At 43.4% G+C, this 56,359-nt stretch overlaps 2 protein-coding genes across 4 annotated transcripts; both read right to left on the bottom strand.

Moving 5' to 3' along the window:
- Positions 1–13,747: 13,747 nt before the first annotated feature.
- On the bottom strand, positions 13,748–21,448 carry LOC117652342 (myrosinase 1-like). The gene is made up of 5 exons (XM_034397185.1): positions 20,605–21,448; positions 20,068–20,213; positions 17,982–18,134; positions 14,903–15,006; positions 13,748–13,980 (listed from the first exon to the last, which is right to left on the bottom strand). Exons 2-5 carry the CDS (start codon positions 20,185–20,187, stop codon positions 13,764–13,766), a joined length of 594 nt encoding a protein of 197 aa, XP_034253076.1. The 5' UTR covers positions 20,188–20,213; positions 20,605–21,448; the 3' UTR covers positions 13,748–13,763.
- A 4,449-nt stretch (positions 21,449–25,897) lies between these two features.
- LOC117652599 lies at positions 25,898–35,253 on the bottom strand. 3 transcript variants are annotated; one of them, XM_034397638.1, is made up of 13 exons: positions 33,138–33,327; positions 32,448–32,545; positions 31,375–31,466; positions 31,169–31,288; positions 28,352–28,620; positions 28,083–28,262; positions 27,829–27,989; positions 27,655–27,742; positions 27,372–27,578; positions 27,129–27,296; positions 26,860–27,001; positions 26,545–26,696; positions 25,898–26,462 (listed from the first exon to the last, which is right to left on the bottom strand). In XM_034397638.1, exons 4-13 carry the CDS (start codon positions 31,272–31,274, stop codon positions 26,109–26,111), a joined length of 1,827 nt encoding a protein of 608 aa, XP_034253529.1. In that variant the 5' UTR covers positions 31,275–31,288; positions 31,375–31,466; positions 32,448–32,545; positions 33,138–33,327; the 3' UTR covers positions 25,898–26,108. The 3 variants fall into 3 exon arrangements, with proteins under 3 accessions (XP_034253529.1, XP_034253527.1, XP_034253528.1); XM_034397636.1 differs by lacking the exons at positions 25,898–26,462; positions 26,545–26,696; positions 26,860–27,001; ... (5 more) ...; positions 32,448–32,545; positions 33,138–33,327 and adding an exon at positions 28,767–31,077 and having other exon boundaries at positions 28,550–28,620; positions 31,375–31,384; XM_034397637.1 differs by lacking the exons at positions 25,898–26,462; positions 26,545–26,696; positions 26,860–27,001; ... (7 more) ...; positions 32,448–32,545; positions 33,138–33,327 and adding exons at positions 28,767–31,143; positions 35,124–35,253 and having other exon boundaries at positions 28,550–28,620.
- Positions 35,254–56,359: the final 21,106 nt, after the last annotated feature.

Here is a 56,359-nt window from a genome sequence, read left to right as displayed (position 1 = left end):
TGGAGCGCCGCGGCAGATCGCCACTTTGTATTTCCGATTAATGACATTAAAGTAAATAATTTTTGCAAACAGCATCATCTGTTGCTTTAGTAATTATCAGCTCTAGCCTTTAGCAATAAGTTTGAATCAAAATATTACTCTGAAGTCGATCAAAGCGCATTTCAATGTTGGCTCTCGCTGGCGTCTGCGTTCGGTCATTAGGTTGGGTGCCCGCATGATCCTCCGTGATGTTGTGGCACACATGGGAGATTCAATATGAGTACTGTCCCTCGAACGACGAGCGCCCCAGTGTTACTGCGGACCATCTCGTCTGATATTTTATGAGTAGCGATGGTGTCCATCGTGCGCGGAATCCCGGCGCGCTTTCAAGTTTGCTCTTTCTCTCACAGGAGAAAAATCGTTATCCGTCCAGTAGGTCCGCCCTAACAAGCGTCTAGACCACCACAATAGGCTGCCCTTTCCGCACGATTGCTGCAGGATGAATTCACACAGTATGTTCTAAAATTTTGGACAAAAAGTATGAACTTTCAGCTACAAAGCAGTGGGAATTTTAAGACTTGGCCATGTCTGAATTTAAAGACTTCATTTTCAGACCAAGACGAGTCTGAAAATTAATAACGAGTTTATGTAAAAGTACTTCACTCAAATTAGTCTGAAAATTCAGAAAAAAATTTTAACAGTGAAAGTAAGTGTACGCCAGACCGTGTCTTGTCGTCACAGGCTTCGCGATGCTGCGTCAGTTACTACAATCCACGCCGAGCAGAAATTTATGTTGGGGCAGGTAATAAAGCATTTCGTGACTCCGTGTTGAAGGGTTTCAAGAGCGAACCGCAATAAATAATTTACTCGACCCTTCATTTTTTCTGAAACCTTAATCTGGCAGTCTGGGTCTGTTGGGCAGTTGGTCACACAAACAGAAAAAACTTTCAAACCCCACCCGAGTAACGGGCTTCGCTATCGCTCAGCTAATTAACACATGAACAGTGCTAGGAGAGAAGGAATCAAAAGCTAAAAGATTTTGTATTGCCAGACATTAGCTTTTCGTAAATGGCTTCGCGACGCTGCGCCAGTTCCAACTCACGCCTGGCGCGTAAATCTTCCTTGGGCTGCGGCGCTTGCCTGCCCTCGGCAGACTGACTCCACGGTAAAAACGATACCTGGGATTCCCAGGAGCCCATATTATAAGGTATAGGAGTTTCCAGGAGATTCCTGGGATTCCCATGAAGCGTTTTTACCGTGTCTATTGGAACTTTCAACACATCGGCACACTAAGTGACTGCATTCGCCGTCAAAGCAGCATTCGGTTTAAACATTCATGCTGAGGGCGGAGGCTGTGAGACCCCTCTTTCAAGTGCAGAGCAAATGTGGTTCGCGGATCATCCCTTCGGGTTGAGTCCCCCCATTTCGACTCTGGAGCTCAAAACGCGCCTGCACCCTGCCTGCACCTGTCTTCTCTGGCTCACTGTGCAGCCCTGAACCTTGGCATCAATTTTCCAGCATTCGTGAGTTCGTGTGTGTGTGTGTGTGTGTGTGTGGGGATTAAGTCGAAATACTTTCCCATTATCTCCAACGGTTCAATAAATCAAATCATAAAAATTTCGTAAATCCAACTTTCATTGACTATATATAGAACTGTTATAATATACATAACTATACATCATTTCTAGCAATATTTATTTGGCTTGCGTGTTCTTCCTCGCTGCTCCTCGCTTGGGCTTGGGGTCGGGCGGGTCCGCCGAAGCTGATAAGTTTGTCCTTCACTTAAATGCTTGCATGCGCGCATGGCGCAGCTTTTCTTAAACGTTGCAGTGCACAAGAAGTGTATCATCGACCAGCCCTAGGTTCTGCCTCACTGTTATAAACAAGGTAGGTGTACGCCAGACCGTGTCTGGTCGTAACAGGCTTGGCGATGCTGCGCCAGTTTCGACCATCCACCAGTGCGTGGTAACTCCGGCCTTATAGGATTCTGTTATTTGACCGAACTGGAGGAGCAGGGCGACAACGTGACGCGGGCTAAAAGCAAAAATCCTCCCGTGTTAGGGGCAAATCTGCAACGATGCTATTTATCGATATTTGACGTGTTTTTGATAGAATAATGCGTGTAAAATGAAAGGAGGCGTAAATGAAACAAAATTATTCCATAGCAAGTTGTCAGACCTATTAGACTTTTCAAATTTTGTCAAGCATTTTTGCTTGTAGGTTGGTGGAATCGGGTTGTCGTCTGCTGAAGTAAATATTTACAATCAACAAAACACACTGTCTGCTATTTTGTTTACTAAATTTTGTAAACATCGTCTGCTTGTTTGTAAACAAACTTTAGTAAATATGGTCTGCATGTTTGTATACAAGCTTTTGTAAACAACTCCATGTTTGTAAACTTTCCTTTGAGTCTATTTTTTTGAGCCAAGATTTTGAGGTGTTTACTTGTATGTCCTTAATTCTTTGAACAGGGATTGGTAAAACCTAATGTTCAGATATTCGTTTTTGATAATGTTCTTTTATTGATCAAACAGTTGTTTAAGATACATCTTTGCATAGCTTAGAATAAATCCGCAACAGGCACACAAGAGTTGGAAGCCTTCTGGCACCGCAAAGACAACCCAGGATTGAAAGTTGTCTTCTTACAGTACTCGCAGCGGCATTTTCTTCAGGCAAAGATTTGTGTCCCGGCTATTGAAGTCAAGTCTGTCTAAATGGTTTTTCTTCCTAGCATTTGTGAGTGCATACTTGCAGGTACACAAAAGTGCATACTTGTAGCGCTTTAAATGGGCGCTCAAAAGTGTGTGATTGCCAAAAAAAGCACTATTAAACCACAGTTCAGCACAGCATCAACAAAAGGGAAGAAGTCAAACTGGCGTGTAACTACGCAAAAAAAAAAATCAAAATAAGAATGGAGAGAGTTAATTGACACCCAGTTGTGACACCAACTTTAACAATTAATTTCTATTACTTTAGTACAGCCACAACCAAGAAAAAATTTCTACCAAAGACAGAATTCCAAAAAGGCTTCACCCATTTGAAGAAGTGTGAGGACAAAACTATCCTGCATGTCCCCTATCCCCTGCTCAGAATAAGGAGCTGCAAACTCCACTGCAAATTGATCCAGGAAGCGGAAGAAGGGGATAACTCAATTTTGGCCACTTTTCAGGAGAAACAAAAAACTGTTAGCAGGGAAAACTAAAACAAAACAAATGAATGTTGCAGATGTTAATAATTTCAAAAAGCATTAGTAAAATTCTGGAAAAAATCAAAAGTGGAAGGTCACTCCGTAGAGGATTTCTGCGACTTATCACTTTCCGTTGAAATGGAAAACAGAGTCAGCTCACCTTATATTTCCTAAACGAAGTGGAATTTGGAGACAAGTCAAGTGGAACTATAGTCTGCATAAAGTGTATGTTACTCTGGTGTATTTTTTGGACTTAGCTCTTTTACCAAATTGAAATTAAAATTAAGGGAGGGTTAAGTTGAGTTGATTCTTTTTACACTAGATTCATAAAAACACAAGTTGAGTTATATCCTTTTGCCAATTTGTCAAACGGACTCATGTAGACTAAGGTTGAGTTATCTCCATTTTCCAATGAAATTTAGACTGTAAGGTTATTGAGTTAACCCATTTTCCATGTGGATTTCTCCTAAACTGCTTGGAATACAGTCAAATAATTTGGTGTAATGATGTAAACCATTTTAATGCACAATAATAAAATAAAAACTCAATTTGGAGATAAGTCAAGTTATTCCCTTCTTCCGCTTCCTGGATCAATTGTGTTCTTCCAAAGAATTCTGCAGCACTCTTGATTCGTTTGCCCTATAACATTAATAGGGGTAAACTCTGTGTAGTGGCAAGGATGTTCTCGAAGGGTCAGTGAAATCGCAGAACATTCAACTATAAGGGTTTCATTTAATACCAATACCAACTGGAAAAAGAAGATAAAAACAATTAGTCTTTGCAGGCCTTTGTAAACCTAACAGCTATGGAATTCTATGAGCAAAAATGATACTTACTCTTTATTTTTACTTTCTAAAAGTAATCCTCTTGAAAAATTTGAACTGAAACAAAGAGAAATTCATTTTTAGACATTCCTTTAATTGTAGTATGTGGAAGGCACCTTTGATGCTGTGGCTGTGTCATGGTTAATCACAAGAGTTTGAATGTGCATCAGATTAGAGGATCAGCGTTAAAATGAAGTGAGTAGGCACGACCAATTGGAGCATGCTGGAGGCAGGAGGGCGAGGAGGGGGCAACCCCATCGCAGGATGGTGAACAACTTTCATGAGGAGATATTTAGTATTTGGACTAAATTGGGCGACATTAAAGAAGAATTGGAAGAAGGGAAGAAGGAGCGGGAGGAAATGAAGAAGGAGATGGAGAAAATGAAGACGGAGTTGGAGGCGAGGAACGGAGAGAGGAAGGAGTTGAAGAAGGAGGTGAAGATGTTGAGAGGTGTGGAGAGAAATAGAGGCCTGCGGCGGGCGGGTATCCAATACCCGTGAAGCCTATAACTTTGAAGTAAATGGACCGAAACGCACAGAAGTTTGAGAGGCGCTGATCCAGTCATAAAACTATGTTCATGCGAAATCTGGAATGTTTTTGACAGCAACCAACGAAGTTATAGGCTTCACGGGTATTGAATACCCGCCCGCCGCAGGCCTCTAGAGAGAAAGGAAGAGAAGGAAGTTGGAGGCAGAGGAGAATGCGAGAAATATGGAGGAGGAAGAAAAGAAGGAAGAGGAGAGGAAGAAGAACAATGACAAAACAATTAAGGGAGTATGGGGCGATTTGTAACAGATTTTGGAATTCTCTATACAAAATTAAGAACATTCTGCATATTGGTGTCAAACTTGTGCCAGTTGAGCAGTCTGGCCCTTCATCTAGACTGTGCAGCTCCATTGGATCAATCTGGAGTCCGTAATCTTTGAAATCTAAGACGCTTTCCAAACCCTTGCATGCTGTTACGAATCGCCCCAGCATGGGGTGATTTGTAACAGCCTTGGTGCTTTTCATAACATCCTACCCATTAAATGAAACATCGTCGGGAATGTTATCTCCTCCAGCAGTTGTTCTTCGGATGTCCTGCAGACGCCTAAAAATCTACATTACAAGCTGCCGTTGACCGCCTCAGCATAAACTGACCGGCTATGTCAACCCTAACCTCACTTTTTCCAATTTTGGTGGAAAGAATAGAATAACTCGCTTTAAAATGCATTTTGAGCTGTGTAAATGTATTGGAATTAGGCAGCAGATGATTCGAGAAATAATTCAAGCGTTTAATTGCAAAAACTGCTTAAATTCTTGTTTTTATACGGGTCTGTTACGAATCACCCCAAATGCCGGCTACGCAAGAAATACGTCCCTAACTATCACTGGACAAAGTAAAAGCAACTTATGCCACGTGGTTACATGGTAAAGGGGTCACGCTTCAAGGCCCCAACGGTACTTTGATGGTGATTCATACCTGGGGAGCCTCAGACAGGAACTTCCAAGAACTCAAAATAAAAGATTTGCCTGTTTTCGGTGTACCCTATATTTCAGACGCCCTCCAAAACTATACCTTAGCACCGATCACATCCGCTTCGATTGTTGAAAGACCCTGTACTTGAAGCGAAAGAGGGGCGATACTCAGATTTTCCTCTGCTCCCTCCACTTAAATTAATAAACGCATTTGTTACGAATCGCCCCTGTTACAAATCGCCCCATACTCCCTTTCAAATACTTACAATGCCATTTTGCACCTCTACCAGTTGGGGGGGGGGGGCTTCTGGCGTTATGGCCGATTTGGGGTTTCTACCGCCTCTCCCTCTTCCTCTTCCCTCTCTTGCACTTCCCTGAGCCTGGCCACCACCTGCTCGATAATGTAACTGTTGTTTCGGTTCCGATCCTCCTCCTTCTTCCTCTCGTCCTCCTCCATCTTCTTCGCATTCTCCTCCTCCTCCACCTTCCGTCTCTTCTTCTCCTCTCTTTCCTCCTCTTCCCTCTTAAGAAAGGGGGAAAGGAGGAGGAATTTTTTTCAAATCTTTCACAATGCGGCCAAAGACTGCCTTTGCATTAAAATATTTTCTTCTACACAACGCAACAAGTTGTATATTGTCAGAGCAGGATAGGATCGTAGATGAGCAGGCAAATTACCAAGAGAATAATACACAGCAACCAACTTGTATTTGTTTTTTGCTGCTCCCAGTGGATTAGAAACTTCAAAATCATCTTGATACAATATTAACTTTATCCCAGAAGGGTGCTCCAGAAAGAATCGGTTTCTTTTAAACACAGAGCCATCAGTGAAATCAGAAATAACTGAAGAATCAGTGCTCAGCTTTGAGCCATCAATAAAGTGGGAAGCCAATTCCGGGTCATTAAAAAGTGCTTGAAGTGTCTCAGCGATTGGTACATAGTGGAAATGTTGCTGTTTTCCCTCTCCCTTTTTGGGAAGTTTAATTTGAATAGGTTTCACATCCTAAAGAGGCATGATAGTATTTTTTCCTTTTGTAGTCAGATCTGAGCTCTCGATTTGCTTCTGCAAAGGGATTATTAGCCGATAACTTCATTAAAAGTTCTTTGATGTGACTATCTGAGATATCCATACCCGATAACAATTGATTTATGTCGTTAAAAAGTATTTCAGAACGAAGCTTGTCCATGATGTCAATTTCAGTTGCAATAATTTGAACTGTGCTTGCAGGCACATGCAGGCTGGTTTCCAGCTTTAAATAAAATGATGCAAGATTTTCTGTAAAAGCAGCTCTCTTGTCAGCTTCCTGCACACCAGAATTTAAAAAAGCATTATCAGATGTAGAACTGACAGGGGCAGAAATTAAATTTTCTTCAGAGGGAGGAACATCAAAATCAGGGATTTCTGAAGGAGCAACACAAGAGGAGGCTCTCAACGCTTCATGTCTATGTACTCTTGATTTGTGAGTTCTAAAAGACGAAGCTGATGTATACTTTATCCCACAGTTTGCAAAAGGGCATGGAACGGAGTCACCTCGGTCAAAATGTAAGTTGAGATGTTTCATGAACCCACACTGAGAATGAAAGAGTCACCACCATCGCCCTTTCATTGGGTAACGCACGCACCGTTGCCCAAATTTGGGTGACGAGCCCGCGGTGACCAAATTTTGGGCAGTCATAAAATCGTCGCCCAAATTTGGGTAACGCCGTCGGCGATGCCGTGAGGTCCCCGATGACGCTCTTCCGGGGCCACCACGATGACCCAATGTGGCGTTGAGGCCTCCGGTCATCGTGGTGGCCCCGGAAGGACGCCATCGGGAACCTCACGGCGTCGCCGACGACGTTACCCAAATTTGGGCGACCAAACCCGTTACCAAATTTCGGGTGATGAATTTTTCGTCACCGAAATTTGGGCAACTAAGTTGCATCACCCATTTAAGGGGGGACATCACTCCGAAAACAGTGCTTTTGTAAAATCGTCATAAAAACTAAACGGAAAGAGAAAAATTGTTCATATTTTGACAGATAAAGTATAAAACCACACTAAGTCAATCAGCCAGGGCAGTACAGCGCTTTCGTTGAAAACGCATTTTTGAGTGTTAGGTTAGACCATTTCGCACGGTTGCAGCGCTGGACGCCAAACGGTTTGACCTAGAACAACTAAATTTGGTGACAGCCTTCCTGAGATGTCTGACTATGGTGGGTACCTCAATCACATTTAAAAAATCATTTAAAGTGGTATTTCTTACATGCCAAAAAAAATTGTTCAATTTTTAGGGTCAAAATTGTTCAATTTTGAACGTAAAAAATAATAATAAAAATTTTACAATGCAAATTATTTTGCTACCCACCATAGCGGCATGTTGTAGGAGCTTCCATGCTAAATCTCCCCGCTGTAGCTCAAAAACTGCGCCCTAGAGGCCTGCAACCGTTTGGAATTTCATGTTCCGAGAAAAACGCGATCAAAGTTATGGAAACTGGGCTTTTCCCCTAAGCATGTTTGCGGCCCACAACCTCCCAAAACTGCAATTTTTTGAATTTCGGAATGCGGTTTTCGCCATTCGACGCAGAAAAGAATGGTCTGTAGTATAAACTTATAAAAAAAAGTTGCGATTTTTTATCATTTTGGAGTGATGTCCCCCCTTAAAGGGTGATGGTGGTGACCAATTCATTCTCAGTGCAGTGATACACTCATATTCTTTCTTGCAAGTAGAGACTGTGCAAATCAATTGTGCGTATTCATTGGTCAGCGCCTGGTCATTTGAGGATTGTCTTGATTTAAAATCATGAACACGTAAGAGATGCACTCTGAAGGCATTGTCAGATTTAAAACGCTCTCTGCAACCTTGATAGCCACAATGAAGAAAGTTGTTTGCCAAACTATTATGAACCGCTTGATGCTGCAAATGACGCATGATTTGATCACATTTAAATGAGCAGAAACGACACTCGAAAACCATGGTCAACAGCTGAAAGAGATGAAAAGGAGTGTTATTAATGACACAAATTAGAAAGGTTAAAGGATGCAAAACCAAAGTCATGGGCGTTGGTGAATGGGGTTATCATGAGGATACAAACATAACCTTTGAACGCTTTAACCAGAGGATTGAATGAAAGACAGAAACAATTTAGAGAAATAAAGCCAAATGCACTGGTAGCCAAGGAATGTGACATCACATTCGTTTGAACGTGAAAACGGCGATGTCAGTTTGAACGTGACAAACAGAGAAAATTCATACTCAAACGAATGTGACACACCGCACCGCTCTGTCACATTACTTCGGGTGTGACACGAAATCAGCAGGCAAACTGTCACATTAAAACGAATGTGACACATGGTACCCATTGACATACATCGTGTCACATCCAAACGAATGTGACACCCATATGCTGTCACGTTCGTTTGAATGTGACATGCCCGAATTGTCACATTCAATTGAACGTGACACGCCATAACCTGACTCTTATGGCGTGTCCGGGGCGTGTCACGTTCGTTTGAATGTGACTTGTCACATCCAAACGAACGTGACAGCATATGGGTGTCACATTCGTTTGGATGTGACACGATGTATGTCAATGGGTACCATGTGTCACATTCGTTTTAATGTGACAGTTTCCCTACTGATTTCGTGTCACACCTGAAGTAATGTGACAAAGCGGTGCGGCGTGTCACATTCGTTTGAGTATGAATTTTCTCTGTTTGTCACGTTCAATCTGACATCGTAGTTTTCACGTTGAAACGAATGTGATGTCACATTCGTTGCCTACCAGTGTGGGGTTACAAAACTAAATCACGACAGTGTTGGAGCCACTGAAAGTCAATTCCAAACAATGGCATGGTACCGTGATAAGAGTTAAAGGGGTGTTCCAAGGGTTTGTTTATGAACCACCATGACCTTCGAACCATTAGGACAGAAAATAAATTTCCCACCGACACTCACCAACACGACTCAAGGTCGCTAATTCAGTGGGAGAGCGAAGTGGCTGGTCGTCGTAGCAGTGGACGAGCGGGCTGGAGCTGGAGCGGGCTTCACAGCTGACGGCTGACCTTGAACTACGTTCAACTCGTTCACCCACGACAGGGCGCTGGAGGGGAAGAGAAGAGGGGGGAGGGGGGACTGTCGGCGCAGACGGCGCGAAGACTGGCCGCCCGCGGTCCATTCGAACAGCAGCGACCCGGCCACGGCCAGCTCGCCCGCCTGCTAGGTAGGCCATCCGACGGACAGTCCTACGCTCCGGGCCTGCCTACACTGAGCCCAGCATTACCATTACCATTGGGGCTAGACCACACATGATCGTATGCCAGGCGCTCCGCTTGCCGTGCTATACATTTCCTATACATTTTCGGCGGGTATGGCAAAAATCCTATACAGTTCGGAAAATTCCTACACATTTTCGGCCAGTATGGCAAAAATCCTATACAGTTCGGAAAATTCCTATACATTTTCGGCAGATATGGCAAAAATCCTATGCAGTTTGGGAAACTCCTATACATGTATCCGAATTTCCTATACATGTATAGGAATTTTCTCATACCATTGTATAGGAAAATCCCGAACATTTTTTACAGTGTTCCTCTTCTTCTCCGCACTTCTCAGCAACTTCACCTCCTCCTTCAACTCCCTCCTCTCGCTCTGCCCCGCCTCCAACTCCTTCTTCATTTTCTCCATCTCCTTCTTCATTTCCTCCCGCTCCTTCTTCCCTTCTTCCAATTCCTCTTTAACGTCACCCAATTTCGTCCAAATACTATATATCTCGTCATGAAAGTGGTTGTTCACCATCCGGCGATGGGGTTGCCCCCTCCTCGCCCTCCTGCCTCCGGCGTGCTCCAATTCCATTGTTGAGTCTGTAACAGAGAAACAAGAGAGCTAACACCCAAACTGCATTTGAGTCCACTGCAAAAAGGTAATAAGAGTTACTTATCATATGAAATGTCGCATCAGATTAGAGACATGTTGAATCCAAATGACCCTCACCACATGTATAAGGATGCGACAAACACCCAGACCACAACCTAAGAAGAACCTTGCCCGTTAGACTGTCCCACGAAAAATTCGATGTTTGAAGATGCAACCTCTCACCCCGGACTTAAGTTCCTTATGTAAAAAAATACGATTTCAAGAAATCCTAGGAGTCACGAAGTCAATTTGATTATTGTGTAAGAGTGTGGAGAAAGAAAAGAAGTGGTGTTGTGAAGTTGTGGCTCAGGGGACTACCAATGGCAGTGGTACCAATGTGGTCGATGTGCCACCCGTCGAAATTTAAACTTGACAAAATAGAAATCAAAATGCTGGTAAATTCAAAAAATTCCAATGCTAATGTATTCCACAGTGTTCTGACAATGGAACATCTTTAAAGTCCATCATTATTAAAATGTTCTTGGCAGAAAGAAGGCAGTAAATTAATTTTCAAGGGTTGGCAACTAGTTTCTCGGCGTCTGCGCCCTTGCGAAAATCGCGAAGCTGAAAGCACCAGCAGTCGCGCATTAAAACTGCCCATCCATTGTTGCTGACGTTGAATTGTTTGGCTCGTTTCAAAAGGCTATGGTTCTCTAGTCATGTTTTCTTCAATTCCGTGTAATAGTTCTCCCTTACAACGTATCAACACCACGACGGTTGGTTTGACAAACTCCATAAACTCGGGAGGGATGGTTTCGAAACGCGTGTGAGTCTTGTTCGAGGAACATGAGCACTGCAAGTCGCGAGGTGGAGCGAAGTGGTCCTAGTGCTAACTGAATCACAACAACAACAAAATTGTTTTATTGACAGAAAAAAAAAGGAATATTTGAGAAACTGTATGCCAGAAAAAAAGAACTTTTGTTTTGCTAATTTTCTGTGAATATGTTTTTAGAAAGTCATCACACAAAAATTGAAAATTTGTTTTATATGAATTTTCATAAGCAGGAAACAAAGAAAAAACAAGAAAGAGAGCATAATTAATACAGGTTTCAAATGCTACAGTTGGTTAAACTGTTAACAGGTTGCAAACCTACTGCGCATGTCCAAAAACACTCCAATCAAGAAGTATTATTGGATAGTTCTACCCGAAAAACTGCGTTCGAACCGACACCAATTCTATTGTTGCATCTTGTCTACCTGCAGTCAAAGAAATTTTTCATTTCGAACGTGCTGATTTCAGCTTTTGGAGTAAGCTGTACAGACCCAAAAAGAAGCTCGGCTATTGGTCCGCCCCGGCTCGGCTCCCCCCACTCCCTTTTTTTTCCTTTGACGAGTCGAGTTTTGCCATGGAAACGGCGATTTTGACAGCAAATTTCTCAAAATTGGCCACCAACTTTTTAACCAGATTTCAGCATGAGAATCAGCGTTCTAAGTTCTACAAGTCTGCAAAGTCTCATAAAAATCGTATAGAAACTTTCCGAAATGCATAAAGGGCCACACAAATTGAATCTCGGGCCGGCTGAATCCTGGGTATACTATAAGGCTACTTCGTGCCTAAAAAGGACTCCATGATTTTTTTCAGAATTTATGAACAGAATTTAGAGGTCGCGCATCGGCAAAAACACGTTTTCTCGAGTTTTTAAAAATGCCCTACCACCACACCACACCCAGCCCCACCCCCTCCCCTTAGTTGGACTTCTAGTGACCCCGTGACGTCGGTCTGTAGGACACCCGTCCCTCCTGAGCCCATCTAGACCCTCAAATCGGCACCCAAAACGATAAAAATAAGTCAAAAAATTTCATAAAAGCTGCAAAAGTTGTGCAAATGTTGTGTTTTTTTATAATCTGACATCACAGAACGATAGAGCGTGAAAAATTACGTAGGGGTGAAGACAAATGAGCACGCCACACGGTCAGTTTCGGTTACATAAGCGCGAGCGAAATAGAACGCCCCCACGAATTCATACATGACCTGTGCAAAACTTGAAGTGTGGGGCTTTTATTCCTTTTGTGGGATGTCAAGAATCATCTGATGATTGTTTTATATGAAATTTGTCGAAATAAAAGCTCTGCATGTATTAAAATTACAAATATATGGTGCGGGTCGCTGGTGGTGCCACCTGTCGGTATCACTGAGAATGATAGAGTCACCACCATCGCCCTTTCATTGGGTAACGCACGCACCGTTGCCCAAATTTGGGTGACGAGCCAGCGGTGACCAAATTTTGGGCAGTCATAAAATCGTCCCCCAAAATTTTGGGTAACGTCGTCGGCGACGCCGTAAGGCCCCCGATGACGCTTTTCCCGGGGGCCACCACGATGACCCAATGTGGCGTTGAGGCCTCCGGTCATCCTGGGGGCCCCCGGGAAAGGGACGTCATGGGGAACCTCACGGCGTCGCCGACGGCGTTACCCAATTGGGCGACCAAACCCCTGTTACCAAATTTCGGGGGATGAATTTTTCGTCACCAAAATTTGGGCAACGAAGTTGCATCACTCATTTAAAGGGTGATGGTGGTGACCAATTCATTCTCAGTGTAGTCAAGGGAACCACATCGCCGCCTTTTCGCGCGCTTTGCCGCGCACACGAAACGAACCGCCTAGCGAGCGTTGTTTTGAATCGTCGTTTGTGTTTTGGGATTTATTGTGTGAATTGATGGCGTCCCGACGGAAGACGAGGGTGCAGGCTCACCTACCTTCGAGCTAAGGAAACAGTCATTCATAGACCAGCTAGGCTCTGTTTGACGTAGCTCATCATGAAGCTACAAGCCAGCACCTACAAGCCAGTGCACCCTCTTCTTCCGTCGGGACGCCATCATTCCACACAATAAATCGGGGGCGTTCTATTTCGCTCGCGCTTATGTAACCGAAACTGACTGTGTGGCGTGCTCACTTGTCTTCACCCCTACGTAATTTTTCACGCTCTATCGTTCTACGATGTCAGATTATCAAAAAACACAACATTTGCACAACTTTTGCAGCTTTTTATGAAATTTTCGACTTACTTTTATCGTTTTGGGTGTCCATTTGAGGGTCTATATGGGCTCAGGAGGGACGGGTGTCAACAGAACGACGTCACGGGGTCACTAGAAGTCCAACTAAGGGGAGGGGGTGGGGCTGGGTGTGGTGTGGTGGCAGGGCATTTTTAAAAACTCGAGAAAAATGGCAAAAAACGTGTTTTTGCCGATGCGCGACCTCTAAATTCTGTTCAAAAATTCTGAAAAAAAATCATGGAGTCCTTTTTTTACATGAAGAACTTAAGTCCGGGGTGAGAGGTTGCATTTTCAAACATCGAATTTTTCGTGGGACAGTCTAGCACCCGTGAGTACATTTTAATCATGGGCACTCGTGACTACACTGGTAAGTGCGCAGGGTTGACATTCCTAAAATAAAGAAAAAAAGATTCTTTCTAGTATTTTGATTTATTGCCATCGTCTCGCAAACAGGAATGCAGTAAAGGTTAACAAAATGGAACACTGGAAGGCCGCAGAGCCGGACGGGGCCGGGAAAGGCGTGGAGCCGGCTTCCACAAGAGGCACGACGCGAGAGTCCATGACTCTCCTGAAGAACGTCCACGAGGCCTTCTTGGTGCGGTCCAGGGAGCCGCTGTCATAGTCCACATAGACCACGCCCCAGTTCCTGTGGGAAATTAAGCACCAATAAAAGGAAGGCCCCTTTGCCATCCGATCCTCTGATTTTAGGGATTGTTCCCCAAATAAAAGGGGGTTGGGAAGGCTCCGCAGGAAGGTAAATGGAGAGGGCGATAATTGTCATTTTGTGCGACACCTTTTTCCCAAAATTTGTAATTGGGGGCCGTTTTATTTTTGGAAAAATTTAGGTCTTAAAAAAGGGCATCTAAAAAATCCTAAAAAGATGGGAAAAAGGGGAATGGGAAATATTTAAGGGGCCCGGAAATGAAATTTGTATTTTTTCAGCCAGCCGCTTTTCTTAATTTGGTCCCCTGAATGAAAAAGGAATGAATTGGATTTTATTTTTTACCACACCACCTTTCGACTGGGGGCCGTTTTAATTTTGCCAAATTTTGGGATATTTGGGTTTTTTTCCTTTGGGAGGATTTAAATCCCTTTGTCCGAAAAATCTGAGAAGTTTAACACTTTTTTTGGGCAAAATGAAGGAAAGGGGCCGGATTTAAAAACGTTTTCTTTCGGTTTAAACTTTAAAACTAGAATCATGAGTTTTAGCCGCTTTTTAATTGCTTAATAAAAAAATTAAAAATCTTTACAAAAATCTCCCCTTTTTTCTACTTTTGAAACGAATTTTAAATATCCAACTTCTCCTTTTAGTTAAACCCGGGCAAGGTCCAAAAAAAAGGGGAAAAACGGTTTAAATTAAGGGAACCTCCTCACATGATTTAAGTCCCATGCCATTTGACGGTCTTTCAAATATGGGCAGGTTTGGTTTATCAAGGCCCAAAGAGTAAAAAAAAACAAAACCGAAAACATTTTTTTTTATTTCACCCCGTTTAATGAGGAAAAAGGCAGTAACGTGCTGAGAGTGCACGGCACAATCACGAGCAGGTTCGACAGCGGTTCGGACTTACGAGTAGCTGTGAAATTCGAAGGTGTCGATGAAGCTCCATAAAGTATAGCCGAAAACTCGGGTTCCGTCATCGTTGATTCCCGCTATCATCTTTCGTAAAAAGGCCTGTGCAACATGAAAACCGCGATTAAGTACACGAAGTCGGGTCATTTCATATGGAATTTCGGTAGATCTGGATGCATTCGCATGACCTCTAACGATTTCGAATAAAATTAGTTCCATGCAATGAATGGAGTGCGGGGAACATGCCGTGGCTTAGGGGAAGCAGTGAGTGTGAGGTACTCCCGGGTGTTTTCCAACAGGAGCTTTCCCCATCACTGAAAATTTGAGTCGTCACTTGATGACTTCAAGGCTTATTTTCCTTCCAAGGATGTCATCAAAACAATTGATGACCTATGCAATAACAGGGGGTGGCAACGGCCTAGGGAGAGCGTGAAGCGATGCTCGCGCCGTCAGTGCAGAGGTTGCGCACTTGTTCGAGATCATGAAAGCTAGACAGTGTTTTACAAAACACTTTGCACCGATGGAAAGGGCTTGAAATTTAGGGTGTATTAGGCTAATTCCTCTTCTCGAAACCCCCCTCTGACTTTATATTAGTGCAGTGAAAACACCGAAAAACACGAGAAATCATAAAATTCAGGATAAACTCGAATGCGCCATGTTGATGTAAATGATTCCGCCCTTGTGTTCGGTTGAATTGGAAGTATCGGGCAGTCCACTAGGCCTAATGCACCTTAAATTTTGTGCTCTTTTGATCCGCTCAAAGCGTTTTGCAATCAACGGGCTATATCTTCCAATCGAAGAAAAATAAGAAACCCCTGCACCCTCCTCGCGCATGGCTTCACGCGCTTCCTAGGCCGTTGCCGCCCCCTGGCAATAAGTATAGAAGCTTAATGAAAATGTCATCAATTTTGAATGAGATTGTCATTGTCATCATTGAAAGTGATGAAAATACCATCCACGAGACAACAAATTTTCAGTGATGCCCCCAACAGGCATAGGGTAAACTATACAGTTATCGGCAGGGGTACAGTTATCGTCATCTCGGCGAATAATGGGTCCTGCTCTGCAAGTAGGCGTCCGTTAGTGATGCGGCCAATGCAGGTCGCTAGAGACACCTTTTGAGCGTGCAGGACCGAGACAGCATCGCGTTTGATTCAGCATGTCAGCCAATAGAGCCACGTTTCTTGTCAAGTGCAGAATGAAACCGCTTCGGCCGCCCGTTCTTATCTTCTATGCTAGGAACAGGGATTCAATCTTTCGTTAAATTCGTGAAAGTGGGCCGGAAAAAACTATTCTCCTTGCCAGGTTCCTTCTCCACATCTATTGAATAGGGCATACTGTGCTTGGTGCATAGAAATTCCTCCTGCTTGCCCTCATTCGGGGGATGCCGATAACTGCACCAGAGAAATCACCCCAAACTCAGTTATCGTCAGAGTGGCCTCAAACTTCACTGGTGTTCCGGGCGCCGTCCGGGAGCTAATATTCTGATGCATTATGACCGTAGGAAGCACTGTCAAAAAAATAAAGTTTAATCGACTAAAATTTAGTGGATTGTACTAAGAAATTTAGTCGTTTTTCAGGGCGACTAAGAATTAGTAGAATTAAGAACACGCCAATCGAGCATGAGTGGACGATAAAAACGACCAAATATTAGTCGAATCAAACAAAACTTAGTCGAAATTTTGACCAAAATATTTAGTCAGTTCCCTTTAGTCCGCTCTTGTGATGTAAGCAGCGGTGACGTCACACCATTTGGAGACTTGATGACGATTTTCTCAGTTTTAGTTGATTCGATCTCCTCGAGATCCTTTTGAGATTACTAAGAACTGCCTCCTCTTCTATTGGTTGGAGAGAATCACGTGACCACACGACCTCCTTCTAAATGTGACGTCAGCGTCCCAGAGGCACTGACACTTAATTAAAGAGTCGAAAAATCGGAGCCTCTGGCGGGTGTCGAACACGCATACCCTGGCACGTCGTGCAACAACGCTAACCACTGCGCCACCGACTTGATGGAGGCTGTCTGGCCGAGCGCAGCATCTTGACGGACCTCGCAGGGTGGGCAGCGACTACACTCAACTAAATTTTAGTTGACTCGACTAAGAATTAGTTTTAGTTCGAATGACCAAAACCAATTGGTCGATTGCACTTAATTTTTTTGACAGTGAGGCCCCTGCCAAATTTGAATGAAATCGGACCACTATTTCCCAGTGATCTACGTGATTTACGAAATGTCCTCCTCGGCGCTTTAAAAGGTTTTTTTTTCGCAGCTCATGGTGCTAGTTGTCCGTGAGTCTAAAATGAAGGGAGTAAGAGGCGTAACAGAAGGGAGAGCGGGTTCGTGACATGTCGAGGGGTGATATAGAGTGTCTGTGACGACTGATAGAAATTTTCGTCACTTTCGGTCATGTTTTGCCTTTTTAACAAGGGGTGCCGATAACTGTCATAAATGGTGCCGATAACTGTATTTTGGCTGCCGATAACTGTGTTTTTGGTAACCTTTTTCTCAGGTTAAATAAGAGCGTCACAAAAAGTTTTTGGTGAAATCTTTGTCAGCCACTTCGTTGTCTAGATCCTTCTGAGGTGTCTGGAACAAGTCGCACGGGCCTAAGTGTCATAACCTACCCTAGAGGCCCTTGAAAAGAAAGCGATGCTCTTAAACTGACGGTAACTGTAAAGTTCACCCTACAGGACATGAGCCCCGTCCCGTTTGAGCCCCGATGGTCTGAGCCCCGACCTGAGCCCCAACCTGAGCCCGGGTTGAGCCCCGACTTGAGTCCCGACCCAAGCCCCAATTTTCAGAGCCCGGATTGAGCCCCGTTAGCCCCGTTTGAGCCCCATTTGAGCCCCGTGGCAATAAATCATGCAAAAATGCGTGATTTCAGGTCGCGGGGCTCAAATGGGGCTCAAACGGGGCTCAGGTCGGGGCTCAATCCGGGCTCTGAAAATTGGGGCTTGGGTCGGGACTCAAGTCGGGGCTCAACCCGGGCTCAGGTTGGGGCTCAGGTCGGGGCTCAGACCATCGGGGCTCAAACGGGACGGGGCTCATGTCCTGTATGCCCCCCAACAATACTTACGCTGCAGTACACGGCGCGCATGTCCCAGTCGTCCAACTTGGAGTCACCCTCCGCGTGGATGCCGTTCTCAGTGATGAAAATGGGGAGTTGCATCACGGCGTCGTAGCGATTCTTTACCCACTTAGGCATCTCACGGAGAACCCACGCGGAACTCTGCAGAGCACAGACACTGGTCAGTTAAGTCGATCGGAGACTGACACCAGGTTACTTAACGTCTTGGTTTCTTAAATTTGCCAAAAAAAAATTGATACAAGATTTAGTTCTTCACAAGAAAAATACAAGTATCAAAAAGAGTATTCTTATAAAAGAAAAGCAGAAAAAAATTCTTTCCCGCAGCAAGAAATGCACAACATCACTGTGGCAAAAAGCTACGGAAAATTCTGTAAACAGCTTGTGGTAATTCTCCGTAGCCCACTTATTCTCCGTAGGCTCTTATAGTATTCTCCGTAGGACTATACAGTCTTCCAGGTCCTACGGAGAAGACTGTGCGGACTTACAGAGAATACTGTGCGGCCCTACGGAGAATACTGTAAGATCCTACGGAGAATATTGATAAGAGGGCTACAGAGAATCCTGGCAAAAAAATTAACAGAATTTTCCGTACCTTTTTGCCACAGTGCAGGGGGTCGTAATTGGGTTCGACGAGCCCACCTTCGTCACTCTCAGCCTCGTATTGACTTTTTATCTCTTACTGTACCAGAAAGATTTTTGTGCTAACGTATTATGTACTATTTTCTTTTAAACTTTGCCCGATTTTGTTCATTTTATTGGGTATCTAGTCAATTGAACCAACTTTTTGTCATTTGCAATGTACGCTTTAATTCCTTGATCTAGTGACAATTTAATCTTCAAAGCGATCAAAACTGTGCACAGTTACGCAGAAAATGTTACGTCTGCTTAAAAAACTTAATAAGCAAAAGAAAAAAGCCCATATGGGTCTGAGGCTGGTCAGTTTGGAAAGTGTACATTGCGAAAAGAAGGGTGGGCCTCCTGCATCCTTCGGAGCAGACAACTTTATTCCTCGAAAGGGTGGGCCGTAGCTTGTTCGAACTCAGACATTGCTCTACATGCAGAGGCACCGTGTGGATGACGAGACAAAACTGGCGTTTATCATTGTGGATCTTCGCTACCTCAATGACAGGGACTCACGATGGTACACTGGGAGAAACCCTAACAAATCTAGTCAACAGTTTGCCTGGACCGTCCACCCTCGCCAACTACGGAACTTCCGTGCTTGTTTGCCGCACCCGCTTGAGTTCATATGATCCATGAAGCGGAAGAAGAGCATAACTCAATTTTCATCATTTTTTAGGAGAAACAATGAACTGTTTGCAAGGTAAACCAAATCCAATCAGATGAATGACGCAATTGCATGCTTGTAAACAAAACGCCTCAGAGCACGCTGAAATTTTTCAGTAGTGTTACGTTAGGATGGACTACGGAACCATGTTTACTTATTTCTTCCAGACGAAGGTGGAATTTGGAGGCAATTCAAGTGGTGCTGAGATCTGCGTAGTGTCTATAAATACATATTCCTATGGTACATTTTTGGAGTTGCATCTTTTTCTAACTAGTTTTCTAAAATAAAGGGAGTCAAATTGAGTTCATTCTTTTTTTTAGAGTGGATTCATCAAGTTGACTTCTTATGCTATTTTGTGCCACGGAGTTGGACTTCGGTTGAGTTACCTCCGTTTTCCGATGAAATTTAGATCGTAGAATGGGTCGAGTTGAATTCTATCAATTTTCCATGTTGATTTAAAACTATAGGAAATTTTTTTTTTTTGGAAAACATCAATATAATTCGATTTAACAATGATATAAAAAATAATAGCATAAATAAATAAAAATAAGGAAAACTCAGGTACAGGAATTGAGCCAAATAATTTGGTGTTATAATGCAAACCATTCTATGGCACTATAATTCTTAGATAAAATCTCTATTTGAAGATAAATCGAACCATTCCCTTCTTCCGCTTCCTGGATCAATATGCAACAGGTACGGACGTTCCGTACTCTATCCGTGCTTCCACACTCTTTCGTCTGTTTCCGCAGCGAAGTATGGAATGCGTTACAGTGTACGACTTACAGTGTCACCAAAGCCGTCCGGGCGGTTCCCACCGCCCCCTCCGCTCCCGCCGCCATCGCCGCCGCCGCCACCACCACCGTTATCGGCACTGGAGGCATTGGCAGTCTGGCCACCGTACATATTGATGCCCAAGTAGTCAACACGTCCTGTTAAAATAGACCCAGACAAATTCAATAAAAAGAGGTTACGTTCACAGTTTAAAATAAATCGCAAAATCCCAGCGAAATTTACTGGTGTTTCAGATAAGATTCTTCACAAGCACTGTAAAAAGTGATCGGAATTTTATTGTTTAACTTCCACTCCCTCCCTCCCCCCCTTTTTTTCCAATCGACGCCTACGCCTCGTACAGTCAATGCTATACCGATGTATAAGAAAATTGCCATACAGGAGTGTGGAAATATTCCTATACATGTGAATTGTTTCATATGCATGTGTAGGAACCTGAACCACAAAACAAATTTTCAGTGCAGAAACGACAAAAGATCTTTTGAGTATGATCACTTGCTTGCTGCAACACTGTCCTACGTTTGATCGTACCTTTAATGAGCTTCTTCTCCTCGTCTGTGAAGGCAAGGTTCCTGGCCGTCTTGGCAGACTCGGGGAAGTCGCCGAAGACCAAAGGGTCGACGGACAGGGCGATGCCGTCAACTTCGTTGTTCTTTTCTGCGAGTGCGATGTCCTGCGGTGACGAGGAGTCAGCCGCTCGCCAAAAGCGCGGCCCAGTGCCGAAACCCACCTTGCCTGTCAAAGAGTCGTGGCTCTCGTAGTTTGACTTATGGCTTACACACTGAATGTATTAGTGCTTTTATTGTTGACCGTGAAGCCGAAGCCAAGTGCGGAAAACACCACACTTGGAATGTGGAAGTGCAGAATTTGCAGTCTCTACACTTGGATGTGCGGAGTACGCACTTCAACTGTGGAGTTGTCCGCGTTTGCACCATGCAAAGTGATAGGGGCTTCCTGTGAGCTGCTCCACACTTGAAATGCGGAGACCGCGAACTCTGCACTTCCAAGGAGTTACTCCGAACCAGGAAGTGTGGAGGTCTCCACCCTTGGTTTAACATAAACATGATGAGATAGACCAGAATTGGTCCTCTGCTGACTTGAGGCCCGGAGAGGTTTCGACTAATTCGTACAGAAGTCAGCTACACTGCAAGAGCATATGTGTGCTTAGTACATAGCTGTGGCACGCTTGGGCAAGCATGCATCTATAGCTATGTACGTGGAGAAGCATATATTTATCTCACACATTTGAAAGCATACATTCATGTTAATGTCTGCTTCCAAATAAACTCCCACAGCGCAAGAGGAAACCTTTTATTTTGTAGTTTATGTACAATTTAGTACATGAAGTAGATTATTTCCAAGTTGTGCTTAAGTGTTTATAGAATTGTACTTAATTTACGGACAAATATCAAATAACTTCCACTTGAACAAATACGTCCATGCTCATGTACACACTCTCAGACTGTTCTTGACTTTATCTTTTGGTAAAGAGTATTTTACACAGCAATATAAAGTACTATTTCCTCAGTGTCTCTGTAAGATTTTGTTCGTTATATTGACTTGAACTCAGTTTGCTATTGAAAGAGTCTATACGCAGTTGTCCTAAAAAGTTGTCAATTATTGATGAAAATTTAGTCTTTATAGTGTACAATCTTGTACATGGTTACAAGGGAAATACAACGTATTAATGGTGCTTAAAAAAATTAATGTATCAGGATAAAAAGTCAACAATGGAGAGAAAAAAGTCATTAAGGTAAAAAATCAATTGTGGGTCACGAATCAATTGTGGGTCATTTTTTTCGACGGGTCACCGCAACCCCGACGGAGATTGAATCGATTTGAATTTCGCGGTAGACCTTTCTCCAACCTTCCTTTGTCTCCCCAAATAGCGTGTATGTCCGAGCGACGACTGTAACAGCTCCTATCAGGCTTCAAAGGAAGGCCCTTCAAAAAGTCGCGAAAAAAGCGCCCATCCAACGAGCCGAAAAATCGTTTGTTTTTCAAATTGCCACCGTAAAGCTATTACGAGGTAAATGGGACGTCCTTGCTGATTTAGATTCATAATAGGTCAGGGAACATACACGGTGAAAACGGAACCTGGTTTTCCCAGGAACTTTTTGAAATTTCCAGGAGCTGGTGACTTTTTCCAGGAGGGCTCCTGGGTTACCCCAGCTCGGTCCCAGGAGCCTCCTGGGAATCCCAAACATTTCCCAGGAGCCGCCTGGAGGTCGCGACGCGAGTCTGCGTCTTCCAGGCGGCTCCTGGGAAAAAAATTGCGTTCCCAGGAAGGCTCCTGGGAATATCTCAGCCGGCGTCCTGGGCGCTTCTGAGCGCCTGTGGAAGCAGACCAGGCAGCCCGCACGGCACGCTAGTGTCACGGGATGGCCTACCCTCCTGGCAACAGGGGTTATGGTGCGGGGGGGGGGGGGGGGGGTAATAGGTGTTGGATGAAAAATGTGTCAAATGTGCCTCTAGTGTAAATTAACGCGTCTCGTAGCAAGTAAGCGGTTGCCTTAGAAAAAGAAGGTAAAAAAAAGAAAAAAAAAAAGATCTTGTTTCTCCGCTATGGATTGTGTTTGTGAACAACACAGGTAATCTGCCGAGTGTCGAACACGACTCAGGTGGAATGCCCGGAAACGCGCAGCAGTGTCAAGCTTTGCGCGGCGGCGGCGGCAACCAACCAGTGTAGTGGACAACGACAACGGTGCGTCTCGGCGCCAGTGCAGTGCCGACTGTTTTAGTACTTTTTTCACTTGATTGAATTTGTTCGCACGTTTTCTTTACCGCTTTTACTGACTTCGTTCTTCGCGTTCCGAACTGCGTTCTGGTCGTAAAGGAATAACGCTTGCTTTGGTTTAAACTTTTCATCTTTGGCTGTAGCCTAACCTCCTAACCTCTCACTTGAAGTTGTCTCTTTGATGTTTTGCCTTCTGCCACGGCATTTCTATGCAGTAGTGTGTCCGAATAGATTCAAAACGTTCAAAAGGATTTTCGGAAAGTTAAAGCTCAGCCCCATAGTTTGATCATAAATATCTGTTGTGAACGCCAGGAGTTGCCCTCAGTAGCCTCAATCCTTTGCAAACATTAGTGTTAGTCTTTGGATGCGATTTTGTTTGGGAAATGCGAATGCCTGGCTATCACTCCATTTCCTTGTTTTCACATTTGACTTGTTGCTTTGAACATAGTTTGCTGAGCTGTCATATGTACACAGCATTTCACCGATTACTTGTTTCATTGCTTTGTGTTGTATGTTTGTGTGTGCCTAACATATTGTGATGAATGGTTTATTTGTTTCAGGGCTGAATTGATATCCATTGACACCATTAAGCTGCTTCGAACTCCTGCGGCACAGGTTCCTGGTTTCTCGCTTCAATCTCCCTTCGACCTAGTTGGATGTGAGTACCTCTTTATTTTCATCCATCCTGCAAAGTGTGAGTGAAGGTGAGGGAAGTTGGAACACCCAAAACAGTTTTTGTTTGCCATCGAATTTAACTCTTGATACAAACATACAAGAGCGTTAGACGTCCACCTATTTGAAAGACTAAATTCCGTTCTTCGCCCTGCATAGGATTGAACAAAGAGCGATCCCATTTCCATTGGTTGATTGGGGCATTGACGTGAAAAAGTGTATGTAGCTAAAGCATTCCCTCCTAACTTGATATTTGTCATTCACTCCCTAGGTCCAAATATTTAGAATGCATCAACCAATCCTTACAATTTATTTTCTATACTTGACAATTCTTGAATTGCTAATGCAATGTTCCTGTATTTTAACAATTGCTGTGCAATATTGATTAAATTAACTCAGCTTATCATTTTTAGTTCAGAAGTCAAGAAAGATGATTAATTTATGTGTGTTGATGAGTGCATTCTGGTTGTTTGACATAGTTTTAGCATTGGTAATACCAGTGGTCTCATTTTGAGACCGAGAATTTTGATGATAGGTTGAGCCATTTCAAATATTTGGATCCTGCGAGTCGCTGATGACTGTCATTCGTATGGAATGTTTTTGTTCTGTAGAATGTTTCTTGTCAATCCACTGTCAATCAACTGTTACACGATTGTTGGGGGAAATGGAATTGCTTGTGCTATGCATCGGTGCTGAATAATCAAAATAATTTTTTGAGTATTGTTTTTATAGTGCAGGGGTATGTTTAGAATGGCAGCGTTTTCATCCTACCCTTAGAAAGGTCCATTCAGCTTTGGTATAATACCAGCTTGTTTGTAGTTCTTACTTCTTTTTCTATGTTTTTGTTCTGTCTGGATGCCTTTTACTTTGTGTTTATTAATTTTCATGACCCTTCTGTTTCAGGTAATGGATACGGGAGGAAACATCTGCCATGCTGGAAGACTAATGGTCGTTTCGGCTTCAGCACAGCTTGCTTCAACAAGGCAACTTGCTTCATTTTTTAAAAAAATTGTTTGTTTGTGAAGAGTATTAAAGTTGAATTTTACTGAGTTAGTGACTCTCATTTCATCATTCTCCTTTTTCTGTGAGTTAGGATTGTATGGCAGCATGAAATGGTCTTAAACTGTGTAGGGGTGAACAGAAAACAAGGCGAATAAACTTTCTCAATTTCCATTTGGAAGTTCTTTCTTATCTTGCAAGACTATATCTTTGCAATTCATATACCCCCTGAGGGTAACGTTAATTCATTACATGAAATTAGATTGGATAAGATACAAAAAATAAGAGTTTACAGTGCAATCTTTGCTATACACATACAAATAATGGGAGTTAATAATTCGCTTAAGAATTATCTAGTCACTTCAAAACAATTCATTAAAACTCATCAAACTAAAACTGAACTGAGGTCAATTTCATCACTAAAGATAAGGTTTCAACTACAATTGATAGAAATTCCAGTTGCTATGCAGTTTAATTGAGTATAATGCTGCATGGAACAGTAATGAAACAAATATTAAAAATATAACATGCGAAATGCAGGGCAGCTGGAATGATTATTGGTTTGGAGTCTAATTTAAGACGCCAATTGAATTTGCTGACAGCAAACTTCACAGCTAGTTAATATACATAAATCAGTTAAAAATTAAAGGTAACAAAGAATTTTGATAACTTTTCCAAGGATGAGTCAATTAAGAATAAAACTAAAACTCAACTGAGGTCAACTTCAGTTACTAAAGATAAGGTTTCAACTACAATTGATAGAAATTCCAGTTGCTATGCAGTTTAATTGAGTATAATGCTGCATGGAACAGTAATGAAACAAATATTAAAAATATAACATGCGAAATGCAGGGCAGCTGGAATGATTATTGGTTTGGAGTCTAATTTAAGACGCCAATTGAATTTGCTGACAGCAAACTTCACAGCTAGTTAATAAACATAAATCAGTTAAAAATTAAAGGTAACAAAGAATTTTGATAACTTTTCCAAGGATGAGTCAATTAAGAATAAAACTAAAACTCAACTGAGGTCAACTTCAGTTACTAAAGATAAGGTTTCAACTACAATTGATAGAAATTCCAGTTGCTATGCAGTTTAATTGAGTATAATGCTGCATGGAACAGTAATGAAACAAATATTAAAAATATAACATGCGAAATGCAGGGCAGCTGGAATGATTATTGGTTTGGAGTCTAATTTAAGACGCCAATTGAATTTGCTGACAGCAAACTTCACAGCTAGTTAATATACATAAATCAGTTAAAAATTAAAGGTAACAAAGAATTTTGGTAACTTTTCCAAGGATGAGTCAATTAAGAATCGACGCCTCCTAACAGAATAATCCTAACTGTCATTGCTTTTCCAAGACAATCCTAACTGTCAGCGTGTAAAAAGCTATTTCTTATAAAATTCTGTGATGTCACGATTCGCTGCTTTGGACTTAAGAGAGGTAATGAGCAGTTTTAGCCTCCTCTGAAACCTCTGAGCAGTTAGGATTGTCTTGGATCAGCACTGACAGTTAGGATTATTCTATTGGGAGGCGTCAAAATATCACATTTAAATTGGGGGTAACAAAAGGTTGAGCCACAGAAGGAGACAATTAACAAAAATCATTGCAACAACAGCTTTAAGTACGTAGACTGGTTTGCTTGAGAGCAGTGATGAATCGAGACACTGAGCTCACAGGTGTTTTGATGCCATACAGAAACTCAAAATAGTCACACACTGTATGCCTGAGGTAGGGATGGTATTTCAGATTGTACACGTGATGGGCCTTCATAAATATATCAAATGCATTGAGAAGACAGTCCTCATCCAAGCTGCGGCTTACCAAAAAGGTTTTCCTGTCAATTTTTAGGTATACCAGCCCAGTTTTTGAATCATTAGTAAGCCACAAGAGAAATGGAAAAATGGGAGTATCCTGCTCCGATAGGATAGGGTGGGTTTCAACAGAAACATAGCCATCAACATCTGTTCCTTCCTGAATGAAAGAAAAAAGGATAGTATTTCAGTTTACAGCAAGTAAGGAAAATTCACCTGTCACAAGTTAACTTGACTCTTACAGGAGCAATCTGAAATAATGCACTGCTGGGAATGGATTCAATGATTGCTGGTTTAAATGTTTTCACATGTTCCAATTCCTGTGGAGTTGCGGTGTTTCTGTTCAGTGTTGGTGTCAACACTTTAGACAAAAGTACCAACGCTTTAACAGTGTCTGAAAAGCAGAACAAAAACCGTGCAAGTAATTTGGAATAAATACATCGTAAATAAGTTGACTTCCATACCATGCGAATCTTCATAGATTAACAAGGAGTGTAAATGTTGCAAAGATAAATTTATGACGCAATAATTTAAAAAATGTCTAGACTGGGCCTTACCACTGGAAAATCTTTCTGACACTTGAAGAAAGATTGCTGGTTTTAAAGCCTTGGCATAGTCCAATATGTAAGGCACGACACGTTTAAATTTTAAAACACCATCATCTTGAAATTTTTCTATTCGAGCAAACTCCTCGCATATCTGAATAGGGAGAAGTTTAGGAAACAATTGATCAGAACAAAAAATGATAAGATAACAGACCAACCATAATAATTTTTGCTATACAAGTAAAATTTAAAACCACAAAAGTACTGCATTATGACTTTACCATTTCTCCTTCATAGCTGGCCAAGTGAGGATACTGCTGCAGAATTTCGGTTAAAGAAGGTTGAGTCCTCTTGATCCAGCTTCTTCTGCTTGCAAATGTCTGATTCAGAGCTAGGCTTATCAATGGCTTATTCTGAGAATTTGGCAGTAAGAGTTGCATAGTTTTTATCTGAAATACAAGAAGAAAAATATTACACAACCAGAAAGACAACAATGACATCAATATCCCGACCCTAACACTTACCTGATTTTCAATAGATTCAGTAGTTTCATCAGATTCTTCATGGGAAGATGAAGCTCTAGAAGTTGAAGCAGCAGTCTTAGAGGAAGAGGCAGAAGATCTCTTCGTGGTTGAATCAGTTGATGGTGCCTTTGAATTTTTCTTTTTGCTAGGTGAGAGGCCCGATTGAACGGTTTCAAATTTAGTTTTAACAACTTCCATCCAAGAGTTCTGAAAAAGATAACAACCCAATGAATAAAAATACACATTTTAGAAGAGAGGTAATTTTAATTATGATCAAACATACCCAGGTGCACTGTCCAATGTCAGCTAAAACTGGAAAATCTGTCACTATTCCTTTTGCCATCGCAATTTTAGTAACAGTTGCTGGATAGCTAACCACCAGACAAGAAAATGTGAGTGTAGTTAAATAAAGAAAAATCAAGCTCAGTTTTCATTTATTAATTTGCTTAACACTTACTATTTTGTTGGGCTGTCTTTATCATGAACATAGTGATCATAAATTATTTTCATCATTATCTTCTGATGTTTCTTATCACAAAACGATTTTGTTGTTATAAAATCAATGACAGATTCTCCTTCATGTGTCTTTGCTAACAATTCAGCTACTTTCAGAGGCTCCTAAGAAATGAACGTATTAAAATAATTTTAAAATCAGGATGTAACAACACTTTGACACAAGATTAATCTCAATAAGGAATCCAAGGTACTTACAACATCATCTGGAGAAATCTTTTGCCTTTTCTCTTTATTTTTTTCTTTCTTGTCAGTTGATTTCTTTTTCTTTAATATAAAAGAAGCACTGACACATGGAGTCACCTGTGCTTCATCACTTGAGGTGGTAGGCTTCAGAGAACCATCTTGACAAACGTATGCTCCTAGAATAGAGCAGCCCTGAAACAAAGGAGGGTCAAGAAAGAAATTATAAGTTTGAAAAACAGGTAGCACACAAATTTTACACAGATGAATAAGTTTGCTTTTACCAAGTCTTCATCAAAAGGTAGGACAAGTACATCCTGATTTATTTTGAAAGTATTGTTCCCATCTGCTTCTGTTGATATAATAATTGGATTTTCAGCAGACTCAGAATTCATCACACTTGTATCGTTGAAAATAAATTTATCCTTGGAAAGTAAAATTTCATTGATTATCTTTAAACATGCCTTTCTCTGACCAAAATTAAGTTTCGGGAAATTGAGCAGCAAAGATTGTTCATTTAACTCCACAAATGACGCTCCATCCACCTCTTCATCTGTAACAAAAATGAAACAATAAATTAACACACAGTTACCCACAACAAACATTGGGAACGGCCATCACAATAATGATAAAAACTTGGAGGAAAATAAAATTCAACCAAGTACAACCTTCACCCACAAATCACCTCATGCCACTAACCATTAATACACCTTGTATTTGAGGCAAAGAAAGGACTGGTCAGTCGAGTAATCAGTCCATCTGCTAATTGCAGGGTGAATGGGGAGATCCTTTACATCTACAAGATGAGTAGGAGGGGGCTCAAACTCAGCAACAGAATATGCATTGAACCTGTCATCCAATCCAACAGTTCTCCACGGCTTCAGAGCAAACCAAACATAGTCAGTCCCATCAGGACAGTAAATACTGACAATCCTCCCAAAGCGGGGAAGTCCATCATTGTTCTCACATGATCTGCTGTACAACAGGAACTCTCCAATTCTGTAGCTAAAGCCCCACACTGTCACTGCTCGGCAGACTGAGATTTGATCGTTGTCCCTGAATCCCAAAGCGTGTAAGTGAGCTCTAGCAGGTGTTGCAAGAACATAAACATTTTCTCTTCTTACATATGTTCTGTTGTCCCTCACATTCGCATGTCGAGTACCCCAAACTTTGGACACACGGATCTGGCATTGTTCCATGGCAGTCTTTGGAGGATTAATGAAGTTATTGCAAACAGCTACATGTCTCTTCACAGGACAATTTTTACCTTCCTCCCTAAAGCACCAAAACTGTCTTTGTGGCCCTTTCCGTTCTATGTTTTCCCAGAGATGCATTAAATGATGGAAACGGTTGATGGGATCAATGTTGGGAAACAACACATACCACCCCCTTCTGAAGGTTTCAAGCATTCTTCTTAGATGGGGAATTACACCTTGAGGAATTCTGGGTGCACTTCCTGTTTGAAAAATCTCAGACAGCAGGAGTAAATATTGAAGATGCTCATCGTCTTCATCAACACCAGCACCCAAGTTGTCAATGATGAATGGTAGAGCACGAAAGAGTACCAGTGTTTGACCAGCATTCATCTTCTGTGTGTATGTAGTCTCAGCATTTTGAAGGGATTCCAATGTGAAGTTCGGTGTTGGCTTATCCTTTGAATTCTGCTGCCCATAATCAAAAGCAAGTATCCGGCCATTTAATTGCTCTACAGTGAATATTCCATCAGTAACAATCCATTTCCTCAAGCACAGTCTGATAAGCATCATGATAACGCCTTCAGGCCCATCATGCATCAAATCAAAGTTCCCATTATTCTCAGCCCGAAAATATGCACTGTTATGAAGCACAGGCCTGTATCGCAGACCGCACTGTGTGCTATAGGCAGGGTTTTGAGCCACTCTCTGCAATTGAGCATCAGACATTGCTGGGGTTCGAGTCTCTCCCACAGCCACTTGACCCAAATGAAGTTCCTGCCTAGAAATCATGCATTGAGGACAGAAATGTCTAGCACTACAAGTCAACATACCAAGCATTTCATGAATAGCTTTTCCATCACCCTTGACTGAAACCAGGGTAGCTCTCAACATTATAAATTCACCTCCGATGAAAACTCTGACACCTTCTTCCAAACGAAGTAATTCATTCACAAATGGGGTAAGTACTCCTTCAAAAGTGTCAGTGCAGTCCTGAGCATTGGCAATTTCCATGGGAAAAATAGATTCACCAGAATAAAATAAATAAGGAGGTAGGTTCAGTACACTTATGGAGAAACAATACATCTCATGTAAACCACTCTTTGGTCCTGCCATCCTAGCAGGATCAACTCCGTCTCCATAAAGTACCAGCTGAAAAGCATCAGGAAAGTTTTGGAAGAATGGATGCTCACGAAATTCTGATCCATCCATGTAAGATTCCAGCATACCATTCTCTGATGGACGACGGTTTCTGACATAATCCATAACTTCTGGTTTTCTGAGCAACATTTTCAGAAACTCAATTACTGAGCAAAACTCAAAAGTATTTGGCACTTCCACCATACCATATGCACCCCCTTCACCAACAAGCCTTTGATCAAGGCGGTTACCAACACCAAATGTCGATGGTGCAATAAAATCATAATATTTCTTGATGCCTGATATCTGACCTTGATTGGACTTGATACCATGAAAGGGGTCTACGTTATCAAATTTACGTAGAAGGTCTACTGCCCTAGGATGATTCCTTTGCCCCGTTCTATCCAAATATGCAGTAACATCCTGCTTCAGGGAAAGGTTGTTGACCCTAAGGACAAGGTCAGCACCTGACATTGCTCTCCGGACCCCCACACGAGTCATTGCAGCAACCCCTCTCATTGACACCACCATATTGATGGCTGCATGGCGCATGTCCCTTCTTCCATTTGGAAGAAGTTCAAGGGCAACCATATCATCATCTTCCTCCTCATCAGAAGAATTAATTAACTCAACTTCCTCCACTTCCATTTTTGAGCCTCCACATACAAGTAACTATGCTATGGCCAACAAAAAAAAAAAGCAAACCATATAACATGCAACATTACAACACAACACCAAAAAACCTGAAGTTTAGAGATAAACACCAACCAAAAAGGTAGAGGGCTGTTTCTTCCCTTATTCCGGACTGCAGCAGCAGGTAGTCCCTCAACTCCTCGCAACTTGTGATCTGGACAGAGTGGGGCAGAGACCCCATTGTAGACAATGAACCTGTAACCAAACGAAAATCTCATATGCAACTAAACGTCATGCATGATAAAGTTCACATAAAAGAACATCAAAACAGGGACTCGTACTTGATAAAAAAGGAGGTTGAAACAAAAAGCCAGAACCAGTGCTGCAGGAGCTTGAAGCAGCCAAATGGTGTCAACAGAGAATCAACAAAGCCCTGAAACAAATCATCACAATATGATAAAGCAACTTGATACAATAAGAAGCTAAAGAAGAGCATTATTCAAAGTCAATTTAGATATAAGATAGAACAAAAGGCAAAAATCAACCACACAAAACAAAAACATAGAAAAAGAAGTAAGAACTACAAACAAGCTGGTATTATACCAAAGCTGAATGGACCTTTCTAAGGGTAGGATGAAAACGCTGCCATTCTAAACATACCCCTGCACTATAAAAACAATACTCAAAAAATTATTTTGATCATTCAGCACCGATGCATAGCACAAGCAATTCCATTTCCCCCCAACAATCGTGTAACAGTTGATTGACAGTGGATTGACAAGAAACATTCTACAGAACAAAAACATTCCATACGAATGACAGTCATCAGCGACTCGCAGGATCCAAATATTTGAAATGGCTCAACCTATCATCAAAATTCTCGGTCTCAAAATGAGACCACTGGTATTACCAATGCTAAAACTATGTCAAACAACCAGAATGCACTCATCAACACACATAAATTAATCATCTTTCTTGACTTCTGAACTAAAAATGATAAGCTGAGTTAATTTAATCAATATTGCACAGCAATTGTTAAAATACAGGAACATTGCATTAGCAATTCAAGAATTGTCAAGTATAGAAAATAAATTGTAAGGATTGGTTGATGCATTCTAAATATTTGGACCTAGGGAGTGAATGACAAATATCAAGTTAGGAGGGAATGCTTTAGCTACATACACTTTTTCACGTCAATGCCCCAATCAACCAATGGAAATGGGATCGCTCTTTGTTCAATCCTATGCAGGGCGAAGAACGGAATTTAGTCTTTCAAATAGGTGGACGTCTAACGCTCTTGTATGTTTGTATCAAGAGTTAAATTCGATGGCAAACAAAAACTGTTTTGGGTGTTCCAACTTCCCTCACCTTCACTCACACTTTGCAGGATGGATGAAAATAAAGAGGTACTCACATCCAACTAGGTCGAAGGGAGATTGAAGCGAGAAACCAGGAACCTGTGCCGCAGGAGTTCGAAGCAGCTTAATGGTGTCAATGGATATCAATTCAGCCCTGAAACAAATAAACCATTCATCACAATATGTTAGGCACACACAAACATAAACACAAAGCAATGAAACAAGTAATCGGTGAAATGCTGTGTACATATGACAGCTCAGCAAACTATGTTCAAAGCAACAAGTCAAATGTGAAAACAAGGAAATGGAGTGATAGCCAGGCATTCGCATTTCCCAAACAAAATCGCATCCAAAGACTAACACTAATGTTTGCCAAGGATTGAGGCTACTGAGGGCAACTCCTGGCGTTCACAACAGATATTTATGATCAAACTATGGGGCTGAGCTTTAACTTTCCGAAAATCCTTTTGAACGTTTTGAATCTATTCGGACACACTACTGCATAGAAATGCCGTGGCAGAAGGCAAAACAACAAAGAGACAACTACAAGTGAGAGGTTAGGAGGTTAGGCTACAGCCAAAGATGAAAAGTTTAAACCAAAGCAAGCGTTATTCCTTTACGACCAGAACGCAGTTCGGAACGCGAAGAACGAAGTCAGTAAAAGCGGTAAAGAAAACGTGCGAACAAATTCAGTCAAGTGAAAAAAGTACTAAAACAGTCGGCACTGCACTGGCGCCGGGACGCACCGTTGTCGTTGTCCACTACACTGGTTGGTTGCCGCCGCCGCCGCGCAAAGCTTGACACTGCTGCGCGTTTCCGGGCATTCCACCTGAGTCGTGTTCGACACTCGGCAGATTACCTGTGTTGTTCACAAACACAATCCATAGCGGAGAAACAAGATCTTTTTTTTCCTTTTTTTTACCTTCTTTTTCTAAGGCAACCGCTTACTTGCTACGAGACGCGTTTAAATTTTCACTAGAGGCACATTTGACACATTTTTCATCCAACACCTGTTACCCCCCCCCCCCCCCCCCCCCCCCCCACCATAACCCCCGTTGCCAGGAGGGTAGGCCATCCCGTGACACTAGCGTGCCGTGCGGGCTGCCCGGTCTGCTTCCACAGGCGCTCAGAAGCGCCCAGGACGCCGGCTGAGATATTCCCAGGAGCCTTCCTGGGAACGCAATTTTTTTTCCCCGGAGCCGCCTGGAAGACGCAGACTCGCGTCGCGACCCCCAGGCGGCTCCTGGGAAATGTTTGGGATTCCCAGGAGGCTCCTGGGACCGAGCTGGGGTAACCCAGGAGCCCTCCTGGAAAAAGTCACCAGCTCCTGGAAATTTCAAAAAGTTCCTGGGAAAACCCGGTTCCGTTTTTACCGTGTAGGAGGCCTTGGCAGCTCACAGGAAACGACGAAGGCAATCAGAGACTCGCCAGGATTATGTAGAACCAAAGGAAAACCTCTAAATTTTAACAAGTTTTATAAAGTTTGTAAAAACCCCCAGAAACCTCGGTTAGAACTCGGTTCTCGTCCGAACGAGGTTTAAAACTGTAGGCAATCATGTCAACATAATCTGGACAAAATTGGTTCCGTTATGTCTACTCCCCGGGGTGCCTGTTACCTGGCAAACGGGTACCTGGCAAAAGTGGCCACTTGACATCAGAAACACACCTGCAAATTTTTTTTCCGATCGGACAATATCTTCGGTTCCCACTTTGAGGGGGAAGTTTCGGATTAATAGGTGAAATTAGGCAATTTGCAAAACGGACTCGGATGCGCTGCTGATGCGTTCGGATGGTCACTCGGGAAGAAAAACACACCTTATGTACTTTGGACACCATATCGAGCTTCATTTGTGGCCCTACTACAATACCCAGGGACTGGAAGTTCAGCTGAAATTCCGTGTTTTGCGTAAAATCAACACTTTTGCTTCCACACGTTGTGTGTTCGATGTTTTAGCACTCAGACACTTCTATTCGAGGAACGTGACATCACGTTGAAACGAACGTGACAAAATTTTACGTTCATTTGAGCATTTTGTCACATTCGTTTGGGTGTGAATTGGCAAGAAATCAGCTTTTTCACATCAAACGAACGTGACACAACGCTCAAACGAACATGACATTTTGTCACGTTCGTTTCAACGTGATGTCACCTTCCTGGAATGAGAGTGTCCGAGTGCTGAAACATCACACACCACGAACACACAACTTGTGGAAGCAAAAGTGTTGATTTTACTCAAAACACGGAATTTCGGCCGAACTTCTGGTCCCTGGGTATTGTAGTAGGGCCACATATGAAGCTCGATATGCTGTTTAAAGTACATAAGGTGTCTTTTTCTTCCCCAGTGACCATCCGAACGCATCAGCAGCGCATCCGAGTCCGTTTTGCAAATTTCCTAAATTTACCTATTAATCCGAAACTTCCCCCTCAAAGTGGGAACCGAAGATATTGTCCGATCGGAAAAAAATTTTGCAGGTGTGTTTCTGATGTCAAGTGGCCACTTTTGCCAGGTACCCGTTTCCGATCAGAGAAAAAAGTGTTTTTTCGGACCACCCTATTTGACAAGCTTTAAAACTCAGTAGGGATGGTTTCGAATCGCAGGTGAGTCTTGTTCAGGAACATGAGCACTAAAAATCGCGAGGTGGAGCGATGTGGTCATCGTAACTATGCTATGGCCAACAAAAAAAAAAAGCAAACCATATAACATGCAACATTACAAACAACACCAAAAAACCTGAAGTTTAGAGATAAACACCAACCAAAAAGGTAGAGGGCTGTTTCTTCCCTTATTCCGGACTGCAGCAGCAGGTAGTCCCTCAACTCCTCGCAACTTGTGATCTGGACAGAGTGGGGCAGAGACCCCATTGTAGACAATGAACCTGTAACCAAACGAAAATCTCATATCAACTAAACGTCATGCATGATAAAGTTCACATAAAAGAACATCAAAACAGGGACTCGTACTTGATAAAAAAGGAGTTGAAACAAAAAGCCAGAACCGTGCTGCAGGAGCTTGAAGCAGCCAATGGTGTCAACAGAGAATCAACAAAGCCCTGAAACAATCATCACAATATGATAAAGCAACTTGATACAATAAGAAGCTAAAGAAGAGCATTATTCAAAGTCAATTAGATATAAGATAGAACAAAAGGCAAAAATCAACCACACAAAACAAAAACATAGAAAAGAAGTAAGAACTACAAACAAGCTGGTATTATACCAAAGCTGAATGGACCTTTCTAAGGGTAGGATGAAAACGCTGCCATTCTAAACATAACCCTGCACTATAAAAAAATACTCAAAAAATTATTTTGATCATTCAGCACCGATGCATAGCACAAGCAATTCCATTTCCCCAACAATCGTGTAACAGTTGATTGACAGTGGATTGACAAGAAACATTCTACAGAACAAAAACATTCCATACGAATGACAGTCATCAGCGACTCGCAGGATCCAAATATTTGAAATGGCTCAACCTATCATCAAAATCTCGGTCTCAAAATGAGACCACTGGTATTACCAATGCTAAAACTATGTCAAACAACCAGAATGCACTCATCAACACACATAAATTAATCATCTCTTGACTTCTGAACTAAAAATGATAAGCTGAGTTAATTTAATCAATATTGCACAGCAATTGTTAAAATACAGGAACATTGCATTAGCAATTCAAGAATTGTCAAGTATAGAAAATAAATTGTAAGGATTGGTTGATGCATTCTAAATATTTGGACCTAGGGAGTGAATGACAAATATCAAGTTAGGAGGGAATGCTTAGCTACATACACTTTTTCACGTCAATGCCCCAATCAACCAATGGAAATGGGATCGCTCTTTGTTCAATCCTATGCAGGGCGAAGAACGGAATTTAGTCTTTCAAATAGGTGGACGTCTAACGCTCTTGTATGTTTGTATCAAGAGTTAAATTCGATGGCAAACAAAAACTGTTTTGGGTGTTCCAACTTCCCTCACCTTCACTCACACTTTGCAGGATGGATGAAAATAAAGAGGTACTCACATCCAACTAGGTCGAAGGAGATTGAAGCGAGAAACTAGGAACCTGTGCCGCAGGAGTTCGAAGCAGCTTAATGGTGTCAATGGATATCAATTCAGCCCTGAAACCAAATAAACCATTCATCACAATATGTTAGGCACACACAAACATAAACACAAAGCAATGAAACAAGTAATCGGTGAAATGCTGTGTACATATGACAGCTCAGCAAACTATGTTCAAAGCAACAAGTCAAATGTGAAAACAAGGAAATGGAGTGATAGCCAGCATTCGCATTTCCCAAACAAAATCGCATCCAAAGACTAACACTAATGTTTGCAAGGATTGAGGCTACTGAGGGCAACTCCTGGCGTTCACAACAGATATTATGATCAAACTATGGGGCTGAGCTTAAACTTTCCGAAAATCCTTTGAACGTTTTGAATCTATTCGGACACACACTGCATAGAAATGCCGTGGCAGAAGGCAAAACAACAAAGAGACAACTACAAGTGAGAGGTTAGGAGGTTAGGCTACAGCCAAAGATGAAAAGTTTAAACCAAAGCAAGCGTTATTCCTTTACGACCAGAACGCAGTTCGGAACGCGAAGAACGAAGTCAGTAAAAGCGGTAAAGAAAACGTGCGAACAAATTCAGTCAAGTGAAAAAAGTACTAAAAACAGTCGGCACTGCACTGGCGCCGGGACGCACCGTTGTCGTTGTCCCTACACTGGTGGGTTCCGCCGCCGCGCGCAAAGCTTGACACTGCTGCGCGTTTCCGGGCATTCCACCTGAGTCGTGTTCGACACTCGGCAGATTACCTGTGTTGTTCACAAACACAATCCATAGCGGAGAAAACAAGATCTTTTTTTTTCCTTTTTTTACCTTCTTTTTCTAAGGCAACCGCTTACTTGCTACGAGACGCGGTAATTTACACTAGAGGCACATTTGACAATTTTTCATCCACCTGTTACCCCCCCCCCCCCCCCCCCGCACATAACCCTGTTGCCAGGAGGGTAGGCCATCCCGTGACACTAGCGTGCCGTGCGGGCTGCTGGTCTGCTTCCACAGGCGCTCAGAAGCGCCCAGGACGCCGGCTGAGATATTCCCAGGAGCCTTCTGGGAACGCAATTTTTTCCCAGGAGCCGCCTGGAAGACGCAGACTCGCGTCGCGACCTCCAGGCGGCTCCTGGGAAATGTTTGGGATTCCCAGGAGGCTCCTGGGACCGAGGGGGTAAAACCAGGAGCCCTCCTGGAAAAAGTCACCAGCTCCTGGAATTTCAAAAAGTTCCTGGGAAAACCAGGTTCCGTTTTTACCGTGTAGGAGGCCTTGGCAGCTCACAGGAACGCACGAAGGCAATCAGAGACTCGCCAGGATTATGTAGAACCAAAGGAAAACCTCTAAATTTAACAAGTTTTATAAAGTTTGTAAAAAACCCCAGAAACCTCGGTTAGAACTCGGGTTCTCGCGAACGAGGTTTAAATTGTAGGCAATCATGTCAACATAATCTGGACAAAATTTGGTCGTATGTCTACTCCGGGCTGCTGTTACCTGGCAAACGGGTACTGGCAAAAGTGGCCACTTGACATCAGAAACACACCTGCAAATTTTTTTCGATCGGACAATTCTTCGGTTCCCACTTTGAGGGGGAAGTTTCGGATTAATAGGTGAAATTAGGCAATTTGAAAAACGGACTCGGATGCGCTGCTGATGCGTTCGGATGGTCACTCGGGAAGAAAAAACACACCTTATGTACTTTGGACACCATATCGAGCTTCATTTGTGGCCCTACTACAATACCCAGGGACTGGAAGTTCAGCTGAAATTCCGTGTTTTGCGTAAATCAACACTTTTGCTTCCACACGTTGTTGTGTTCGATGTTCAGCACTCAGACACTTCTATCGAGGAACGTGACATCACGTTGAAACGAACGTGACAAAATTTACGTCATTTGAGCATTTTGTCACATTCGTTTGGGTGTGAATTGGCAAGAAATCCGCTTTTTCCGTCAAACGAACGTGACCACAACGCCCAAACGAACATGACATTTTGTCACGTTCGTTTCAACGTGATGTCACCTTCTGGAATGAGAGTGTCCGAGTGCTGAAACATCACACACCACGAACACACAACTTGTGGAAGCAAAAGTGTTGATTTTACTCAAAACACGGAATTTCGGCCGTACTTCTGGTCCCTGGGTATTGAAGTAGGGCCACATATGAAGCTCGATATGCTGTTTAAAGTACATAAGGTGTCTTTTTCTTCCCCAGTGACCATCCGAACGCATCAGCAGCGCATCCGAGTCCGTTTTGCAAATTTCCTAAATTTACCTATTAATCCGAAACTTCCCCCTCAAAGTGGGAACCGAAGATATTGTCCGATCGGAAAAAAAATTTGCAGGTGTGTTTCTGATGTCAAGTGGCCACTTTTGCCAGGTACCCGTTACCGATCAGAGAAAAAAGTGTTTTTTCGGACCACCCTATTTGACAAGCTTTATAAACTCAGTAGGGATGGTTTCGAATCGCAGGTGAGTCTTGTTCGAGGAACATGAGCACTAAAAGTCGCGAGGTGGAGCGATGTGGTCATCGTGCTAACTGAATGAAAAGAACCATCAAACAAAAACTAGAGCTAAGACAGAGCTAAGAAATATAATTTTGTTTTATTGATTCAGTAAGGAGTTGATAAATGAAAAAATTATTCTATTTTTTCAATATTTTTAAATCTTTTCTTCAACATGTGTCCTCAAAATATATTCAGATATAATGTCATAATTTAAACAGATTAATTTTGTGGTAGAAAATACACATTGAAAATGAAACAAACACAAAACTCACAATGAGTGTAGGTTTCCATGTTGGTATGACTGTGTTGTTCCGCGCATGAGCAAAGACATTCCCATTAAAAATTTTCATCAGGCAGTGCCAATGAAAAGACTGCGTCTAAAAAAATCCTCTTGTGCTATTGTTACATCTGTTCTATCACGGTCGCGGAAAGTTTTTTATTCGAACGTCCTTTTTCAAAGATGCGACCGTTTTTGGGTTAACCTGTACAGAAGCGAAAAGGAACCATGCTATTGGTTCGGTTTCGCTCGGCTTCCCCCTCTCTCTTCCCTTTTCGTTGACGAGTCGAGCTTTGCTATGGAAACAGTGATTTTGACGGCAATTTTCTCAAAATTTATCGCTAAGATTTCAACCATATTCCAGAATTGAAATCACGTCTCAGAATTCTACCAGTCTGCAAAATTTCATCAAAATCGTATAGAGAGGTTTCGACTTGCATAAGGGGGCCACGCGATCAAATCCCAGCGAGGCTGAATCCTGGGGGATACTATAAGGCTACTTCGTGCCCAAAAACGCAACATTTGCTTGCTATTCTGTTGTTAAAATCGAAAAATCGCAAATGTCGACGGCCCGTTTTTCACGTGCGATCAGGTCTCTCAGTGTGATGTGTGGCGAGAGAGTCTGCCTATGGCAGGGCAGCACCGCAGTATCGCAGTCGAAGTATCGCGAAGCCTGTGACGACAAGCCACTGTCTGGCGTACAGCTACCTTGTTTACAGGTATTACTCGTAAACCCATCACAACGACACAGTAAATCCCAAACTCAGTGTCCGGGGCACTTTGCCCCGGAAAGCAAGTTTCAGGGCCTTTCAATTACAGGGGCGGGCACTGCCGCCGCTCTGATTTACAGTCCACCAGATTCGGGGTCCCGAAACCGGTTTCTGGTAAGGTGACCCGCCCCCTGGGAACCAGCATCCGCTATGCGTTGCTGCCGCCAGTTCGCATTCTGCCTTCGGGTCGTATTGTTTTTACAGCACAAGTCAAGCGCTCGTGACCGATTTATCGGGGTAAGTTAATTTTGTTTCGACAAAAGCAACTGCATCTTGCTTTTTTTTTAAAAAAAAATTTTGATGTCACGATGTCTAACAAAGCATTGGCTTGTCGATACCCAATTGCCGTTTTCGTTCCGTTCTGCCATATGTTTTATACTTCATAGTGCTTTTCACATAATGCTTATCACACTTATTTTGTTAGGCGAATTGAAGTGAACAGGTGTTGTCTCTGTGCCTGACTTGACTTATTGCTGCTTTAACCCTTTTCGCTTGAGGGATTCACAAGTGATTTTGTTACCTAACTTAACCATTTGGTTGCCATAATTTCAATTTTTAGGGTGTTTAAATTGAAAATAGTGATCACTAGTCCCATCGAGACCTGAATGATCAAGTTGACATCACTAGGCAAGAGTCAAATTTCGAATAAATTGACCTTTAAAGTCTCAGGCGACTTATTATGGCACTCCGTTTGTTCAATCGTGAAGATTCAGATTAAACAGAACACTTTGAATCTAATTATGGTGTTTGCACTAATATACTTTAACACGTTTATCATTACGACTGCCTCTTTGTGAATTTTACATGAGCTGGTATCAAGCCTCATACACCTATATTCAGATCAAATTGATCACGTGCACTACAAGATCAAATGTGTGCTTAGTACACAGCTATGGGAGCGTACTTGCAAGCACACATCTATAGCTGTATGCTTGGCAAGTACAGACCTATAGGTGTATGCTTGGCCAAACACACTTTAATCCCACCCATTTAAAGGCACACTCCTACAGCTGTGTGCTTGGCCAAGCATACATCTATAGATGTGTGCTTGTCCAAGCATACACCTATAGATGTGTACTCGCGCTGCTCGCTGGGGGCTCCGCCCCCAGACCCCCGCATGTGTGGGGCGCGTACCGAAGTATTTTAGTAAGTCCGTGGTGACCAAAGGGAAATTTTCTAATGAAGTAACTGTACTGCTTTTTGGGAGGGTCTATTTAACTGCTTTTGACCATTAATTTTAAGGTACTATTACTGCCCAAATAGATGGCTTGTATTGTATTTGGCTACTGTGGCAGTCAACGGCATTCAAGGTCCGGAAAATATGGAAGACTGCTTTGACAAGAATAAGATCTGTGTTCATTATGGTCAATGTGACCGAAGGCCAAGCTAATGGGCCTCTTTTGCGTCTTTCATTTCGAGGGTTCCTATTCAAAAGATCTTATCTGGGCGTTCCCCCCAAGACAATCTTATTTTAAACGCAGGTGAATTTCACATAGTTTGAGCATTTGATACAGCTACATATCAATATCAGTATGTTCAAGTAAATCTAAAGATGGAAGATCAAAGAAACCAAAAGTGCATGTAGAAATATGTTTCGCTTACCCTCGTATTTATTCTGACTGATCAAAATGAGTGAAATTTGTAGGCGTTTAAGATAAGATTGTCTTGGGGGGAACGCCCAGATAAGATCTTTTGAAAGGACCCCTCGATTTCTGATTTCTCCGGCAATATATAACATGGCTTTTACTGCTCGGAAACGGTTGTATTTGTTCAATTTAGGCCTATTTCATCGTTTTAAGGGTGTTGCCGGTGACGGGAACCGATTGCGGCACAGTTTCGGAAATGTCTCGACCAGACCTACCGATGGGGCGAATAAAAATTTTTAGTCGGTCGGTCCCTTTTTTGGCCCGCCCTTCTATTCAAAAAATAGGGGGAGGGCCTATGCATTTGCCTTTGTGTCTGTGTGTTGTTGTTGTTGTTGGCGTCTGTGTACAAGGAAGGAGTTGAGCTGGAGTAACCAGATTTGGAGGGTACTTCAGGAGTACCGTCCAAACAAATAATCCGGTGGTGCAAATCCTGTCCGGGTCGCACAAGGGCTGCTGCAGGTGCATCATGGTTTACATGAGCGGGAGGGGGATTTCCGCCATTATTGGTGCTAGCAGGGCACATAGGGGTATTTTTGGAATCGGGGCGACGAGACAAGATGAATGGACCTGGTCCCGACCCCATCGGCCGCTTTTACAAGTTGGCCAGATCAGGATCTTCAAAAAAGGGGGTCGACCGACTAAAAAAATTTATTGCAGACTTCGATTGGTCTCAGCGAGACCTTTCCAACGAGGGGTCGGAAAGGGGGTCCAGGAGCCCGACTTCGTCTATTAGTCACATCAGGATCTTGAAAAAAGGGGGTCGACCGACTGAAAATTTTTACTTAAGTTTTGGATAGGTCTTGGCAAGACCTCTTCAACGAGGGGTCGGAAGGGGGTCCAGGAGCCCGCCTTCATGAGTTATGGGAAAAAGTGCGACGGACTCGTTTTGCGCTCCTGCTGTGCCTCTATTGCAAGGAGTTGCAGTAGCATGGCAAATATGGGTATTTCGGAATGAGGGCGAAGAGACAAATGAAATGGGCATATTCTAAGGACAGTTGGAGTAAAAAGTGTAAGGACTATTGCATATTGTGAATAGAAGGGCGGGCCTAAGTCACGATGGTACATCGATAACTTTGCTTTACCCGCTCACGGTGTGTGTGATGCGAGCGGGCCGAAGGCCCGGCCCTTCGACTGGCCAAGTTGGGTCTGATGCGAGGGCCGAAGGCCCAAGAAAAGGCCGCCGGCAGGCAAAGCTGGGCCGGCCCCTGTCGAACCGAGTTCCGGCGCAGCGAAGCGGAGCTGGCAACTCGGTTCGACGGAAGGGCGGGCCCTAGCTTGTTTGAAGATTGAGTGGATTTTGTTGAATTTAGGCCTATTTAATCGTTTTTTGAGGATGTTGCCAGTGACGGAGACCGGATTGCGGCACAGATTCGCAAATGTCTCGACCAGACCTACCGATGGGGCGAATAAAAATTTTTAGTCGGTCGGTCCCCTTTTTGAAGATTGAGTAGGTTTGCTCGGAAACGGTGAGAAATTGTTCCCCTTTTTTGTAGATAAAGTAGGTTTCTCGGAAACGGTGAGGAATTTTCAACTTTGGGATTTTTCCCAATTTTTCCATAAAATTTGGAATTGAATGGGAAAAACCGCAAGTCTCTACGACCACTCCTTCACCCCAAACATTTCTATGAGTGAGTGAGTGAGTCAGTGAGTCAGTGAGTCAGTCGGATTGGGGCTTTATAGGTTCTTGACTTGCCAAGCATACACCTTTAGATGTGTGCTTGCAAGTACGCTCCCACAGCTGTGTACCAAGCACACATTTGATCTTGAAGTGTGTTCATTGTGCTTTAAGCGTTGTAAAAGACTGCACTTCTTAGAAACTTCCCTGTAAAGATATTAATTTTTTTAAATGTCTTTTCAGGTACCATGGATTTCCTGAGTTGTCCGGGGCGTCCAGCAGTCCACATTTTGCGTAGAGAATTATTCGGTTTTGGGAGGAAAATAAAGTTGAATTAAATTCAAAATACATAATTACTATTAATTTTCAATCCTTGAAGACACAAGATTAATTATGCACAATGTTTATTGACAAGTCCAGACAAAAGAAGTAGCATAATACTTGTAGAAAACTTGTAATGATTGAATAAAACTTGAGACATGAAATGCTTTCCACAATGGGATTCTTAGGTCTAAAAGAAGCTCAGCATTTATGTTCAAATACAGGGTGAGTTTTCTCGATGTGTCAATAATTGGAAGGAAGCTTAGGCACCCCTAGTGGATCATTTTTCACCATTGAACTTGTAGGCGCAAATGTCTAGATAATCAGTATTTAGCAATTCGATGGTTCGTAGGAACAAAGACATATGTCTTTGGGTCGCTCGAACAAAGACCGATCTCCATTTCAGCCGTTTCTGGATTCACCGCTTCTTTATCTTGTGGTTCTCACAACAGACATCCAACTCAAGTAATAGTTTGCAGGTTTTGTTTCGAACACATAAGAGAATGATTATGTAAAACTCATTTGTGTGGAATGAAGACGTAGAGATTGTTCTGGGACTTCAAAACGAACGCGTTGAGAGGTAAGGAAATGGAGATCGGTCTTTGTTCGAGCGACCTAAAGGACAACGGTCTTTGTTCATAGGACCCACCGAATTACTTTCGCACCCACGAGGTAGGCACCCTCGCTAGGGGTGGTCGAAAAATACTTTTATCGAAATCTCAAAAGTTAGATGGCGCATTGTGTGGCATTTTTCTGCTCATTCCGAATATGTACTGGGCTTTGAGAAACGAGTAAAACTGAGGGCACTACCAGCCTTATAAGTTTTGAAAAATTGCGAAAAATGCCGTTTTTCAAAGCTTGTAGCGCCTTCACTTTTTCTCCGTTTGAAAATCACAGAACATTCTCGGAATCGGCAGAGAGATTGCAACAAAATTCTCCTACGCAAAGTATTTCAACGTAAACTGATGTTCTAGACATTTTTCACTTCTCTGGCTCAGCGTAGCTTCACCAAGACGTGGGACCTAGCAAATTTATTGTAGCGTTGCTTTTCAGAAAAAAGACACTAAAATATCAGGATTTTTACAATTTTCTTGGAATTTTAGAGACATGCTGTCTTAAAAACTCAGCTTATGATTTTATAATGGTTACTAATGACACAGTTCATCAAGTATGAACCAAAGAAGTGAAAAATGCCCAGAGCATCAGTTTACGTTAAAATACTTTGCGTAGGAGAATTTTTCAAGATACGACTGTAAATAGCAGAAAATTCTTCTTCGACTGGATTTGGAGCCAGGTATTGCTCTCCACCTTTCAAATTTTACTATTTACTATGAAATACTTTAAATTTACACTGAATATTGATACTGGCACTCGATTTGAAGAAAGAAAGATTTTCAGTAGCAACAGAGATGCTATACTTCAAATAGAGCATACACTCCAAATAGAGTGTAAACGCTCATGGTTTCTCCAAATGGAGAGTACACGCTTATGTATATCTAAATGGAGTAAACGGCATGTACACAGCTGGTAAAGACATGGGCAGTTCCTGCTGTCTATGTAGTATGCACACTCCATTTGGAGTATATATGATGAAGTACACTCTATTCGGAGTGTATATGCTTACAAACTACATACAGAGTTTAAGGGGGCACACCAGTGAAAATCGGCAAATTTTGGCCTTCCCTTTTATTTTATCTTATTTTTCTGCTATTCATCCCGAGTCGAAGGCCGCAAACCCCACCCCAAAATTCCGAATACTTTGGCTTGTGCACATTTTTGAAGTTGCTAGAAAGGTTATTATATTTGCATGTTTTTGACCAATTGTTAACGTTCAGGCTTTTCACTTGAACTTCAATTACAAAACCCTTGAACCACCTAAACGCAGTTGAAAAGAGGGACACTTTGGCGAAAAACTAAACTAAAATACGTCAAAAGACGCATTTATAATCCGAAAAAAACACGTCAAATCTATGTTTCTACTTAAAGGGCTTTTTCTCCAAACACCTTTTTTGTACCTTTGTGCCACTCTCACGGGCGCAAAAATTAAGATAATTAAATACGGTTTGCGGCAAAATGTTCGTTAAACTTGCGTCTATGGTCTGAACCTCGAAAATGGCCATCCCATAAATAGGACGTGAGCTGAAGCCATGAAAGTGCGAAAAAAATTGGTTAAAAAATTTCTTTTTATTCAAAACAAATTCGAAATCATTCTTTTGGCATGCCCGTGGTTCAGACCATAGCCACATGTGTCCTGTTGAGAAATTTTCAAATCCCGTGCGCAAAGCTCAATCCAGAGAGGCGGAATCGTGGCAAGAGTGAAGCAAGGTCGTTGAAAAATCAAGTGCTCTGGCGCTTCATCTTTGCCATCGCCACCTCGCTCTCCCATACTTACTGATTTTCCTTTTCTTTGACATAATTTTGAGCCAAGAATAAAATATCAATCGAATACATCGGTAACTTTTCTCAGAATGATCGTTTTTCGAAACCTCTGCATTTTCACTGGTGTGCCCCCTTAAATGTTATGAACCCTTTATTTGGAGGATGCCCTGTACACTGGTTAATAGAGATAAACACTTACGACAGCCATGCAGATTGCTGCCAGCACGGCAAACAGGATACCAAAGCGCAATTTCATCGTAGAGGGATGTGTCGCAACGACAACTGGCCTCACAAAGCGAAGCTCTGCAATTTATTGCATCGGCAGCGGTCGTGATTACATTCAAGCAATGACTTGGCACGTAATGTCTCACGAAGCCGTGAGCACGCGGCAGTTTGGAGCCCGCCTTCATGTTCGGCTAGGTGATAGCGGAGCCGACGCGCTCCACGAGTTTACCACGCGCCGCACGCCCCCGCGTCGTGAACGGGCTGTCAACAAATAGTCATTTATACTGCACACTTTGTTCACGCGAGGCCTATGCGATTGTTTGGTAGTAAGGGCCCAAATTAAAGAATAGGGTCAGGGCGGGGAAAAACCGGACACCTGCAAGTTGGGGAAGAAACGCACACCGCACTTTCGCCACAGATTTACCTGTTTTGGGACGTGCAAAATATTCAGTATTGCTTATTGATGATCTGCTAGATTGCGTTTAAGAGGAATTTAGCCTACTTGAACCGGAAAGTATTCAAAGTCACCTTTAAACGAGGTCTCGTTTAAAACACCTTAAAAACTTTCAAAGTTGGTGCCCGCAATATCTCTTTTTAACGACTTTCCGAGCCTACTGTGACGAATACACCCAGGGAACGATTTACTTGCATCGATGCTCGATTTTGTCTCACCTGACTTTTGATAATATTTGATTCGAATCAAACATTTTATTCTCAAATTGAGCATTTTTCTCACGCCTTTTGTCTCATGGATGAGACAAATGTTTGCTCAGGTTTCGAGAGAAATGACACAAAACGCTTCCATGTGGCAAGGTTCGAACTCGGAACCTCTGACGTGGGGTGCAGTAGCCTTGCCCACTTCGCCACGAAGGTGGAACTACGAAGGAAAGTGACTGGGCGCGCGGCTTTCTTAGTTTCGCGATGTAGGCGCTCCCCGCCACTCAACTCCACAGAAGTGCCGCCTTTGCGTGCCAAGCTGCCAACCCGTTCCATAGAGCAACGGATACGGTTCCCGCGTTTGACTCCGAAGGATTCGGGTTCGATTCTCAGCTAGCTGGTACATTTTTTTAATGGTGTCGAGCCTCCAAATCGATACCACTGTGTCCGAGATGCTCAGGCCGCGTTCCACGGCAAGCCTCGAGCCGCGAACCAGCTTCGAGTCCCGGCACCGCGGTAATTTTTTTCCCGTGTTTTGAGCGGCGATGGTGACTACATTAATCGTGTACCTCAATGCAACACGCGCCCGCCTCGTCGACAGCCATTCACGCCGGGAACAAGTTGCCTCTGCTAGGATTCGAAGCAAGTGCTTGTGTTATGTGCAGTGCGTGAGGCAGCACGCTTCCGCATGTCCGGCAGTCTTGGGGGTTAAGGCCCACGTTGGAAGGTCACAGGTCCCGGGTTCGGTTCCGCCAGCCTTATCTTTTGCCAGTGCCCCTTCTCCCCCACCAAAAAAACTAAAAAAAACTGCTCCCCCTCCTTTTCGGAAATCTTGACACTCCCGTCCATTCTCTGGGTGGCTACGTGATAAATTGGCCAGAGAAAACTGGTGGCGCTTCGGTGGGAACCGAACCCGGGTTACTATCCAGGAGGGCTGGCACTTTACCACTGTGCTACGAGAGCAGTTGCTGCTCCGACGCGTTTGAGAGAGAGCCATGGAACGCGCCGCTCTTCTTCAGTATGGCAGGCCACAGCCAATCAGGGACCGGGTTACCGTTCGAAGCAGTTCCCGCTCTGCTTGTCATTGGTCGAAGAGATCAGAAGTGCGCAGGCGCAGCAGAAACAAGAATGTTAGTCTCAGACTGAGAAAATGTTCTTTTCTCACTACTTGATGCAAAAAGCAGCATTGTGCCGAGCAAAATTCAGAGACAAAAATAGCAAGAAAATATTGCTGTCTGACGTCACATCGCTGATGCTGGGTCTGAATCAAATTGATTAAAAACCTCTTGAGACAACGTAATTTTGTCTCGAACAGAGATAAATTTTGCATAGCAGGGAGACAGAGAACATACTTTTAACAATCACAACACCTGCATTGCCCAGCCGTGAGACAAATTTTGTCTTGTGCTGATGCAATTTTTTTTGTAACAAGTAAATCATTCCCTGGGTGTAGTCTTATTGTAAACGAAAGTTGGAAGTGTGGAGCCCAAGATACGTTTAAATGTTTTAGCAGATTTCCAGCTGGATTATATATGAAGGGTTAAATACGAAACGGGGAAAAACCGTACACTGGTGCGGGGAAAAATCGAACACCTCTTTTTTCTATAATAATCGATGAATTGCCCTAACATCGCACCAAAGTGGTCGTAACAAGTGTATTTTAGCATTTCCCAACCTTGAGTGGGAAAACAAACACGGCTGTTGACGATTTCATACATTTTGGTCATTTAACCTCAAAAACGTGCCGCCACGGACCCCCTAACAATGCTACGATGATTTCTGTCTACCTAGGAATACTCGTGCGCCTGCTTCAGGGGGTATCGCAAGTGTTACCCCCAAATATCGTTCCCAAGAGATTTCTGACCTACTTTCATAGGTTTTTGTTAAATTAAAGCCTATGTCCGATTTTTCCCCTAAGGTGTTCGATTTTTCCCCGTTTCGACGGGGAAGAATCGCACACTGTTTTTTCTCATTTATTACTGAATGAAGCCGCAAACGCACTCGCTGAGGGTTGAAATGTCTTTCTTTGAGGCTCGATCAACAGACCCAACGGATATATTGGCTAAAGATAGTCAATTAGAGTCAAAATCGAGAAAGATTGCAAGACGTCCAGTTCTTCCCCGCCCTGACCCTATGCTCGGAAACGCAATGAAAAGTTCCCTCCGGAAAAATTTTAAAGCCTCTCAAAAATTACATTGCGCCTTACGGGAGGTCCAGGCAGACAGCTTGCAGGGCGCATGACCACTTTTTCGAGCGATCTTGGCTTCTAAACGCTAGAATGGGGCTTAAAAGTCAAGATATGCGACTGTCATTTTTCGTACTGTTCTAGCGACTCAATAGAAAGATTCTAGCTTAAATTCTAGGCGCAGAGGCATTCAATCCCGCTCACAGGCGGTCCCTAGCAAGCGTCCAAACTTCATTGTAGTGACTTTTCTGCAATGTTTCGTTTAATTCGGTAATGTAAGAGAAAATCTTGCCAGATTCGGCCCATATGAGGGAAGGTGGGGTACAGTGGGACACCGGGTACATTGGGACACCTTCAATATTTCCAACTTCCGGTTATGTCAGGTTCTCCGGAAAATTGAGCATAATAGGGCGTTATTTGGTTTACTGTCTTTACAACTCGGGGACAGAACTGGGCGCTTTCTGAATGAGAAACGTGGGTTTGAAGTTCAATTCCACGAAAAACGATGAAAAAGTAGCACGATTTTTGAATTTTGTTTTCTTTTTAGCGTCTGAAATGCACGTCGTGTGATCGTACTGAGGTTAGGAATGTGATCCCTGGTGCAATGGGCGTCAAAAAGGGTCAACGCGCGGGGCTTGGTCTTGAGGTCAAGGGCCACAGACCGATTTGACGTTTTAAAATGGCTCAGTTCACATTGGGACAGGGTGAGGCTACTGGGCCATGTGGATAGCAAAAATACACGAATCGTACATATTTTGTCTTGTCTCGTCCAAACAAATAAAAGTTATCTTATGCATGTGGCCTCTAAAGTCATTACTTCAGGGTTTTCTCGAGTAGAGAGGTCGAAAAAACATGAAAAATAGTACTATTCCATTGAAAGCAGCGTATCATCCGAACGCTTGGAACCAGAGATCCGAGTCTGCGCTCATTATATTCAGCATAACTTTTTCTACAACCTGGCGATCGAAAAAATAAATGCACGACTTAAATCCAGATTTTTTTCATTGCTGTCCCAATGTGCCCCGGATCTGTTCCAATGTGCCCCGGTACTGTCCACATTGGGACAAGTGCAGACTCTACGGAAAATATCTGTCCTGCCTAAAAACGTGTCAAAATAAGTTTGAATGCTTCAGGATATGATAGGCTAGATGTCAATGCACAATTTAGGCCTGCCCCGACCATTATAGCTCGAAAGCCCTCTGACGTAGAGCGCCAAGAAAAAATCCGTCCCAATGAGCCCCACCTTCCCATATGTTGTTTTGTCTAGAAGAGTGTCCCATCTAAGCGCACTAAGATGGGTTGTCAATGGGTTCGGTGGCTGCAGCGGAGAGCAGGAGCATGGGCCCAAGCGCCCGGTCGGTGCCACATGGCATCCTTTTGGCAGCCCTGCTCTGCAAACTGAAATGTGTGCATGGCACGCTCTATTTGGAGCATGCCAAGAGGCACGCTTGAAATTAGAGTGTGCTTACCAGGCACGCTCTAAATTAAAGCGTGCCTGCCAGGCACGATCTACTTTAAAGCGTGCTTAGCAAGCTCACTTTAAATTACAGCATGGACGGCAACCACACTCCTGAATGCTCGTGATGGTTTTTATTTTTAATTATTTACCAAGTACTAATACAAGGTTTCCATTTTATACTTTGAAAACGATGAGACTGGAAGAGCTACATAAACGTACGGAGCTAGTTTACCTCGAGTCTGTGTTCCATCCGTGCGACTAGCCTTCACCACCCAGCAACAGGGCTAGGTGATTTTGCTCTGGATTGTTGGGCAGTCAAAAGAGTGAGTAACTAGTGTCATGTCGAACATACACTGTGTATTTCTGAATATGAAATGTTTTAATTGTTTCCTCCATGGTTATTGAAAGAAACATCCCAGGTCTAACACGTTGTACCACTGTCATTTTATTCATCAGTAGTTGTAAAAATAGCGGAGAACGTAAAACACATCTCAGCACTGACAAGACTTGAAATGTTGCTTCTCTTCAGTATAAAATGGAAACCTTGCATTAGTACATATTTTTTAAATATTTAAAAATAAAAACCATCACGAGCATTCAGGAGTGTGGTTGCCGTCCATGCTGTAATCTAAAGTGAGCTTGCTCAGCACGCTTTAAAATAGAGCGTGCCTGGTAAGCACACTCCAATTTAAAGCGTGCCTGCCAAGCACGCTCCAAAAAGATCGTGCCATGCACACATTTCAGTTTGCAGAGTGGGGGAAGTTGCCAAAATTGTGGCTCCTTTTGTGTCTTTGGGCCACAGTCTCCTTATTTTTCGACGGATCGACCTGCGGTTTGATTCCTATGACTGGGCTTCATCGGGCGGACACTTCAACGCACGAGCAGGACTGCCTTCCCATGGGATGTCCAAACCCATGAAGAAGTTCACATCATGGGGGAGGTCCTCGCCTACACCATAGGAAACGACCTCCATCTTGCATGGCCTAACCCCTAAATACACTATACGCAAAATTTGGTGAAGTAAATGACTTTGTGCGACTTTTTCCGTTTTCACCCCACTGTGCGGCCCCTAATTTACACTGTCTTTTAGTTCGCACTCTTGCTGCATCACTGCTGAGCTGCTGTAATGTAACGTGACTTGTCGTGTGGTCGCTGAGACGAATAAAAAAAAACCAGCATTTTATAAATATGAGTTTCATCTATATTTCATGAATACACTAATACACAAGCTAGCAAAATCTGGCTCGAACCCGGTTGATCCTGGGTTGACGAACCCGTTGACCACGCTGACCATGATAGGGCCCGGCTTCTCGTCAATAAGAAGCTTGGCCTTGGCCCAGCAGTACCGTAGGCTGGGGTAATACGAGACAATTTCAGGGTAATATGAGACGCATGATTTTCATCGTTAGAATTATAATGCTCGTGGCATTTGATGACTTATCCCTGTCAAACTTCACGGTGAACAATGGTGCCAACAAAGAGTAATAAATTTTTTACAGCAGTGGCAATCTTTGTGGCCGAATAGCGAGCTCAGAGTGAATCTTACGCAAACCAAACTTCGTCTCATATTACCCCGAAATTGTCTCATATTACCCCGGCTTACGGTATTAATTTAGTTCGGCGACGAACAAGAACGACTTTTCCAGGTAGCAGGCCAGCTTTGGGGGCAGGGCTGCACAGACACATAGGCACAAGTCAGCAACGTAGCGGAAAAAGGAAAATAATCTTCAAAAAAGTTTTGTAACTCAGCAGTTACAATGCTGCTACTTTTCTAAATGACGTAAGTAATATACTGATAAAATAATTTGTTTAATAAGACGTAAGATGTTCGCCAACAGAATATTTGAAAACCAGTAGCCACCCTATGAGCATCAATTTTTGACTGCCTTTTAAGTCCTGGGCTCTCAGTGTTGTCCCAGTGACCCAGAGTAGTCACTTGTTAGACCCGGTTAAACGACTGGTGGATTGCTTTAAGGCAGTGTAAGTCAGAAAAAAGTAGTGGCAAATTTGTCGTTTTTTTTTTTTTTTTTTTTTGGAAGAATCCGTTTTTTGAAAACAACCGTGTTGTCGAGGTCGGTAATTGTGCTGTTACCATAAAAGCACTTTATTGGCAGTGGAGAATATCTCCGATACTGCTCCTTAGCCTGAGGCTCCCAGCAAGATCAACGCAGGCGACCAAAGCTCTAGACACGTTCAGAGCTCCGGAATGACTAACCTTGGCTCGGGCCGAGCGTGTAACCCCTCCAATGTGGGATCTCTCATCCGTAGGGTTCTAAACACCGGGAAAAAAACATGAAAAAAAAACGTAAAAAAACTGTTTTTTTCGGCTTTTTATTTTAGCAATTTTTCCGGAAAAATATGTTTTTTTTTCCTAATTTTGGTACTTTTTGGTGTTGTTTTGCTATTTGTGCTTATTTGACATGCTGGCAAGCTTAGTTAGGTTAATATCAACACCCAGGTATGACAATAAAAATAAAAAACTGGAGCTTCTTTTTTTTGCCACCTAACGCGCCACTACGCTCCCCCCTTAGCTTCGCGCCACCCGTTTAAACGACATTTCAGGCCCAAAGATAATTTTCCGTGTTTTTCGAAAAAAAAACAACTTTTTTTTTCGTTTTTTTTTCCAAATTTTATTTTTTACGCTTTTTTAGAACCCTACTCATCCGGAGAGCAATCCATGGGCAGGATAACGTTGCCCATTGAGCGACTCTGGAGCGCAAAACATGTCTGGAATTTGGACCGCCTCCACGGTTCTTCAGACCCACTGGAGGGCGCGGGCTTCACCAGCGCGTCTAGCTGAGGTGGAGGGGCGAATGCACCGTTGCACGTACCCTTCGTTGAGGTGTTGGTGAGCGCGGTCTCGTGAGAGGGAGCAGCCTGCAAAGACAGCATCGGTCATGCATTGAATGCAACAACAACAACATTGCTTATCCTAGTCCAAGAAGAACGCATCTACAGGCGTAAGACAAAATGTCCTACACTTGCGAGTGTCGACCAGTCCCGTGTCCCACGCTTGCAAGTATAGATGACTCTTCGTGTCCTACGCTTGTCGGTCACAGCCCGTTCGTTAAACAATGATGAAGCTGTCAACTTCAGACATCAAGGTGTAGGGCACGAAGTGGTCGAAACCAAGATAAGCAACAAGAAACGAATTTTTTTAAAAAATTGTTGATTTATTTTCAGAACGCGTTCTCTAAAGAGATCATATTTCAGAAACAAAAAACAAGCTAGGGCCCGCCCTTCCGTCGAACCGAGTTGCCAGCTCCGCTTCGCTGCGCCGGCAACTCAGTTCGACAGGGGGCCGGCCCAGCTTGGCCTGCCGGCGGCCTTTTCTCGGGCCTTCGGCCCTCGCATCAGACCCAACTTGGCCAGTCGAAGGCCCGGGCCTTCGGCCCGCTCGCATCACACACCCCGTGAGCGGGTAAAGCAAAGTTATCGATGTACCATCGTGACTTAGGCCCGCCCTTCTATTCACAATATGCAATAGTCCTTACACTTTTTACTCCAACTGTCCTTAGAATATGCCCATTTCATTTGTCTCTTCGCCCTCATTCCGAAAATACCCATATTTGCCATGCTACTGCAACTCCTTGCAATAGAGGCACAGCAGGAGCGCAAAACGAGTCCGTCGCACTTTTTCCCATACAGTACCAACTCGATCGCTGTCGCCTCGATCGCTGTCGTGTGCGAGAGAGACAGACATAGGATTCGGCGCTAGCCCGCTTCGCTTGCCGGCCCGAGCCACCGGCAGCGCCGACGCACGCTTGCTCGGGCCAGCCAGCGGCCGGGACGAGCCTAGCCATACACCCTCCCCGCCCCCCTTGCCCCGGCGTTCACCGGCCGGTAGGTGACAGCTCGTCTGCTCGGCGTCCGTCTGCCGCTAGGCTGCCCCAGCCGGCCGGAGCGCTGTGGCGCTCGCCAGCGCGGCCGGGGCTAGTAGCAGCGAACGAACTGCTCTCACTATCGCTGTCGCGCGACAGCGATCGAGTTGGTACTGTAACTCATGAAGGCGGGCTCCTGGACCCCCTTCCGACCCCTCGTTTAAGAGGTCTTGCCAAGACCTATCGAAAACTTCAGTAAAAATTTTCAGTCGGTCGACCCCCTTTTTTGAAGATCCTGATGTGACAAATAGACGAAGTCGGGCTCCTGGACCCCCTGTCCGACCCCTCGTTGAAAAGGTCTTGCTGAGACCAATCGAAATCTGCAATAAATTTTTTTAGTCGGTCGACCCCCTTTTTTGAAGATCCTGATGTGACTAATAGACGAAGTCGGGCTCCTGGACCCCCTTTCCGACCCCTCGTCGAAAAGGTCTTGCTGAGACCAATCGAAATCTGCAATAATTTTTTTTAGTCGGTCGACTCCCTTTTTTGAAGATCCTGATCTGGCCAACCTGTAAAAGCGGCCGATGGGGTCAGGACCAGGTCTATTCATCGTGTCTCGTCGCCCCGCTTCCAAAAATACCCCTATGTGCCCTGCTAGCACCAATAATGGCGGAAATCCCCCTCCCGCTCATGTAAACCATGATGCACCTGCAGCAGCCCTTGTGCGACCCGGACGGGATTTGCACCACCGGATTACAGTCTTCATCGGCAAAGAGTCGACGGGTCGGGACCGGATTTCGACTCTTTGCCGACACGAAAACCAAACAGCACATGGTGGTAGACAAAAGCTCCGGTAGTGCTCCGAGCTCGGGAGGGCCATAAAACCATTGTGGCTCGAGCTCGCCCCCGCCGCGTAAGCGGGGACCGTCACATGAAGTCGACTCTTTGCCGGTCGACTCTTTGCCGATGAAGACTGTATTTGTTTGGACGGTACTCCTGAAGTACCCTCCAAATCTGGTTACTCTAGCTCAACTCCTTCCTTGTCCACAGACGCCAACAACAACAACAACAACAACAACAACACACAGACACAAAGGCAAATGCATAGGCCCTCCCCCTATTTTTTGAATAGAAGGGCGGGCCAAAAAGACAATTTTCTGCAATTTAATGTCAGATGCCTGCTTTGCGAATGTTGTGTACTTCACCCTCTTTTCACCAGATTTCCAAAATTTTCTCGACCCGAACGGAAGCACTCGAGAGTGAGCACTTCAGAGTTGAAGTGCAGCGAACTCGATTCCTGCTTCGTGGAAAGGGGTCGTCACGTAATCGCTGATGCGCCACTTGATTACGATGGGAGACAGGGGTAACCGTCTTCGTTACGTTATCAACCTATTCGGTGACATCGCATGTTTTTAAGCCTGTACATGCACGGAAACACTTAAACATCGCTCTTTACTGTACGCCGACGCGCGATGTGCGCAGATCCTCCACGTGCTTGTCTGCGCGCTAGCAATCCAGTTAACAACAGGAAAAGAAGCGATATACATCGGCAACTTTGGCCCGTCCCGTACATTAAGAAATGTGCGAATTTCGCCTATGCTTAACCGTGATGTGATTTTAACCTGAGTCTGGGGTCAGTATAGATGTTTTTTTCGTGATCAGCGCACTCAAAAACATCAGATAAAATGCTTTAACAAGAATAAAAAGTATGTTCAAAATATACCCTACTGGGATTTGAATCCGGGTCCGAACTTCTCTAAATCGTTTAAAACTGGCACTGTTGGTTTTGTCTTCTCGCCCTGATTCCAAAAAGACCCCTACACGCCTTTCTAGCTGTATCCGTTGCCGAAATCCTCCTCGACCCTATGTAGACCATGATGCAACTGCAGCAGCGCCCCCGGGGCTCGCATCGGATTCGCTGCCACCTGGTGGTTCTTAGGGTCACCCAAGAAGGCTGCATACCAAATTTGGTCAAGATCGGACCACGGGAAGCCCTCGGACGAACGGACGCACAGTGGGCTTGTGGAGCAAATCTGATATTTAATTCGATTGT

Source organism: Thrips palmi, unplaced genomic scaffold (genome assembly GCF_012932325.1).
Source record: "Thrips palmi isolate BJ-2018 unplaced genomic scaffold, TpBJ-2018v1 HiC_scaffold_7, whole genome shotgun sequence".
In the NCBI taxonomy this organism is placed as follows: domain Eukaryota; kingdom Metazoa; phylum Arthropoda; class Insecta; order Thysanoptera; family Thripidae; genus Thrips; species Thrips palmi.
Note: the sequence above shows the minus strand (reverse complement) of the source record. Positions and strands in the feature narration are given on the sequence as shown.

Bases quoted from the DNA above. Each gene is read 5' to 3' on its own strand.
- LOC117652599 (XM_034397637.1), bottom strand. From the start codon at position 31,048: ATGGAAGTGGAGGAAGTTGAGTTAATTAATTCTTCTGATGAGGAGGAA.
- LOC117652342 (XM_034397185.1), bottom strand. From the start codon at position 20,187: ATGTACGGTGGCCAGACTGCCAATGCCTCCAGTGCCGATAACGGTGGT. The intron at 18,135-20,067 runs GTAAGTCGTACA...TGTGCTCTGCAG, and splicing joins CGGACGGCTTTGGTGACACT to AGTTCCGCGTGGGTTCTCCG. The intron at 13,981-14,902 runs GTAAGTCCGAAC...AATTTCCCACAG, and splicing joins TTCGAATTTCACAGCTACTC to GAACTGGGGCGTGGTCTATG.